This window comes from Equus quagga, chromosome 8, assembly GCF_021613505.1.
Source record: "Equus quagga isolate Etosha38 chromosome 8, UCLA_HA_Equagga_1.0, whole genome shotgun sequence".
Lineage (NCBI taxonomy): Eukaryota > Metazoa > Chordata > Mammalia > Perissodactyla > Equidae > Equus > Equus quagga.
The window spans coordinates 87,806,424-87,867,769 of record NC_060274.1 but is presented as its reverse complement, the minus strand read 5'-3'; the positions used below and the strand labels follow the sequence as shown (position 1 = coordinate 87,867,769).

Sequence of the window (61,346 nt, the reverse complement as noted above, 5' to 3'; positions counted from 1 at the left end):
TATATATATATATATATACCATGTCTTCTTTACCCAATCATCAGTTGATGGGCACTTAGCTTGCTTCCAAGTCTTGGCTATTGTAAATAATGCTGCGATGAACATAGGGGTGCATGGGACTTTTAGAATTGCTGACTTCAAGTTCTTTGGATAGATACCCAGTAATGGGATGGCTGGGTCATAAGGTATTTCTATTTTTCATTTTCTGAGAAGTCTCCATACTGCTTTCCATAGTGGCTGCACCAGTTTGCATTCCTACCAGCAGTGCATGAGGGTTCCTTTTTCTCCACAATCTCTGCAACATTTGTTACTTTTTGTTTTGGTTATTTTTGCCATTCTAACAGGTGTAGGTGATATCTTAGTGTAGTTTTGATTTGCATTTCCCTGATGATCAGTGATGATGAACATCTTTTCATGTGCCTATTGGCCATCTGTATATCTTCTTTGGAGAAATGTCTGTTCATGTCTCCTGCCCATTTTTTGATCAGGTTGTTTGAGTTTTTTGTTGTTGAGTGGCGTGAGTTCTTTATATATTATGGAGATTAACCCTTTGTCGGATATATGACTTGCAAATATCTTTTCCCAATTAGTGGGTTGTTTTTTTGTTTCAATCCTGTTTTTCCTTGCCTTCAAGAAACTCTTTAGTCTGATGAAGTCCCATTGGTTTATTCTTTCTATTGTTTCCCTTGTCTGAGAAGACATGATGTCCAAAAAGGTCCTTTTAATACTGATGTCAAAGAATGTACTGCCTATATTTTCTTCTAGAAACCTTATGGTTTCAGGTCTCATCTTTAGGTCTTTGATCCATTTTGAGTTTATTTTTGTGAATGGTGAAAAAGAATGGTCAAATTTCATTCTTTTACATGTGGCTTTCCAGTTTTCCCAGCACCATTTGTTGAAGAGACTTTCTTTTCTCCATTGTATGCCCTCAGCTCCTTTGTCAAACATTAACTGTCCATAGATGTGTGGTTTTATTTCTGGGCTTTCGATTCTGTTCCATTGATCTATGCATCTGTTTTTGTACCAGTACCATGCTGTTTTGATTACTGTCACTTTGTAGTATGTTTTGAAGTCAGGGATTGTGATGCCTCCAGCTGTGTTCTTTTTTCTCAGGATTGCTTTAGCAATTCGGGGTCTTTTGTTGCCCCATATGAATTTTAGGATTCTTTGTTCTATTTCTGTAAAGAATGTCATTGGGATTCTGATTGGGATTGCATTGAATGTGTAGATTGCTTTAGGTAGTATGGACATTTTAACTGTGTTTATTCTTCCAATCCACGTGCATGGAATGTCTTTCCATCTCGTTATGTCGTCATGCATTTCTTTCAGAAAAGCCTTGTAATTTTCGTTGTATAGGTCTTTCACTTCCTTAGTTAAATTTACCCCTAGGTATTTTATTCTTTTTGTTGAGATTGTGAATGGTATTGTGTTTTTGAGTTCTTTTTCTGTTAGTTCGTTATTAGAGTATAGAAATGCTACTGATTTATGTAAGTTGATTTTATACCCTGCAACTTTGCTGTAGTTGTTGATTATTTCTAATAGTTTTCCAATGGTTTCTTTGGGGTTTTCTATGTATAAGATCATGTCATCTGCAAACAGCGGGAGTTTCACTTCTTCACTCCCTATTTGGATTCCTTTTATTCCTTTCTCTTGCCTAATTGCTCTAGCCAAAACCTCCAGTACTATGTTGAATAAGAGTGGTGATAGTGGGCATCCTTGTCTCATTCCTGTTCTCAGGGGAATGGTGCTCAATTTTTGCCCATTGAGTATGATGTTGGCTGTGGGTTTGTCATATACGGCCTTTATTATGTTGAGGCAATTTCCTTCTATCCCCATTTTGTTCAGAGTTTTTATCATAAATAGCTGTTGGATCTTGTCAAATGCTTTCTCTGCATCTATTGAGATGATCATGTGGTTTTTATTCCTCAATTTGTTGATGTGGCGTATCACATTGATTGATTTGCAGATGTTGAACCATCCCTGTGTCCCTGGTATGAATCCCACTTGATCATGATATATGATCCTTTTGCTGTATTGCTGAATTCGGGTTGTCAAAATTTTGTTGAGGATTTTTGCATCTATGTTCATCAGTGATATTGGCCTGTAGTTCTCCTTTTTTGTGCTGTCCTTGTCAGGCTTTGGTATCAGAGCCATGTTGGCCTTGTAGAAAATAGCTAGAAAAGAACGTTGGGGCCAGCCCCGTGGCCTAGTGGTTAATTTTCATGTGCTCTGCTTCAGCAGCCCAGGTTCTGTTCCCAGGTGCAGACCTACACAACTCGTCAGTGGCCATGCTGAGGTGGTGACCCACATACAAAATAGAGGAAGATTGGCACAGATGTTAGCTCAGGGCAAATCTTCCTCAAGCAAAAAGAGGAGGATTGCAACAGATATTAGTTCCGGGTGAATCTTCCTGAGCAAAATAATAGCTGTAATGTGACAATGCCCTTGAACAGCTTTGTTAGTGAAAAAATCCTGTCAAGTTGCTAGAATGAAGAGAAAAGTGTCTTCAATAAGCAAAACTAACCTTCCAATGTTGTCTATAAATGTTCTATATAAAACACTAATTTCTCAAGGACTTCAAACATAAAACTGAAGATCTACTACTCTTGAAAAAATATTAGCAAACTTTAATTCCTTATTGTTTCTCCTGTTCTATCAGTTCTCTTTAGTCATTCCTCCTCTTTTCTGTTAGCTCCTTAAAGCCCTCCAGCCACAATTTAGCTCCCTGCTACTCAAAATGTAGTGCCTGGACTAGCAGCATCACCAGAGAGCTTGTTAGAAATGTGGAATCTTGGCCCCACCCCAGACAACATCCCCAGGTGGCTCACTTAAAGTTTGAGAAGCACTGGTTGAACTGACACTTGATTGCCTAAGTGGATGTTTTCTTACTGCAGGACTTCTCTCTTCTTTTTCCTAGGACTCTGCCAAGTTACCTTCTAGGGCTTGAAAAAGACCATTACTTTTTTTTTGAGGAACATTAGTCCTGAGCTAACATCTGCTGCCAATCCTCCTCTTTTTGCTGAGGAAGGCTGGCCCTGAGCTAACATCCATTTCCATCTTCCTCTACTTTATATGTGGGACGCCTGCCACAGCATGGCTTGCCAAGCGGTGCCATGTCCGCACCCGGGATCCAAACTGGCGAACCCTGGGCTGCCGAAGCAGAACATGCACACTTAACCACTGTGCCACCGGGCTGGCCCCAGACCATCACTTTTTAATCCAAGAGCTTTAACAGCTAAAAGCTGTCCAAAATTATTTTGTCCTCTCCTTTTGCAAGATAAGAAAGGAAGGCCCAGAGATGTTCCATGACTCCTCTAAGTCACACAGCTAATGGCAGAACCTTGCTTCTGTATAGCCTCTCGCTGGTCTCTAGATTCTTTTAGGATGCCACCATCCCACAACTTAATATCCAAAAAACTGAGAGAGTAAGTGCCATTGGTGTGTTTTAGTTTTGCTTTGTGTTGTTTTAATTAACAGGATTGTTAGTGGGAGGAGATTTTATACCTAGGTCCAACAAATGGCCTTCCTCACAAGACTACTACCTAACTACTTCAAACCAACACTGGTTGACATGCCAATTATCATACTAGAGCAAAGCATAAGGTCATGCATAGCGAAAGTTTATAATTCCATTAGGTCTAACTCTTGCATATTGTTTCCCATGGTTCATGCTATCCCAAGTGACATCATGTATCATTATGGACAGGAATTTGCTGAAAAATAAAGATTTACATACTTAAAGAGTTTAAAGGAGAAGCCCAAACCAGGAAAACCAACCATCTGACTGATGGTCAGTTTGTATTTCTCAGTTCTTCCAGAAACCACAAAATCTCATTTGTAGGAAGATTACATATCATTCATTTCTTTCCTAAAAATTTGGAAGATTTTAACATGATAACTTCGATTTCCATTTTGGCTTCAAGATGGAGCTGATAATCTCTGAAGAAGCTCACTTAAGGTTTTTGAATATCCATGTTTGTCTTCTACAGGATTAATAAAGATCATTCGGTTCAAACAAAGCAAACAATTTACAAAACATTTTCTCTTTGTACACAGCAGTTGTGTTAATAATCAGCTTATATATAATTCATTTTTTCTTAATCTTTGTCTTAAAATCAGCTAGATTAATCTAAACTGCTGTGGCTTACAAAGCAAAGAGGGAAGTGAAAGCAATTTCCTATTGCAAAAAGGAATTACGAGGTATTAGGACATGCATCCTACTTTAATCACAGGCTGAAATGTGTTTCACCATTTGCTGGGGACCTGTTGAAGTTTAGGTCACAGGAGGACGATGCTCAAGCACCACACATTCCTAGTGGAATTCTTTAAAATTCTTGTCACCTTTTTCTCGAATATATTCACACATATTATGCTTGTCTTCAAACAAAAAACAAAAAAGCTAACATCCTTCCTAAGAAACTGATCATTCTATATCCCCCAAAATCATTACATGATATCAGAGGATCAATTTTGCCCATAAAATAAAACACAGAAAGGGCTTTCATGCACACGATGGTTAATTCCAGACCTGTTTTCTTACCAGGTGCCTGGTCAGATGGGTCCTTCCCCACCTTTCTAAGGACCCTCTTTCCACAAATTTCCCTTTAAGAACTCTTGCCAGGATCCCAGGGCTGGAACAAGGAGAGCAAGAACAGAGGGTGCAGAGAAAAGCAACCCTTAGCTTCACTCCTCCCTCTTGTTCTCCTGCTTTAACTTGTTCCATATCCTGGGCAAAGAGAGAGCCTCACCAGGCAGCACTATCAGCTCCACAGAGTTGAAGTGGTACCCCCAAGGAAATTCCCTGCATCTCCTTTCTGTCACTCCCAAAGACAAGCAGGAGAAACTGCATCAATCCCTTGGAAGACACCAGGCAAATGAGAACAAGTCCTGCTGCTCACAAAGAGAAAATGATGGAAGAGGTGGTGATTAGAATGTAGCAGAAAAAGGACAGCAGTGGTGGAAGGGACACCTCCTCACTCCAGCCTAACTTCAAGCCACCTTTGCCCTGCTGTGAGTTCTGGCTATTTTTTGTTATTTTTTATTGTGGTATAAAACACATAACATAAAATTTACCAACTCAACCATTTTTAAATCTTCAGTAGAGTAGTGTTAACTATATGCACATGGTTGTGTGACAGATCTCTAGAACTTTTTCATCTTGCAAAACTGAAACTCAAAACTCAATTGAACAACTCCTCCCGTCTTCCCTCAGTCCCAGCAACCATCATTCTACTTTCTGGTTCTAAGAGTTTGACTACCTCATGTTAAGTGGAATAATGTAGTATTTGTCTTTTTGTGACTGGTTTATTTCATTTATCTTGGCATAATATCCTCAAGGTTCATTCCTATTGTCAAATATTGAAGAATTTCCTTCTTTTTAAAGACTGCATAGTATTCCATTTGATGTATATGATGTCGGCTCAGCGAGCCGAGTAGTCAAAAGAAAGATTTCTTGGACTCTCAAGGTCTGGTAGTAGTGCTCTGTCATTCAAAGAATAGCACGGGGACAGGACCCAGAGGCAGTGAAGAGCTGCAGTGTTTTGAGGGTAGGGCTAAATTTATAAGGCATAGGTGTGTGACTTATTTTTTACTAGACAAAAAAAAGTCATGTAAAAAAAGTCATTACAATGGTATCAGTGCAGGTGGGGTCTGGTTATCATGCGGTCATATAACTTTAGATATGAATCAGGTCCGGACGTCCTGTACTTCCTGGAGGGTTATATAGATCAGCACATAGGCCAGAACCCCTGGGCTTCTCTCCCTGGGGCAACCTTGACCCATATCAGCATATACCACATTTGCTTTATCCATTCATCTGTTAATGGACATTTAAGTTGTTTCCATGTCTTGGCTATTAGGAATAGTGCTGCAACGAACACAGGAGTGCTAATATTTGAGTACATGCTTTCAATTCTTTCGAAATATATATACCCATGACATATATGCAGACGTTGGATTGCTGGATCATATGGTAATTCTATTTTTAATTTTTTGAGGAACCTCCACAATGTTTTCCATAGTGGCTGCACCGATTTACTTTTCCGCCAACAGTGCACAAGTTTCCAATTCCTCCATAATCCTCACCTCACCGGTAGTTTTCTGATTTTTTGACAATGGTCATCCTAATATGTGTAAAGTGATATCTCATGGCGGTTTTGATTTGCATTTTCCTGATGATTAGTGATGTCAAGCATCTTTCCATAAGCTTGTTGCCCATTTGTCTTACTGGAGTCTTTTGCCCCTCTTTCAATTGGGTTGTTTCTGTCATTGAGTTAAAGGAGTTCTTACACATTCTGGATATTAACCCCTTATCAGAAACATGGTTTGCAAATATTTTCTCATTCTGTAGGCAGCCTCTTTGTTATTTCCTTCACCGCCCTGCAGTCTGTCATAACTCTTTATAGTCAATGCTACTGCGCAAGTTGGAACGCTGCGCCCCGAGGCCTTCTGGGGGTTGTAGTCCAAAGTGGCTGAGGACGGTGGAAGGCGGAGGACTTTTTCTGAGGGCGCGCGGTTGGAATCAGATTTCTACTGGGCGAAGACGGAATGAACCACCGCCTGGTCCTCATTAGCAGAGAGAAATAATAAAGTTCCCGTTTTTGCCCTGGGACAGTTCCTCAGACTTTGGCTCTGGGAAAGACCCACTTCCCACCTCTGCCCCGGACGCAGGCCACGCCCCTCCCGCTCCTTCCCGTCCCCAACCCTCGGCGTTCGTGGGTGGGGCCTTCCGCGGGGGCGGGGCTCGCGCAGAGGGGGCGGGGCGTCCGGGCTTCGCCGCCGAGCCGCGCTTCCGAGGCCCACAGCCGCTCAGTGACCTGTTTTTTTTCCGGCCGGGAGAAGCTGGAGGCCCTGTCCATGGACCGGGCGGCGGTGGCGAGGGTGGGCGCGGTAGCGAGCGCCAGTGTGTGCGCCCTGGTGGCGGGGGTGGTGCTGGCCCAGTACATATTCACCTTGAAGAGGAAGACGGGGCGGAAGACCAAGATCATCGAGATGGTGAGTGCCGGGGGTCGGCGCGCCTTACGGGAGAGAGGCCGCGGGCGGGTCTGTCCGGCCTCCGCTTCTCGCGCCTGCCGCTGCCGGGATGCGAGGGGTGCACAGGGAGCGCGTTCGCGGGCCCGGTGATCTGGTCTAGACCCTTGACGGCGGCGCTCGGATTCCCGTGGCCTTTGTTCTGTCTCCATTTGAAACAGAAAGGCACCAAATGGGGCATTCGGAAACCAGCTACCTCCTGCTGAAAAACCCGTTCTCCGGAGATAACTGAGCGTCCTGGGCAGGTTGCTCCCTCCTGCCTGCATCCCGCGTCAAACCCTTGCAACTAATCCATTCCGACTGAGCTGTTGTTTTCGCACCGTAGCTAGGACGAGTTAGATTATGAAAAGGTGTAACTTCGCAGTGGTTAAAAGAGTTAACCGAGTTGGAGTTCAGAATGGTTTATTTTGTATTTGAAGCTTATTCTTTCTCGTCTCAAACTGCCAAGAAATATCGTTTCCCCAAACCTATTGCATAACATTATTTTAGAAATTTATTTCCAATTTTATTATAAGAGAGTTTCCATAATTCCATTTGAGGTGCATCAGAAGCAGTATGTGCTCCGAAGTTGGGGATGTTTTTAGTTTTTTTAAAGTTAGAGCCCACTCATCAAGATAAGTTACCCACTGAGTTGCATTCTAATGTACTTACTGGAGTGCAGAATCCGGTGAATACTCCCGATAATGTGCGACACACGTGAACATCTGCGGTCAGGTATTAATATTGACAATAAGTTGACAATCTACCACTATACCTAATAATATCGTTTTAGGTTCATATACTTAGAATACTTAAGCCTCTGTCATGTTCTAATTGAGCAAAGAAACTATTTGTCCTGTTGGTTGCTGTTGGCCTCAGGTTGGATACAGAAATAACTAACAGTAAAAACTAACTAAAAGTAAAAAACGAGTGTTAACTCTCACGTGTCATATTGCCAGTAATATTCCTAGGTTTTGTTTATTGCTATAATTAAATTATTCTTAGGTTATTACTACTTATTTTCTCCACTTCTGTAACACCGGCAGCAAACGTTTGTTTCTTTTTTGAGGAAGATTAGCCCTGAGCTAACATCGGTGCCCATCTTCCTCTACTTTATATGTGCGATGCCTGCCGCAGCGTGGCTTAATAAGTGGTACGTAGTTCCGCACCCGGGATCTGAACTGGCGGATCCCGGGCCGCCGAAGCAGAACATACCAACTTAACCTCTGTGCCACCAGGCCGGCCCCAACAAATGTTTTCATGTCAGAAATTTCATTTTGTTTATGTTGCTGTTGACAAGCTAATAATCCATAACCAATCTATAAATCAAAATTGGAGTGAGTTTATTATGAGCCAGATGTGAGGACCCTATAGCCTGGGAGAGTCTTTCCACAAAGGAACAGAGCACTCTAAAGAAGTCAGTGTGTACAGAGTGGTTATATACCGTCAGAGAGCATGTTTAACATAAGATTGAAATGTCCCTTTTACAGTAGTCACGAGATTACCCTGTTGGCACAGCAGGTAGTAGGTCTGCTGTCTTGGTGGACACAGCAAGTAGCAGGTATGTTGTCTCTAGCTGGGTGGTCACAGGTGAGCACAGCAATCAATTCCTAGCCTAGAGAGAGATGCTTGTCCTTAAGGAAGTGCCAGTGTGGGGGAAATTGCACCTTTGTCTTAAGGGCATTTGTTCTTGTCTTTGGGACATAGCAAATGCTTAAAGCAGGTATACAGTGCATGCTCAACTGCCACATCAGGCCTTTTGGGAAAAATAGGCTCAGGCCAAATTACGTTTACACCAAATGGCTTCCTCATATATTCCAGTATATCCTATTGCTTGCCATTTGTTTATCACTGTCCTGTTTAGAGAACTTTAGCTTCCTTTTGCCCCAAAACAAAAATTTATAATGCATATGTGAAAAAAACTAATTGCCATACCCTCCTGTATGTACTTAAACTGTGGATTGGTCTGTTATATCACTTCTCCTCTAAACCAAGTAGAGCTTGGTGAAAATTGGTGCTTTCACAAAATCCCATGATGATAACATCATAAGAACAGTTTGCCATCTTTTGTGAGAAATACTGAAGGCCCACCAGGCAGACCAACTTTACTTATTTATAGTATAGAAATCAGTCAGTCTTTACATATACATATGTATGCCCATGTTATATTAATTCACTTTGCAATATATGTGCAGCAGGCTGCTAGTAGCTTTTAAAAGGAAAAAGTCAAAAGAGCTTTGTGGTTTTAACTTCTAAGTTTAATAGATGACTCTTCAAATGGGATAAATATTTGATTGGGAGTCTAAAGACGTGGGTTCAAATCCTGGTTTTATCTTTCTCTAATAGCTATGGTTTAGGGGGCGTGCTCTGCCCACCCCTTGCCTTAGAGAATCAGTACAAACCCATGGATGTCCAGTTGACATAGCTCAACCTGGTCTCAGGTAATGGAACCAGCGATAACTACCTAACCAAGGAGGGCCTATCCATAGCTGGCTAGGCAACTAAATGACTTCTGGTACTGGGCTCAAGATGATGCACTGCTTTAAGAGTTTTTAATTGAGAGACACAGAGGAGTTGCTAGCGGGCTGTGCATGCTACAACTGAAAAGTCCTGCAGGACAGCAAGATAAATATATTAGGAAGCCCAGCAGAAGACCTGCTTGTGAAATTCAGAGCTCGGAGATAAGAGCAGCCATTTCATGAAGTTCATGTTTCTTTCCTTCTACGCCTAATTACTCATCCTTTTTTGTCTTCTCTGAGACCTTGTAACAACCAGCGCTACCTATGAATGGAGCTAGTTTGGGTAAATTTCTCTTCTGTGCACACCACATCTCTTTAAGATTACTAATTAATTCATCATAGTCAATACACTTTATTTTTAAATAAATTTTTTATTTTAGAACAATTTTTTTACCCTATTACTGACATCTGACATTAGTATGGTACATTTGTGGAAAGTAATGAACAAATATTCATACATTTTGAAATATCCATACTTTGTTCATATTTCCTTTGTTTTTACCTAATATCCTTCTCTGTCCCAGGATTCCATTCAGAATACCACGTTACATTTAGTCATCATGTCTCCTTATCTCATGTTGGCTGTGACAGTTTCTCAGATTTTCATTGTTTTTATATCTGTGCTACAATAAGAAATACATCTTTGCTGGCACATAGCTCCTAAAGCCCTTGGACTCTGGGAAGTGTTGAGTGTCTTTTATATGCTAATGAGGTGGATTTATGTTTTCGAGTCCCAAAATGGCTTCAGGATGGGAGCTGGTTGCCATAAAAATCAAGGCATAATTAGTGGACTGGAACTTTTAGCCCCACGACCCTCACTTCTGTGGAGGGGAGAAGGGCTGGAGTTTGAGTTAATCACCTTTGTCAATGATTTAATCAGTCTTGCCTACATAACAGAACCTCCGTAAAACCCCTAAAGGAGGGTGTCCAGGTTGATGAATACCTCAAGGCGCTGATAGGGAGGTGTGCCTGGAGAGGGCCTCGACGGCTGCACCCCTTCTCCCATACCTTGCCCTATGCTTCCCTTCCGTTTGTGTTCTTTATAATAAACCTGTAATAGTGAGGAAAGCACTCTCCTTTGTTCTATGAGTTGTTCTAACAAATTATGGAACCTGAGGAGGGGGTTGTGGGAACCCTCGAATTTAGAGCTGATCAGTCAGAAGTATGGGTGGCAACCTCGGACTTGAGACTGGCATCTGAAGTGGAAGCAGACGTGTGGACTGAGCGCTTAACTCACGGATCAGTCACTAACTCTAGATAGTGTCAGAATTGAATTGAATTGTCTGGAGAGTTGAGGAATTGGTTGGTCTGAGGAAAAAATCTACATATTTGGTGTTGTGCGTAGAAATAGTTAAATGTAAAACATTTAGTAATATCTAGCCCATTTGGGGGTTGTTAGTGCCGTCGAGTCAATTCCAGCTCCTAGCAACCTCGTGTACAGCAGAGCTAAACCCGGCCCAGTCTTTTCATACACACCTTCCGTTGCTATATCACACAATACTCCACTGTTATTCATGGGGTTTTCATGGGCAATTTTCTCAGAAGTGGAATGGCCAGATCCTTCTTCCCAGCCTATCTTAGTCTGGAAGCTCCACTGAAAACTGTCCACCATAGGTGACCCTGCAGGTATTTGAAATACTGGTGGCACAGCTTTCAGCATCAGAGCAATACGCAGCTGCCACATTATGACAACCAGCAGACAGGTGGTATGGCTCCCTGACCTGGAAACGAACGTAGGCCATGGCAGTGAAAGCACTGAATCTTAACCACTAGATCATCAGGGCTGGCTATCTGGCTCATAGTAACTTCTTAATAAATAGTAGTTGTAATTATTGTACCCAAACAGAGACTACCAGCCCCTCTCACATCCTACAATCATTTTTCCTTATGGATACTCATAAGGCATAATTTTTAGCCACTCATCTTATTTTCTCTTGTCTTTCTTTCTCTTAAGCTTTCATTGTAAAAACTACTCTTTTCTTTTTTTTTCTCCTGAGGAAGATTCACCCTGGGCTAACATCTGTTGCCAATCTTCCTCTTTTTGCTTGAGGAAGGTTCGCCCTGAGCTAATGTCTGTGCCAGTTTTCCTCTATTTTGTATGTGAGTCACCACCACAGCGTGGCTGCCAACAAGTGGTATAGGTCTGTGCCCAGGAACCGAACCCAGGCCGCTGAAGCAGCACGTGCCAGACTTAACCACTAGGCCATGTGGCTGGCCCCTTTTTGGGGGTGTGGGGAGGAAGATTGGCCCTGAACTAACACCTGTTGCCAATCTTCCTCTTTTTTCTTGGGGAGTAGTGGCCGTGAGCTAACATCTGTGCCAGTCTTCCTCTATTTTGTATGTGGGTTGCCACGACAGCATGGCTTAATGAATGGTGTAGGTTAGCACCCAGGATCCGAACCTAAGAACCCAGGCCACCAAAGTGGAGTGCACTGAATTTAACTATGCCACTGGGCTGGCCAAAACTACTCTTTCTAATTATCCCCAATAAGGATGACTTGCAGTTTTTGTAAACTGGACTGAAAAGGTAAAAGTTGCCAAACATGTACATAGAAGTTTATACACAAGCAGTAGAATTTTGCACAGTAGAATTGGTATTTGGTGATGAATTGTATTTGGGAATGAATCACAGTATACAGTTGTAAGCCTGAATTCCTCCCTTCCTCTGTCCTGTCTTGGATTCCTGCAAGTTTCCAGTCCTTCCTCATACCTATTGACCGTGACTTCTCTCACTTGCTACTCAGTTTTAACTCATCCTTCCAATCAAGCATGCCTAGTCGGATATGACCTGTTCTCTCTGGCCTTTTTGACCAGGAATGGCTACTCTCTCAGTAAAAACACAAATTCTTGAACAAAGTTTGAGCACTGATTGGAAGTTTCCTGCCAGGCAGAGAAGCCCATTCCAACACAGAGTTTAGAAGGATGAGGCTCCAAGGGAGGGAAATGTTGTCATGTGTACTTTTCATGTAACTTTTTAATATTGAATGATACCTGACAACTTTAATGTTTTTACTTGGTTGATTTTTTTTTTAATTTACAAAGAACTCTTTATTTTTTTTTAGATTTTATTTATTTCTTTTTCCTTCTTCTCCCCAAAGAACCCCCAGTATGTAGTTGTATATTCTAGTTGTGAGTGCTTCTGGTTGTGCTATGTGGAATGCTGCCTCAGCATGGCCTCGTGAGTGGTGCTGGGTCTGCGCCCAGGATCCGAACCGGCAAAGCACTGGGCTGCCGAAGCGGAGGGTGCACACTTAACCACTGAGCCATGGGCCCGGCCCCCTACTTGGTTGATTTTTATTCCTAGACATTGCTTCTATATTTTATTCTCTCCAGATAGCATTTGTCCACTTTCCAATTAATTTAGCCTAAGTATAAAAATATTAACAGAAATAAAATTTTAGGGAAATAGTAGGAACTGTAATTTTTCCTCATAAAAGAAAAACCCAGGGGGCCAGCCTGGTGGCTCAGTGGTTAAGTGTGCACGTTCAGCTTTGGCGTCCTGGGGTTCACTGGTTCGGATCCCGGGTTCAGACATGGCACCGCTTGGCACGCCATGATGTGGTAAGCATCCCACATATAAAGTAGAGGAATGTGGGCATGTATGTTAGCTCAGGGCCAGTCTTCCTCAGCAAAAAGAGGAGTATTGGCAGTAGTTCGCTCAGGGCTAATCTTCTTCAAAAAAAAATGTGTGTGGTTAGCCATTGGGATTGGGACAGCACCAATGAAACTCCTATTTTTGGCATATAAGATGCAATGACTTTCAAGAGGAAATTATTTTAGAGTAAAAACACCTATTTTAAATGTTTGTATACATATGTTTATGCATATATATGCTATTTATAAGAATTTGTCTTATTCTTTCTGGATTATGGTGGAAGAAATCTTGGAGGAGTTTTTACCAGATTTTGTGAGTAAATGATATCTTTCCTGTCCAATAGCTACCCTACACAGAACTCAACTTTTCTATAGCTTCAAGAATCTCAGTTTTCCCCACTGTTCCTCTAGTCACTATCCTTGTTAGATAGGTTATTTAAAAGTGTAGATTTTATTTGTTTTTATTAAATTTTGCATTTGGCTATCCAAATCTACTTTGATCTCTCAGTAAAATAATTTATACTTTGGTGTTCCATTGTATTCATTCCAGAGACTAATCTGGGAAATTTAGTGTCATATGGGAAGCAAATGCAGTGCCCTTAATATATTGGTAACAAATTGACCAACTTTTCTAATTATATAAAATTCCATATGCTTAATTTGTGCTTTTGAAGTTGTTTTAGAAAGCTGAGAATATTTTTTTTTAATCTACAGCTTTAAAAGAAAGCTCTAAAACTGACTTTTGAGTTTAAGGCCCATCTATATATGTCATTCTTCTGTTTGATGTTAAAATAAGTTGGATCCAGACCTTTCCTTGTAAGAGTTTAAAAGCTAAAATAAATTACGTTCATGGAAAAGAATGACTTCATTTGATAGACTATTCACTAAATGGAAAGAGCTAGCTGGTAAGGACAAACATTTCCAGCCTCACATCTTTATTCAGGGAAATAGAATTATAGTCTTCAAACTAGAGAGAGATTAAAGGTTTATTATTAAAAAATAGAGTTAAATTAAACAATCTCAAAGATCTCTTCGAAAGATGTGATGGGTTGTAGAATAGACATAAAAGGAATATAAATAGAACACAACTTTATTTTTCTTCCTTGTGGCCCCTTTAAAGTTTATTCGGTGGTGGTAATCTTTCTCACCCCTGATGACAGGCCCATGGGTTTTTTGCTCACTCTCAGGTAAAAGATAGTCTTTTAAATCACAAGCAGCCAATCTCATTTCTGTTAATAGAAGTGTCTAGTCTTATCTATTATTCACAATTTCAGTTTTAATTCTGAGGTGGACTTCTAGATGGACATTACTAGTGCTCCCCAATATTTTTAGTTCTTCTCCCCTTCTTGCAGTTGGGCAAGCTTTCGGTATTCTGGCCAGTTGACTGTGGATGGAGATGACATGGTCGCTTCTGGGCCAGCGTAGTTATGAACAGATGCACAGCTGTCCATATTCTTTCCTCCTGCTGGAGCAAACCCTGAAGCATCATGTTGAGATGGAGATGACACAGTATCAAAGCAGCCTGGAAAGTTGAACCACTACACGGAGGACAGCTGCCCTGGAGAGTCATCTGGACCCATATTGGACTTTGTGTGGATGAAGAATAAACTTTCATGTGAAGGAACTGCAATTTTTGTGTTGTTACTTACTGCACCATAACCTAACGTGATTAATATAGACTTCTTCACCACCACCAGGCTATGATTTACTGCAGGTGGCTTCTCCCTTCCCTGGTTAATGGTAGGTAGTGATCTGGGATGGGAGAGGAGGAGGTCATAGTTAATCTCTCTCTTTCTCTGCTGCTCTTCCTTCCCCTACTAGCCATTGCTTCAGACTTTTGAGTCAGTGGAGTAGGAGGAAGGGGGCAGCATTGATTTCAGTAAAGAATGAGATATTTGACTGGATAGGTTTGTGCTCTCTGGGCCTGCAAGATATTTAAAGTTGACTTTCTCTTATTCTTTCACTGTATCCCCTTAATGTGGGCAAAGAATTTCCTTTGGTACCCTGCTGCCCCTCAGCCTTATTTTTTTTTTAAGTGACCCACTCCATACAGGCTCTTGCTTTCGAAGTCCCTCCCTCTCAGGTGGCTCTTTGTGGCTGGATATAAATAGATTCCTGGCTGGTTTCCTCCTGTGTGGTCCCCGTCCAGTCAGTAGGAAGCATTCACTCATCCCTACCTCAAACTAGGAGTACAGGCCATTACAACAAAGTCCCCGCCCACCTTTTAAAAGTTCAGCTTTATTGAGGTATAATTGACAAAATTGTAAGATATTTAAAGTATACATCCCAGTCATTTGATATGCATATCCACTGATAAAGATTCCCCCCATTGAGTTAATTAATACATCTGTCACCTCACATATATATCTTTCATTATTATGAGAACATTTAAATTCCACTTTTAGTAAATTTCAGTTATGCAGTACAGTGTTACCAACTGTAAAAAATATGGAATGCTTCACAAATTTGTGTGTCATCTTTGCACGGAGACCATTCTAATCTCATTCCACTTTTAGTGTATGTGCTACCTAGTGGAGCACAGGAAAGTCACTTCTGCCCCACTGCGTATCGTTCTGTACCGTGGATCAGATACCCATCCTCCACTTTAAACACATTTCAAGTTCTTGAAGTGACCCCATGAAAGACTCCTCTTGCCAGCTTGGTGAGAAGGTAGCACTCCACCATACCCACCCCTTGAAGGCAGAGGGAATCTAACACAGCAACAATTCTTCACACATGCTCTCTTCCTTCCCTCTTTTCACCCTTTTTTATTCATTAAGTGGGTGTGGGCCCAAGAATCATGGAACAATTGTCTACATTTCCTTATTAACTAACATCCTTGGGGAGTTTCTTCCCCTCACCTTAGTATGATACCTCTCATATTGGTTCTTGAATTGAACCCAAACAGGAAGGTTCCTAATTTAATATCCTATTACGTAAGTTTAACATTCTATGAAAAATTTTTAGATGTCACACTTTGTTAGGGGCTGAATTGTGTCCCCCAAAATTCATATGTTGAAGTCCCAACCCCTGGTACCTCAGAATGTAACCATATTTGGAGATAAGGTCTTTAAAGAGACGACTAAGTTAAAATGAGGCTTTAGGGAGGGACCCTAACCCAGTATTGCTGGTGTCCTTATAAGAAGAGGAAGAAAAACCAGGGGCACACATACACAGGATGAATTTATGAATGAGGCAGCAAGAGGGTGGCCATCTGCAAGCCAAGGAAGAGGCCTCCGAGGAAACCAAACCTGCCAACCTTGGTCGTGGACTTCCAGCCGCCAGAGCTGTGACAAAATAAATTTCTGTTGTTTACGCTGCCCAGTGTAGTATTTTGTTATGGCAGCCCTGGCAAACCACCACTCCTTTTGTTTGTTTAAAGAGAGTCACAAATATTTTTTGTTTTGTTTTCTTTTTTTGTTTGATGAGCATATGTCATTTTTTTCTCAAAAGTTATTCTTGCCCAGAGTCAATTTTTAGCACTCTAATAAAAAAGAAATCACACAGTCTTTTGTTTAGAAAGTTAGATGTATTTTATCTGTAATGAGAAAAAACTGAGTCCCACCTCAAAATGAAAGCTATACAATGTTATTTTCTGCAAACTCTCTGTGTCACTGAACCTCAAGTTAAAATGAGTGTGAAGTCGTTTGAGAAGCTTATTTTAAAATACACATGTCAGATTCTCATTTGTAGCACGTGTCAGCACTGCTGTGTTACAGTGTATTTTAGTGCCTAACGTGATTGACAACTTGCTCATGATTCTTATGAGATGTAAAAAATGATAAACCTAATCTAGCCAATGCATTCATCAAAAAGAAATCCTAAGTATACATATTTGAAAGGAAGAGACTAAATTCTCCACTTACAATGTAATTGTCTACCTTGAAAATCCTAATGAACCAACTGAAAATCTGTTAGAATTAATGCATTCATTAAGGTGATCAAAAAGATTAAAGTACAAAAATCTGTAACATTCTGATATACCAGCAAAAATAAATTGAAAGTCTGATAGAAAATGACTTGTTCACAGTAGCAACCAGGAAAAAATTTTAAAATGCTATGGAATTTTAAGCCCTTGCCTTTGAAGGAGACAAGGTATATATAAACATGAGGAGTTAAATAGCAGACAAAGACAGTAATTGGGAATGTATGTAAGACGGATAAGCCTGGGACCGGCCCCGTGGCCGAGTGGTTAAGTTCGCGCCCTCCTCTTCGTCGGCCCAGGGTTTCACTGGTTCAGATCCTGGGCTTGGACATGGCACCGCTCATTAGGCCATGTTAAGGCGGCGTCCCACGTGCCACAACTAGGAGGACCCACAACTAGGGTATACAACTATGTACTGGGGGGATTTGGGGAGAAAAAAGCAGGAAAACAAAAAGATTGGCAACAGTTGTTAGCTCAGGTGCCAATCTTTAAAAAAAAAAGATGATAAGCCCTGTGAAAACTTATTCAAATATTTATTTGCATATCCGTTGTATGCAACCACTGTTCTAGCCATTTGGGTACAGCAGTTAAGAAAACACAAAAATCCCTGTCCTGTGGGTGCTGGGGTTCAGAATGGTCAGAGAAAGAAGAGTTAATATTTAGGGAAGTTGGAAGAAGTAGGACTTGAGTTGGGCCATAAGGGTCAATGAAATGCAGAGAAATAAAGGACATGAGAGAGCTTTGAGGTGCCTGGTAAAGTGAGCGTAGCATAGCCGGAGGTAGATAACGAAGGGGACAATGAGTTGACAAATCCAGTTGGAAACAAAAATGCGTGTTACGAATTAAGGGATGATAGGAGACAAGGTTTGAAAGCAAGTGGAGTTAAATTTCAGAAAGCTTTTGATACCCTGCTTTAAACTTTTCTTGTAGATAATGAGGGTTGCTCATTGAAAGCAGCATTTTATAAATTCTGCTTGACTGGATGTAGAGACAGACAGGTGGGATCAAAGATGATTCCAAAATGTCTCTTCCTCTCTGAGTAGCAAGATACAATTGACAGAAAGAGATGAGGACGGAGAGCTGGGATTGGATAGAACAGGAGTTTGTTTCCAGACGTGTTGGTTTTAAGGTGACAGCATGACACTTAGGTGGGAATGTCCATCAGGCATTTAGAGACAGAGGACTATACTAGGGAGAGGTGGAAAGTATTTTGGAAGTCACTTATATAGAAGTTAAAACTGAAACAGAGTCCAGCATGTGTTCTGAGAAGGAGAGGAGGGCTAAGGACCAAGGACTGAATTTTGCAGAAAATTCTCAGATAAGGAGCTGGAGAAAAAAACTAATTAAAGCAAGAAGCATGGTTTTAGGAGTTGCAGAATATTGAGTAGCTTTACAAAAGCCAAAAGGGAAGAGAATAGCCTAAGAAAAAGAGCAATCAAATATGGAAGGAGGGGCATGCGATTTACCAAGTCCAAGTTTTAATAGGGTGAACGAGGAGTAGAGTGATCCTGGCTGACCACACATTTGAGAACTTTTTTTGTAAAAGGATAGAGGAGGGGTTAATCAGAGAAAACCAGAATCAAGCAAAGGGGTTTTCGTTTTTCCCTAAAAGAAAAGGTTAAAAATGTTAGAAAAGGGTCTGATGTTCATGATTTGTATCAAATACAATTTGGATGATGGTTACTCTAAGTTTTAATTGTATCTTAAGTTACCATCCATTAAAAACCTTTACACTGATTTTTAAGAGCATACCACGCAAAATCTCATAATACTTTTAGGATAATGCTTCTAGCATCATTTAAGATTTTTTTTTCTTAACGCATTCTGCTATGAGTGAATTGAATACAGTAGTTTCCTCTTATCCGTGGTTTCGCCTTTTATGGTTTCACTTACCTGTGGTCAACTGCAGCCTGATAATATTAAATGGAAAATTCCAGAAATAAACATTTCCTAAGTTTTAAGTTTGGCACTGTTCTGAGTAGTGGGATGAAATCTCACGCCCTCTCACCCAGTCCCACCCGGGGTGTGAATCATCCCTTCGTCAAGCACATCCATGCTGTCTACACTACCTACCCGTTAGTCACGTGGTAGCCCTCTTGGTTATCAGATCGATTGTCAAGGTATCACAGTGCTTGTGTTCAGGTAACCTTATTTTACTTAATAATAGCCCCAAAGTGCCGTATTTTGCTGTTTAAAAATCTTGCTTTAGGGCTGGCCTGGTGGCGCAGTGGTTAAGCTTACACGTTCCACTTCTCGGCAGTCTGGCATTCGCCGGTTCAGATCCTGGGCGCAGACGTGGTACCGCTTGGCACGCCATGCTGTGGTAGGCATCCCACATATAAAGTAGAGGAAGGTGGGCGTGGATGTTAGCTCAGGGCCAGTCTTCCTCAGCAAAAAAGAGGAGGATTGGCAGCAGTTAGCTCAGAGCTAATCTTCCTCAAAAAAAAAAAAAAATCTTGCTTCATTGTGATCATGGCTTCTGACCCGCAAATTGGTTTGGGATAGAGGGACGTTCACTGATGTAATGTACATACATTTTACAAATGGTCAACCTGACATCTCAAATTCCACTGTATTAGCATAACTTTTGAACCACTGATAGTAAACATTCTGTACAGAGAAATGCTTAGTTCTTCATATGAAGAAGTAAGAGAGTCAAAGGAGTATAAACTCATGACTGAAGATATATTGGGTTATTAACTTTGTTTCAAATTAGTTTTAGGAAGTATTTGAATTATTGGCTTATTTGGTTTTTTTTAAATTATTTTATTTCAAGATGTTTTATTTTATTCTGTGTCAATTTCTAGAGCAAGGCCAATCCTTGACACAAATGACACAAATTATTTATTTGTAAAACTTACACATTTTAGTCAGATTCATTTTTTTATCTAGCAATTTATTTATACTTTTCTACCCAGTGAACAGTGATGAGACTTAATCTAGAGTATTTCATTCTCTTATTTTATATTTCAGAATTTATTTGATCAAACTATAGTATTTAGGTGTAAAATAACCTTGGATCGTTTGACTTATGTAACAGGTATTTTGTGACTTTATTCTGCAGGTAAGATTTCTTTCGTTGTTTTGGTTTTTTTGCGGGGGTAGGAGGAATATAGGTAACTTTATGCTTTTCTGCAGACCTTCCATTTTCTTTATTCATTAGGATTTTTGAGTAGCAATAAATATTAGATTAAAACTGGTAAATTTTCATATACTCTAAAAGCTGATGGTCACTTATTTTATATATTCAGGTGAGAAATGCATTTTTAAATTAAAAATTCATTATTCAATCAACAAACATTTGTTGAGTACTTACCGTGTGATAAGCACTTTTTGAGATACACATGTGAATAAAAAAAAAAGACCCAAACCTCAGAGAGTTTACAGTATAGGATAGGAGACCCATAGACAAGTACATAAGTAAAATAACCGTAACAATAATAATGGTTAATGTTTATTGCGTATTTCATATATTGCCCAAACTCAGGCCTAATGCTTTTTTTTTTTTGGAGGAAGATGAGCTAACATCTGCTGCCAGTCCTCCTCTTTTTGCTGAGGAAGACTGGCCCTGAGCTAACATCCATGCCCATCTTCCTCTACTTTATATGTGGGACTCCTGCCACAGCATGGCTTGCCAAGGGGTGCCATGTCGGCACCCAGGGCCCGAACTGGTGAATGCCGGGCTGCCGAAGCGGAACATGTGCACTTAACCGCTGTGCCACCAGGCTGGCCCCAGGTCTATTATTTTATATGTCAGTCTCACTCTTCACAGCAATTCTGCGAGCTAGGTTCAATTATTAGTACAACCCGCTCTACCACTCCTAGCCCCACCTCCGTTTTACAAGATGTAGAAATGTGCTCTAAGAGTTTAAGCAACAGTAGCTTGCTCATTGTCTCACAGCTAGTGAGAGGGAAAGCCCAGATTCAAACCAGGTCTGTTTAACTTCAGTCAGTGCTCTTATCCTCAAAGCTCGATAGAAATATGCAGAAAGTGCTTCAAGCACAAAAAATGGAGTGCTTAATCCTACTTAGAATATATAAATTGTGCTACAGAATTGTAATAGTTAAGTGGAGCCTTCAAACGTAAGTTTAACAGGAAGACAGAGAGCAGGGGCATTTTGGGCAGAAGGAATATCATGAACAAAGGCATGGGGCAAGTAGTATTGTGGCTACAGCATGAAAGGTGTATATTTGGAGGGAAGAGTTAGGGAATGTGGATAAAGAGGCCAAGTTATAAAGAAATCTTGTAAAGCCATTCTAAAGAATTTGCCCTTTAGGCAGTGAGGGGCCATCACATGTTCTTAAACAGGATAGTTGCATGCTCAAAACTGTGTTTTATAAAGATAACTTAAGACAAGGTGGAGTGGGAGAATAACGCCTGGAAATAATGAAGTAATTTAGGAAGATGTTGACGGTATTCCTTGTGAAAGATGATTAGGGCCTAGACTAGGAAATGAGGGGTCGGAAGATAAACATTTCAAAGGTAAAATCAACACGACTTCATGGCAGCACTAACTCTGGAGTCATACAGACCTAGTTTTGAACTAGGCTTTCTCGTTTATCAAGCTGTGTGATCTTGGGCAAGTTATTTAACCTCTCTGAGGCTCTGTTTCTTCATTTATTAATTGGGAGGTAATAATAGTACCTACTTCATAATTGTTGTAGTTGTAGAGATTAAGTGAAATAACACAGTGAATATAATTGCTTTCGTTTGAGAGCTTATGATTATTTATGATCATTAAATAAAGAAATTAATCACAGGCAGCAGCAACTTCAAGGTTACAAGGTAAACTTGGCTACATTATTAGCCAAGATAGAAAAAGGGGAAAGAGGGGCAGATTTGACGAGCAGCCAGGAGGCAGGGAAAATGTGGAAAAATAAGTTCACTTTGTTGTGTTAAGTTTGAGGTGATCAGGGAAGGGCCAAGTAGAAATGTCCATAAATTAGTTAATATAAGTAAAGTGCTTAGAAAAGCATTTGGTTATTGTTGGTCCATATATTGGCCCATAGTAACCAACATATATACATCACCTATTATTATTATGGCAACAGCTGCTGAAAATGTAGGGCTGGAGCTCAGAAGATAAATTGGGGCTAGAAACAGTATTTTCTCAAATGTCTAGTCTCTCAGCAGTATATTGGGAGAAAACTTGAGACTGCCGACATTTAAGGGCTGTTCAGTAAGGAAAGCAGAAAGCTGTCAGAGCTAGAATAACAGGAAGTGTTTCCAAAAGAAGGGACAGAATCAGCAGTGTCCGTCCGCACAGGTTACAAGTTTGACTCAAAGTCTGTTGTAGCAGTGGGTTGAGCGGCTGCTAGAAAAACAGTGAAGTGAAGAAAACCAGAAAGTGATTGTTGAGTACAAGAAATACTTGTGGGCATGGGTTTTGCTTTGTTTTGTTTTTGAATGGTTGGCACATGAGCATGTTGGTAGGCCAGAAGGGCAGTGAACAGCGAGTGATTAAAGAAGTGAGAGAGGAGGAGAGGAAAAATCAATCCAGCTGAATTCCAGAGGAGACGGAAGGTAAAGGATAGAGAACACGGGTGGACAGATGCCTTTAGAAAAGAATAGGGAACATCTCTCTCTCTAAGAGAGTGTACTATTCATAGTGATTTCTAGGTGCTTATTTCCTCATATTCTTTTTTACATTATGGCATATTATTTTCAGCCTTACATTAACCACCTCCACGTACTTCATTCTGCACTTCTATCCCAGTCGACCTAATTTCTCTTACATTACCAGAATATCTTCTAGTTTTATTTTTTACCAGCAAATTATTTATTTTCTCTAGTAGAAAAGTAATCCCCAAAAACGGTGAGGTGGTTTAATCTTATTCAGTTCTTTCCATATCTTTTATTCTCCCAAAGTAATTGGAGGAAGGTGGTCAGAAGGTACAAACTTCCAGTTATAAGATGAATAAGTCCTAGGGATGTAGTGTACAACATGATGGCTGTAGTTAACACTGCTGTATGATACATAGGAACATTGTTAAGAGAGTAAAGCCTGCGTTCTCATCACAAGGAAAAGGTTTTTTTCTTTCTTTGCTTTTTCTTGTATCTATATAAGATAATGGACGCTAACTGAACTTATGATGATGATCGTTTCACGGTATATGTAAGTCAAACCATTGTGCTGTACCCTTTAAACTTATACAGTGATGTATGTCAATTATAGCTCAATAAAACTGGGGAAAAAATTCTCCCAAAGTAAAAGTATCTAACAAATGAAATAAAACACAAGCATAAAACCAAAACATATGTATAATCTTAACACTATCCCCTAAAGAGCAACAAGGAGGATGGGAATTATTTACACAGTGGGGTAGAGGAGATGGAACTGTCACTAAAAGCTTCCCAACCAGTTAAAATCGTCATTTCTAATTTAAACACATCTCAGCTATTTCTGGCTTCCTTGTGATATCAACAGTTGCTCCTTAAATAGCTGGTGCTGTTTTTGAAACCTGAGGATAGTGTATTTCCTTCCTGGAGATAAACTTCTAACAAAACTTCTTCCTTTCTTCTATCTTAAGATACTATCAGATGTTCTCTGGGTCTTTGTACTGAGTGAGCACAAAGCCCGGCCGTTGAGTCTGTATTTAAAGGGAGGGGGGATACCAAGATTTAAACAACTGCCTTAGTGGATCAACACTATCACGTAGGCTTTCAGTATGTCTCTATATCTCAACTTTGATCTAATTTATATCAGTACTCAGATTTATGACCTTTTAGGACCTGTTTTGAATTCTTGATTTGTTTTGTGAAGCATGTTCTCTGAACTCCTGTGGCATTTCCTCACGATTTCTCATAATTTAGCAGTTACACTGTCTTAGGGTGTCTACTGTTGTGTGTGTTCACAGATCTGGATTGGTACATATTTCTTTGTCTTCCTTTTTGATTGATTGCACTTGACTAAGGGAAACAGAGATCAGAGATCCAAAATCAGTAGCTTTAATAAACAATACAGATTTTATTTTTCTAATGTAATGAGAAGTCCAGAAAGTAGGCAGTTGCTGGGGTTTGTTTGTTTGTTTTTTGAGGAAGATTAGCCCTGAGCTAACATCCGCTGCCAATCCTCCTCTTTTTGCTGAGGAAGACTGGCCCTGAGCTAACATCCATGCCCATCTTCCTCTACTTTATATGTGGGACGCCTACCACAGCATGGCTTGACAATCGGTGCCATGTCCACACCCGGGATCCCAACTGGTGAACCCCGGGCCGCCGAAGCAGAACGTGTGAACTTAACCGCTGTGCCACCGGGCCGGCCCCAGTTGCTGGTTGTTATTAAGAGGTACAAGGACATCAAGACAGAGGTCTTGGAAATTTCCTTGGCTTTTCTCACGGTCACGAGATGGCCGTTGCAGTCCTGGCCAACAGGTCCATCTCCCAGGCAACAGAAAGAGGAAGCTGGGAGAAGGATGTTTATTTCACTAAAGCAGAACTTTCCCCTTAACATGTCATTGGAGAGAACAGTGTCATATGGCCGCCCTAACTGTAAATGAAGCTGAGGAATTTCTTTTTGTTTGAGCAAATTGCCACCCTCCAACAAAATTGAGATTCTGTTAGTAAGAAAGAAGGGAAGGATGTGTTTCACTTAGGTAATTAGCAGTCTGCCGTGCTACACCATAGTGCCTATTTTGTTTCCATATCATTTGCCATTCAGTAAATATTGATTTAATATTTGATCAAATGAAAACACATATATATAATCTAATATTACTGGTGGTCAGTTGGCTGGTAGAAAAATAGAGCATTTCAGCTATTCCAAGTACTGGGTCAGACAGCAGCAAAGAATACAAACTCAGAATAGCTTTGATCCTCTGTCTACCCCAAGCCTAACGATTTATTCATTTACACATGAAATGTCTAGACCTTAAATAGTTCTTGAGACATGGCCACTGCCTTCGTACATGCTAATGAGATTTAGAAGCTAGTTTCTCAGTTATGTGTCACAACTAGCTTAAAAGCTAGAGTCCTAACAGTACTTCCTGAATGAATGACTATAAATGTTGTCAGAAAGATAACAAAAGGCTAGGTGGAGTTCAAAGGAATAGGAGATTATATTGGGTAATATGTGATGGATGTGGTCGCATTTGAGGGGTAACAATCTTGATTGGTCCAATTTGAATAAAATATATTGTAAAATAAGGGAAACATTAAACTCTTTTTTTTGAAGATTTTAATTTAATTTTTTATTTATTTATTTATTTATTTTTACCTCTTCTCTCCAAAGCCCCTCAGTAGCTTGATGAGCTGCGCTAGGTCCGCCACCCAGGATCCGAACCTGCGAAACCCTGGGCCCCCGAAGCAGAGCACACGAACTTAACCCATTGGCCACGGGGCCAGCCCCGATGAAATTCTTAACATTGGCAAAGAATATATAAGATCATTTCGAATCCTCAAATTTGCGAGTATGGAAATGTTTGTACCAGGCATATGACTTTGTCCTTTCAAATCACATTTGTCATGTTTCCTGTGTGTTATCCTTTTGTAACAAGTTTAACCACATTTTCAGCTTCAGTGAAGTTTGATCTTTTATCTAGCGAACCATTTTTATGTTAGCTAGAATACTTCCCGAAACAGTTTTAGTTTTACAAACTATTTTTTTTTCTTAATCTTTTTGTTGTAAATTCATTTATGTAACAGATGGAGCCACCCTTAAACCAGATACTAATATTTTTAATTTACCCAAGGATTCTCTTTTCTGGCTAAAAGCCATCATATCCTTAGATACTTTTACTTTCTTCATTTAGCAAGCCCTTCAGATGATTCTGACGCATGCTAAAGTTTGAAAACCATTGAAGTAGACAGTTTTAATTCTTGCACCCAAAAAAATTACACATTTTACAAGTCTCAAAACTTCTAGGTTAATTGCTCACACATAGTCAAAATTGGGGCTGCCAAACAATTACTGTGTGAAGAGAGAAAGCAAAGTGATGAGGATATGTAAAAATGGTCACTTTCATTTACTCTGTTGGAGGCAGTACACATTGGTTAAATAAATTATAGTGCATGGTTAAATTACAGTGCATTTGTATAATATTGTGCAGCTTTAAAAACGAAAATAGGGCCAGCCTGGTGGTGTAGCAGTTAAGTTCGCATGTTCCACTTTGGTGGCTCTGGGTTCGCAGGTTCAGATCCTGGGCATGGACCTAGCACCGCTCCTCAAGCCACACTGTGGTGGCGTCCCACATGAAGTAGAGGAAGATTGGCAGAGATGTTAGCTCAGTGACAATCTTCCTCAAGCGAAAATAGGAGGATTGGCAACAGATGTTAGCTCAGGGCCAGTCTTCCTCACACACACACACACAAGAGATAAAAACAAAAACAAACAGACAAAAGTAGATCTGAATGAGTTAATATTTTTAAAAAGTTCAAAAAATGGTAACTAGGAAAAAAAGCAAGTTGTAGAACAGTTGTGGTTCCAAAAGAGATACACATGGATATGCTTGTGTGTCATTGGAAAGTCTTGAAAAACGACACTACAAGCTATTTATAGTTGTTACTGGTGACGGTGGGACTTGGGAGGATGGCACTGGGGAGGGAGATTTCAGCATTTCCATACTTTAACGTTTCACACTGTTTGAAATAACGTGAGCGTGTATTTCATATATTTTTAAAAACTGGTTAATTAAAAGCAACAACATTTTTAACAGTGTTTTGGGGCCACATTGTAGAAACATCTTTATTATCAGCAGTAAGGCGTTTGTAATTAATTTGCTAAAGAGCCTTTGAGTGTGTAATTTATTTCTTTTATTATTTTTTTTCAGCACCAGTAGTCTAGTTTTTATCTGAGAGTGTGGTTTTTTTTTTAATAAAAAGATCTGGAATGCATTTTAGTGTGAGTCATCTGGTAGCTGAAGTACACTAAGTTAGCATAACTAGAATGAGGAGATGAGGAGTGGAGGGGAGAAAAAAGTAATTTTCCCTCTGCCTTTCTAAGTTCTCCACTGGGGACCCTGTAACAAAAAACAGACTAACAAGAGAAAAACAAACACAAGTTTATTAACAAGTATACATGGGAGATACCCGGGGGAAAATGAGTAACTTTCCTAGGTGGCTTAGAATTATACCATCTACAGCTAAAGACAAAAAGAGAGAAGGGTATGGGGAGGCCTGTTATGGGGTGGGCAGGAGGAAAAGTAGGATAAACATGAGTAAGGGTTGGTAGGCAGATTTATTTGTTTATTTTTTGGTGAGGAAGATTGACCCTGAGCTAACAGCTGTGCCAGTCTTCCTCTGTCTTGCATGTGGGAGGCCTTCACAGCATGGCTGATGAGTGGAGCAGGTCCCTGCGGGGATCTGAGCCCACGAAGCCAGGCTGCCTAAGCAGAGCACACAGAACTTTAACCACTTGACCACTGGCCGGCCCGCCTGATAGGCAGCTTTAAATGCATGCCCTTTGATAGGAGTTTCTTCGGCCCGCCTGATGGGCAGCTTTAAATGCATGCCCTTTGATAGGAGTTTCTTGTGCTTTAGTCGTCCTTCTCTTCCTGCTACAGAGAAGGAGACACACTTATGGATGGTAATTTCCTTTATAAATGTAAATTTCCCTTACAAAAGGCTAACTTCTGCTCTGTTTTTGGTGCATCTCCTGTGTCTCCTCTTTGTCTGAAATAATCAAAGAATTAAAGAATCCGTATGCCAAAGAAGCATATGTTGAGGTGGCATATTCTGCCACCTTCGAGGAGCAGCAATTAAAATAAGCCTGGGTTAAAGAAAATGATGTCCTAGACTGCCATGGGAGCAGTAGACAGAAGAGGACAGAAAATTGACAGATTGCAGAGGTGAAATCTATAGGATTTGAAGGGGAGCAGAATTTGTAACCTCAAAATGTGCCTCTTTTGGCATAAGGATTATTTTGGGCTGATTTTTCTTTCTTTCTTTCTTTTTTTTTTTTTTTTTGAGGAAGATTAGCCCTGAGCTAACATCTGCCATCAATCCTCCTCTTTTTGCTGAGAAAGACTGGCCCAGAGCTAACATCTGTGCCCATCTTCCTCTACTTTTTTTTTTTTTTTTTACAGATTTTATTTTTCCTTTTTCTCCCAAAGACCCCCAGTACATAGCTGTGTATTTTCAGTTGTGGGTCCTTCTAGTTGTGGCATCTGGGATGTCGCCTCAGCATGGCTTGATGAGCAGTGCCATGTCCACGCCCAGGATTCGAACTGGCGAAACCCTGGGCTGCCAAAGCAAAGCACGCAAACTCAACCACTCGGCTGCGGGGCCGGCCCCTCTACTTTCTTTTATATGTAGGACACCTGCCACAGGATGGCTTGCCAGGCGGTGCCATGGCCGCACCCGGGATCTGAACTGACGAACACCAGGTCAGCAAAGCAGAACGTGCGAACTTAACCACTGCGCCACCGGGCTGGCCTCCTGTGCTGATTTTTCTTAAGAAACATTTTTTAAAATTAAAAAATAATTTTATAGCAGTTTGAATGTTCCCTATAGTTTATGGTAAATCATTTCCATATATTCCTCTTTTGTTTGTTTTTTAAATAATTCAGGTATCACATTACTTAGAGTTATTGACCTTAAGAAGCATATAAAGAATCTTAAATCCTAATTTAATCCTTATTCTCTTTTAAATGAGAAGTTGCCATTTTATACCTTCAGTATAACAACTTATTTGAAATCTAATGTCATAAACCTTACCTGATAGGTTTTGCCCTCTAAAAACAGCAATGGGGGAAATGTACACAATTCCATTTTTCTGTCAGCAGGTGGCAGACTTCTCTCTCTCTCTGTTATGGCCCAGTGGGTCATTTCTAAATTACCTTTCTTGTTTACTCTCCCAGTGTTACTTAAACTTGAAGGGAAGCAGAATATGCCACCCTAAAATGGGCATATGGATTATTGGGAGCTAAAGGCAATCAAGACCCCGCAGACTCAGGAAAAGCTTTTTACCTCCACCGGAACCGCCTGAAAGAATTTAGAAGGAGTTCCTGTACCAGGAAAAGAGCTATTACCAGAGATAACTTTTTCATCTGAGAGACTTGCCAGCATGTCAGGGTAAAAGTTTGTTTACCAAGCATTTGCTCCACATCTTCCTGTGAATTGCCTTCCTCTCCTCTGAAGCCCAGGATGCCTACCTCTTTTCTCCTTAGCTTGGGATGTTAGTCTCAATTGCCTGGCTGTCTTTGGGTCTCATGTCTTTGTGGGGTCCCCACAGGTACAAAATTAAATTTGTTTTTGTTTTTCTTTTTTCCTATTAACCTGTCTTTTTAGTACAGGGGCGTCTCAGCCAAGAACCTAGGAGGGTAGAGGGAAAATTATTTTTCCTCCCCTACAAGCTATTAATCTATAAAATTTAAACCAAGTATAACAGTGTTCTGTCATCATATGTAGATGTAAATGCTGTTTGTCTGTTTCTTCCATGTATGTTTATCTTCCTCATTTTTAAGTTGCTAATAGGTTACAAAATTATTTAGCAGGTGATCGGAGAGTTGCTTAATTTGTTTGGCAAGTTCCTGCTTGTCAGTAGGTGGAAGTAGATAGTCACATGACTAACGTGATGTGGGTTCCTGCAAGATCCTTCCTGTCCCTATTTTATCTCCTCTGAAGCCTTGTCATGGCACAGCCCTTTCATTTACCTTACCTTAAACATCCCACTCAGGCTCGGCGTTCAGAATACCATCATCAAAAGAAATCATCATATTCATATACAGTCTTCCCCATGAACAGTTTGTCAGTTTATCTAGATTTCTCTGTCACACCCGTTAGCAGTCTAAGGGAATGAGACACTGTATAGATTTTGATGGAGGGAGACAGGAAAAATTTGAGAACCTCAGTGTTATAGCATAGCGAAATGTTACAAAATGGAAACCCACTGAAGTTACCTTAAGAACTACACTGGGCCTGGAACTAGAAAACACTTAGAAGTGGATTCCCATTTGGGTTAATTTGGCACTGTCCTGTTAGCCTGTAACCAGGGAAAAGGAACTAACATTTTGAGATGTGTACTTAACGGCCACGTACATCCTGCATGTTTACCTTATTTAATCCTTAAGACACAGTCCAGCTGGTAACTGTGGTCGTAATTTTTTATTAATTTGCTTAGGAACTAGCTAGTAAGTAGCAAAGCCAGCATTCAATCTGATTCTAGCTCTCTCTGAAGCTTTTGAGTAAAGCGTGCTTCCAGTTGGGAATAAGAATTACTGCTTTAGTATGGTATTATTGTGTTGCTGGTCTTTAAAAATTTTATCTTTCCAAGCTAATTAAATACTTTATGCTATTTTGTCTTTTGTGCACAACCGTGTACTATATATATATATTTATATATATATGATTTTATCATGTGTTCCTAGTTTTGGTAGGATAAGAAAATCTAGCTAGTGTTTCATAATTATTATTCTATTGTTCTCCATGTATTCTAAGTGTTGTGGCTTATCTAATAAAGATATGCAGTATTTTCTTCTTTTAACAAATTATGTAATCTGTGATTTGAACACTAGACAATCTTGTCAGTGAATGAGGTCATGTAATACATAACGTTTGAGAGTTTAGCAGTTAGTAAGTCCTTGGTTCAAATCTCAGCACTGCCGCAAGTTACTTCACTTGTTTAAGCCTCAATTTCCAGTTTTCTAGCATGTAGATTTACCTAAAAACTCTTCTGCCCCCTTGTTTCCTTCAGGGTATTACATTAAGAATGTGTTCTGTCTTTGTACTTTTTATTTCACTTTGTGTTTTAAATAATTAGTTTGAGAGAATTCCAACAGTATATTATTCTAAATACTGTCTGCCTGGTTAGTTATTAAGATTAAAAAAGAGGTGATATACATAACAGTGCCAAACTATGTTCACAGCATAGTAGTTATTCAATAAATGTTCATTCTCTTATCTTCTCCCTTCTGTTAAGAAACACAGCTGTTCTTTTCCCAGCTTTCTTTTAGGCATGATGTTCTTTTATAGTAGGTTCATATTAAGTAATGCATTTAAAAATGATCTCAAAACCGTATTCTATTTGAGTTCTCAGATTTGGAGACAAAAGCAGAATGTCTAGTTATAGCATACATCTTTCTTCAAGTTAAGAAGATTGGGAATAGGGAGATGTCCAGCAGTATGCCAGATTTTGAGGAACAGTTTTTAACCTGAGCATACTCTAGAAAACAGAGCCTGAGCCGCCTGCCTGCCAGCGTAACTGTGGCTGGTTAGACTGACCCGGGAGCACACTGCGAGGCTTGGCAGATATAATTACATCGTTTTCACTCACTCAAATTTAATTTCACTAAAATTTGACGAGAAACATGGGTTATTGTAAAGGATAAAGCTTCTAGGTGTGTTTGACTGACTTTTGAAGCCCCTCTAATATGCTTACAACATGCACAGATCATGTGATTCACCACAGATTTTTAAAAATTACCTCATGGGGTCCATACATGTGGATTTCCAGTCAAGTGACTCAGCTTTAGGGAAGTTTTAATAATTAAGGACTCATGAGTACCTGAATCAAGAGCCAGCTTTTTGTAAGGAATTTCTCTATTTTTCATTAGTTACCTATTTAAAGCTTCATTTTCTCCTTGATTCTCTTTTTATTTCTGATATTATACATGTGATATAAAAATTAGTAAATCCAGATAAGCTAAAAGAAGTAATCTGCAATTTTTACCACCTAAAAAAACCCCATCTCTTAGTAAGTATACTCCTTTCTTTTTCTATGCATATAACTAGTAACTATCATTTTTCCCAAAATGATATCATACTGTAACATTGGTTTTAACAAGATCATTCACGTATTAACTTATTCCTTAATAATAAATGTATGCTTATTTTGATGACTATATTATATTACTTTGTTATATCATATGCAGATATAATCTTTTAGCAAGTTCTTTGTTGTTGAACTTTAGATTGTTTCTCCTTTTTCATTATGATAAATAATGGATCGGTGAACATTCTTGTAGCATGTGCGTGTCCATGATTGTTTGCTTAAATGGAATTGCTGGGTCAAAGGACATGGCCAGATCTAAGGCTTTTGAATGTGCTGCCAGGTTACCCTCTGGAAAGCTGATGCCAGTTTACGTTTCCACCAGCAGTGTATTTGAGTACCTAGCTCCTTGTTTTCCTCGGAGTAGGTATCATTTTTTTCTTATCTTTGCCAAATGATAGTTTTAAAAAATATATATTTCTATTACTTTTGAAGTTGAACTTTTAAAAATAATTAGCCGTTTATTTTCTTCTTTTCTGAATCGTCTGAGTTCTTTTTTTTGATTTGGAAGGGCTTTTATAAAATAATTTTAAACATGAGAGTATGTTAGAAATATATTTTTCCAATTTTTTTTGTTTCGCTTCCATTTTTGAGCAATTTAAATATGACCTTCTTTTCCAAACCTTTAAATGGCTTCTTTAAACCAATGTACTAATTCTTCAGAATGTTTTACTGAGCGTAATTTGCTCGACTCCTCATTTACACATTATGACTTCATTTTATAGCCAGAGTAGGAGGAAAAGATAGCATGTTGTTTCAATAATTTGTGTAACTTACTCATTAGTTTACCCTCCCAGCCATAAGATGAGGGAGACGACTACAGAAAAAACAGCAAAGTTTGATTTTGCCCTAATAGGTAATTTTCATTTTACCTTCATAAACATGAGTTAACCTATGACATGTTCATTTCTTCCGAAGGTGTAGTAGAATACATACACTTTCACTTTCTTATATTTTGTAATATGTGACTTTTAAAAAATAATCTGTTTTCGGGGCCGGCCCAGTGGCTCAGTGGTTAAGTGTGCACGTTCTGCTTTGGTGGCCCAGGGTTTGGTTTGCCAGTTCAGATCCTGGGTGTGGACATGGCACTGCTTGGCAAGCCATGCTGTGGCAGGCGTCCCACATAAAATAGAGGAAGATGGGCACAGATGTTAGCTCAGGGCCAGTCTTCCTCAGCAAAAAAAGAGGATGATTGGCAGCATATGTTAGCTCAGGGCTAATCTTCCTCAAAAAAAAAAAAATAATAATAATCTGTTTTCTTCTCTGAATAAGATATATTCATGGAATAGAAAATATCAAATATATAGAAATATAGAAAATACCAAAGAGAATGGAGAAAAAATACAATCGCCTGTGATCCTGTCATTCCTCTGTGGTGACTGTTAATTGATTTTTGGAATATATTTGATTCAGTCATGTTAGATGATTATTGTTCTATTGAATTTAGTTTAATACTAGTTTATTATTTAGGGGGTTTGTATCTATATTCATAAGTGAAAATAGGTGTGTTTCCTCTTTTTGTGCCATTATTGGCAGGCTTTTATTTCCGGGTTTTTATACTAGTTGGTTTCGTAAATGGAACTGGATACCTTAACTTCTTTTTATGTGGTGTTAAACAGTTTAGCACGGGAGCTATCTGTTCTTTAAAAGTTTTAAAGATCTCACCAGTATAAAACCTCACCATAAGGCTTTTTAAAGGCCATTCTCTGATAAGCTTATTTTTATAAGCTCTGTGCTGATGAGCATACATTCCATTGTTGAATGTAATATATGTTATCAAAACTTTTCTAAGGTTAAATTAAGTGCTTTCATTTGCTATGTTGAGTTTATTAATATTCAAAGTAGTTTTTTTAAAAAGGGCTATGTTTTGTGGCTTCTTCTACTTCTATACTTTTATTTATTTGTTGGTTTTTTTTTTTTTTTGAGGAAGATTAGCCCTGAGCTAACATCTGCTGCCAATCCTCTTTTCTTTTTTGCTGAGGAAAGCTGGCCCTGAGCTAACATCCGTGCCCATCTTCCTCCACTTTGTATGTGGGATGCCGGCACAGGATGGCTTGCCAGGCGGTGCATAGGTCCACACCTGGGATCTGAACCAGCGAACCCCGGGCTGCTGAAGTGGAACGTGCGAACCTAACGCTGCACCACTGGGCTGGCCCCTCTACTTGTATACTTCTAAAACTCAAGTTAATCTCCCAGTGATGCTCCATGTAATTTCAAATAATTCTTTGCTTCAAGTTATTAGTTTATGAACTTGAGTCTCTTTCAAAATAATTTTCTTCATTGTTTTCTTACCTTATTATTCTTTAAATGAGTTTTCTGCCTCAGCAAAAAGAGGGGGTACTAAGTTCCATCTTTATACTCTCCATTTAGACGTATTGGATGTAATACACCAATAATAAAAGCTTAAATAGCATACCTTTTAATCATTTTTAATGTAACCATACAAAAATAACAATCTTAAACAATACTGTTTCTTTTCAACAGACAGAATACCAACTGTGTGATGTGGAAGGAGTCCAAAGTTAAAACAAAGTTTTTATTCTTGTTCCATTGCAGACACAGAGTTCCAGATATAATAAAATAGAACAATAGTTTCAGTGCTAAGGGTCTTAAAATGTTAGAACTTAGTGCATTTGAGAGGAGAGCTAGCAAAGACTCCCTTCATTTGTGATACTGTCTTAACATCCAATTTTCTTGAACTTGACCTTCCTATTGTAACATAAATGTCATTTCCTCTAAAGGAGTATAAAATACAGAATTTATTTAAAAGTAAGAAAATAAAAAGGAGATAGACTATGTTCAAGAACTTCATTTGAGTTTCTGAAAATTAAGCTACTCGATCCTAGAGTCTTGCATAGTGTTTTTAAGAAATACATTGGGATTAGAACCATAGCTTTTCCTCAGTTTGCATATGGTGTGTAAATTCCTAAATGCAGCAATCAACTTCACTAATAGTCACCTAATAGGATAAGTTTTTGGAATGATTTTAAATGAGAAGAAACTTATGAGAAAATCTTACTTCTCATTCATTTTTCCAAAATATAATAATTCATTGTTTCTTCTGGTTTCGCTCCTTAAACATTTAAACCGTATTCATATAAACATTCATAGCACCTGGTTTCAGTTCTATTTTGAACAGTCGCAGTGTTGAAGTCAGTTGACTGTTGTCTTCAGAGAAGTTTTAAGTGAAGTCAAATACCTAAGTGGATGTTTTGCATGTTTAAAAAATCATATTTCTAGTTACGTCATGCAGCAATTAGCAGGAACAAGTTTTGCAAGAGTCCTTATGGAGAGTATTGCATCTCACCTCCTACTGAAATGTCTTCCTTATGTGGCTTTATTGTTCTGTTTGGAATAACTTCCTAGGGTGTCAGTCAAGTTCTGATTGAAGATGAAAAATACGTTCCAGGGACGAAGGATAATTGGGTTATGGTAAGCTGCCAATTAGTAGTTAAGTCTTAGATTGGATTGTGGAGAAATAACTATACCTACTACAAGTTTTATGTGGGATTATGAAGTGATTTCTTTCACATACGACTATTAATATGTGTAATATGTTTATTCCCTTTACTTCCCTGCCCCAAGATTAAAGTCAAAGTGAGTCCATCAATTAATAAATTATTAATGTTTAACATGATAGACTTGATTTTCTGTGGGCTTGTTTTTTCATTATTCAAAAATTTGAGAAACTTTTTGATGGCAGAATATGAAGTGAGCATTTTTAGCTTTTCAAGTTGATTAAATAATTGACAGTATCTAAAAAGTTGTAACTAGTTACTCGGAAGCACAAATGGACAGTTCCTTCTGCATTGATAAAGACAGACAGTTTCAATGTTACAAGGAGAGAAGAATCTTCCAAAGATTTGAGTCCTGTGTGAGAAGTTCTCTGCTCTTTGGCGTGTCAGTTTTAGGTCTAGTGTCTGCACTAGGCGTGATAGGAGTGATTTCTGTTTCTATGATGAGTAAGGAAACTCCAAGGCAACAGGGCCAGTCATTGCGTCCAAAGATGAAAGTCCATTGTGCTGCTAATGATCCTGCCTCTCCCACTTCTTGCTTCTGTATCTTTTATATCCCCTCTCAAAAAAGAAAAAGTATCCTAGAGCTATTTGAAACAGAATTCGTTTTCTTTTACTCAGTGCTTTGTTTGTGTCCTGGTTCCTTTTCTGTGGCACAGTTTCAAAACATTATCTTTATTCATAGACATCTCTAGCCCTCTCCTGTAAGTGTAATGTGTATATTATTGCCTAGAAACAGTGTTTCTAAGAAAACTAAGAAAAAAAGAGCGTTCCAGTTCTTGTACCTAAGTCATATAAGAAATAAATGACTTCTCCAGACCTTAGATTCCTTGTCTATAATAAAGGAGGAAGTATTATTTTTCTCCTAAGGGTTTACTGATTAAATTGATTTAGATAAGGGGCCATTGCATGCTTCTGAAACTCTGACACACAGAATAAGAAAATGCTCGAAAATGTTAGTCCTTTCTGGAGGGACACCCCATCAGATGCAACTTCCCACCACCATTGCATATATACACTTACTGGATGGAATTAAAAGGCAGCAAGAGTCTCCTATAGGCAGGAGACACTGCTCATAGTTCCTCTCTGTACTCTCCTTGGACTAGGACACCAGCAGAGCCAAAGCCATGTTCTACCCTTAGAGACCAAAACACCCCTCTTGATAAGATGGTAGCCATCGTTCTTTTCATGCTATAAAGTATTTTGTTTTGGTTTAGCGTAAACTGGCTGAATTCCTTTCTTCTGGCTCTACTTTAGAAATATTGTTTCAAATAATCCATCCATAACTTGACTGGCTGTGGTGGTTTCATTTTATTTTTTTCTAATTATGGACATGATTGGTGCTACTCCATTAACGTTTTTAATAAGCCATTTTTTATTTCCTGAGGAACTCATTTATTTAGTAAAGCTCAGAAAATAAAAATGACCCTTTAATCCCATCACTGATACTGTCTTATGTATTCTGTTTTAGACTTTCCTATACTTATATAAAGATTTTCCCCTAAAATCGGACTCTTGCTGTAGATACTCTCATAATTTTTTTCACTCAGTAGTAGATCATGTACACCTCAATATATCTGTATATGTTGGTCTCACAGAGCAGTGCTGCCCAGTGAATTACAGGCATGGATTCTGAAGTCAGGGAGACCTGAGTTTGAATTCATTTCTGCTCCTTCCCAGTTATAAGCTTTAATTTATTCACCTGTAAAATGAGGATAATAATAGCATATACTTTCCAGGGTTATAAGTATTGCATGAGTTGAGGTGTGTCAAGTGCTTAGAAGTATCTAGCACGTAGTAAACATACAGTAAATTTTAGCTATTTATAATGATCATTTCTGAGAACTGTATAATTTTATATTTTATGCATATACCACAATTTATTTACCTCTCCTGTATTAATAAACACTTAGATATTGGGTATTTAAGTTGTTTCCAGTTTCCCAGTATTCTAAAACAACTCTGCAGTGTATACCCGTGAAACTAAGTCTTTGTGTACTGCCTTATTTCCTTAGGATAAATTCCTTAGGACATAAAATTGGTGTGTCCGAGGAAATGTACGTTTCTAAAGGCTTTAATAGTATTTCTAAATAGCCCTCCAAAAAGGCTATGGAACTATAACTACAGCATTCTTTGTTGCTGTTGTCGAAGATGATTTATCTTGAGTCATCTTTCAAAGTGATGTCTTTAAAATTCTTCTCATTGCTAATATGTTAATATATTACAGGACGTTAAGTCATCACGTTCATACGTAATACAGAAGTGTTTTCAAAGTGGATCACCTCGTTACCCTTGAGCTTCCGTTACTAGGGTATAAAAGATTTTCCTCTTAGAGGAATGTTTTCTTGTGAGTCTTCTCATCTTACTAAAATAAGATAGCAGTGCCAAATTTTTAACATTTGGGAGATACCAAGTTTGGACAATTTGTTAGTGGCCTTTTTTAAAAGCAATTTTTAAATTTTTTGTGTTGTTTTTAATAGAGAATGCTGCTTCACAAAGTTTGCTCACTGAAACGTTGTGCGGGTTTGATTTCTCTTGAGCGTGGAAGAGAGAAGGCTGATAGAAAAATTTATTTACATAAGTGTAGCTTAGCCATGTTCCTAGTGATAAAGCTTCCCCGAGCCCAGAGCGTAACTTATCTCTCGGGCCCTGACACATGGTATTAGCATATTGCAATCCTACTACTCAGGTTAAAAGCAAGATTGGTTCTCGTTAAAAGTTAAAAGTATTTTTCTTCACAACAGTTGACTGCTGTTGTTTCCAGTAGGAAAGGAACTTTGTTCCATTTTTTAACCATAAAAATTAGTTTTCATTGTTTGTGTTCAGATTTTCTAGCAAATCTATGCATAGTCTTGTTAAAATTTACAGTGTAGGAAAATAGGAAGAAAAACAAAAACCACTTTAAGTTCCCCTGCCCTGCAATAAAGACTATTAACATTCTATTAACTACTTACACGCATCATGTCTTTTTCACGTCTTAAATGAGCTAACCTCTTTTAAACTGTGGTAAAATATGCATAACATAAAATTCACCATTTTAACTCTGCTTAAGGTGTACAGTTCGGTGGCCTTAAGTACATTGACATTGTTGTGCAACCGTCATCACCATCTACCCCCAGAACTCTTTTCATCTTCCAAATTGAAACTCTGTACCCGTTGAGCAATAGCTCCCCATTCTCCCCTCCCCTAACCCATGGCAACTACAACATAATCCTTTTTACTTTGTATTGAAGTGGAATATACAGGAAAGTGCACCTACCACAAGATTACTGACAACCAAAAGATGTGATGAGGAAGGGAGTATTTTTAAGTGTTAAAATTGAGGAGCAAGTTGCCAGTGCTCTAATAGCACAGATTTATCTTCTCTCAACTGTCACATTATTTCAGTTGATCATGTTCTGTCAGACTGACTGGTGACTAGCTCAGAGCTAGCAAGCCTGTCACCCGGAGCATAATAAAGCCCTGTGTAGTAATGCGTCACAAGACTGTTTTGCATAAAGCTCAGCGAAGGCTTCTGCAGCCACCCTCAGCTGCACCTTGTGCTATATAAGTACTTCTCAGACAGGAAGAATTTTCTTTCGCTGGTGTAGCCCGTCCGGTTACCTTCGGGGTAAGTGTGTACAGTTCATGTAATAAATGAGTTTCTGTTGTTTAATTTTATCTGGTTCTTATTTGGTTCAGTATCTTGTTGAAATTTTAGGCATTTAAAAATACAGATTAAGGAAGTAAAAATAGAGTGATCTAGTATACTGCAAAACTTTATAGTTTGCAAAGATAGGAATATGTAAAACTTTGCAGTGCCTTGGGTCTCAGAAATTACAATTTATAGGATCTAATTTTAAGAGTTTCTTGTTTTACTTGTAGATGTTAAGAAAAAGCAGAGTACCCTCAGAAATCTCTTTTTAAGGGGAAAAAACACTGTAAGATTCAATTTTGTTGTTCATTCAGTTGCTCTGTGACTGGATTTTGCTGATAGCTACATGCTTTGTGTCCCTAGGATTAGGAACTGTTATATATGGCTAGTAATAAAGATGATTAATTTTTATTTTGTGCATGTGAGCTTTATCCAGCATATCATGGAATGGGATTATATTGGTATGTTTTATGAATTGATAAAAGCTGGATTACTGTCTCTAAGGCTTATAACAAATTGTGTATTGAAAATTAAGATTCAAACATATACGTGACTATAAAAGCCTAGAATGTTGCAGCTAACTTAGATTTAAATAATTTAATTTACCTTATTTTTTATAGTTTTTTTTTTTTTTTAATCAGGAAAATTAGAGAATGCAGGAAACCGTTTCTTAAAGCAGTTTACTTGGGTTTTATTGGCAGCCTATATCCAAGCCCTGCATCTCTGGATATTGCTTACCACCTATGGTCTTGTTCTAGGACAAATTCAAGGGCAGAAAAATTCAGAGAACCTTAAGGGTAATCAGTATAAATTACTTAATTTCCATGGGCCTTGGTTGATTCATCTTGAAAAACACTATTAGATATTAGGACACTGGGAGTAGGGATAGATGAATAAATTCTAAGCTCTGAAATTGTGTATTTTCATAAGAATCCATTAAATTCTGACTAAGAAGCCAAGTTTTACTGTTTAATAAAATTGCTGTGAATTGCCAGTTTTTAAATAGGCTTTGAAATCTATTTTTTATTTTCTTCTACCTTCTTTCCCCCTCATATCATTAGCTATTCAGTTTCATTTTTGCTTTATGTCTGTATCGAGAAAGTTTCACTTTCTAGTTTTTTTTTTTCCCACTCCTGCCTTGAAAATCTAATTAGGGAACGCTATTTAAATGCCCTAAGAAACTGATTTGCAATACTATAGAAATAATGAATTTATAGGTTGATTTTTACATGTGCTAATCACTCTAAGAAAGTATCATGATTAAAAACCTAAACTTAGGGCAAGTAATATAGGTTGCTGGAAGAGTGCAGTACAAATGGATTCATTATGGATGTTTAGCACTGTTGCTGATCCCCTGTCTGTGTTATGGGATACATGCCTTTTCTTATGTAAGCAGTATACAGTTTGCCCTTCAAAATTTCATTACCTTATTGTGTAATTTAAATGTTTCTACAAGTATCAAAATTAAAGCAGAATCACAAATTTTTAAGTTAATAATGTAGGCAAGTAGATTTTTTTCATGTAGACACAGAAATTTTCAGTCATTGATTTGTAAATATCTTTTCAAGATAAAGTTAATCATCTCAGAATGAAATACCACGATAGCTAAAACTCACTTATCAAGTTTCTGCTATTCAAGTGAAATTCTTACCTCTTGCTTCAGTCTTTAGCCTTGTCCTACATATTCCTTGTCATGAACACTGTTACAGTAGCGACCTTATTAACCTCACAGTGAGAGCACACAAAGTAATTCTTTTCCAGTTTCCACTTTTTCCAGTCCACATTTAAAGATTCCAAAGACTCGAAACTTCAGAAAACTTCCTTTGAAGAGAGTTTATAGTTCAATGGTAGTTATTTTCTATTTTTGAACGTGTCTTCTACACTTGATGTGTTTTTCCAACAACTCTTCTCCTGAAGCATCTGCAGCAGATGACTGTTGGCACAGTAAGCCAGAACTTTATATACCGAGTATAGGTTTACAAGCCTATTGGTTTAAAAATACCCTGCCCTAATTTTCAGTGTCTTCCTTAGAATAGTGCCAGAATGCTGACATTTATGCCTTCGTCTTTACACTTTTATAGTGAGAGACGCCGGGGTGACTTTTGTATTAGGACTGCAGTGTCACTTTACATGAGTTTATCTTTGAACAAGGATAAATTCTGGTCAGGTTGCCAGTGAAGATTGGGAAGAATGAGAGATCTCCGGTTGAAATTTGCAGAGTATCCATAAACTGTTAGGTTTACTTATCAAAACTAATGTCCTCAATTTGGCTGTTATCAAATTTCTGATCACTCTTTGTTTTTTGTTTAAATAAAATATGAAGAGACCATGAGAAAGATGATTACTCTTTTCTCTACTTACACTGGTGTTTTTTTTTCCTTTCTTTTCTTTTTTTACTAAAGATGAATGCTCCAAAAAGAGTCATATTTGGGAGTGAGGGGTGGAGACTAAACGAGCTGCCTGACTGTGTGTAACAAAAAGATCTTAGATTCCCGGATATTAAAATGTATTCGTCACTGCTTAAATTCTGTTTTCCTTTGGGTTTTTCAGATGTTTCAAAGTATGTGGTATTTTTGTGAACACTACTGTACTTTTCCACATTCTCCTTCCTCTTTTTTAAGCTAATAAAATGGTTCTATTTAAATAGGCCTTCCGAGAAATCTACACCCCCTTTCAGATGTTAAACATCAAAGAAAAGCTTTAAGCATTTAATATTGTATGCTTTGGTTTCTATAAGTGAAGAAGCAGGCTTGCAGGTAGCTTCTGTGACATCTTCTTTAAGGTACATGACTGAAAGAAGGAAGTGAGACCAAGGAAAGGTTACTTAAATTGACCCTAATCATCTAAAGACGACTAACCCCCAAACTACCATTGTAATTACATTTTGAGGGTGGTGATCAAATGTTTTATAAGTTATATAGAGTGTAGATAGATAGAAGCTTCTGCAGATACTACATTATTTTTCAGATGTGAAAAATTGGAGGTATCTTACTATTTGGAAATACTGTTTACTTAACTCTATGATGCCATCAATTATAAGACCGTGAACTTACTAAACAGCCTTTGGGAGGTGGAGGGGATACTTTTTTATAAGACATTCCCAATTTTATACACTTAAAATGGAAAGGAAGAAGTGGATTTTCGAATTTGGGAAAATTTGATAGGTCTACTACAGCACAAGTTAATTATGAAGAACAGAGATCTGATGTCCAACTTTTCTTACTAGAGTTTGAGAAAAAGTCAGATTTTTTTCCCTGTAAACTAAGTTGTCCTTTTTAATAGTGCTTTTATTATAGTGAAATTTTACTTAACCTAGAATAAAGTAAAAGTCAAGTCAGGAGGAGCAAAAATAAATAAGTAATTTTTGCTAAGATTCATACTGCAAAAACAAAAAAAATTTAGAATAATGATGAGATATTTTAAAAACTGCTTCTTTTGGCTTAACAAGTAGATACGTATAAATTTCACCCAAATTCTTGAAATGATCAATCAGTTAACAAATGCTATCGCATCCCTGTTTCGTGGCAGACACTATGCTAGATTCAGACACAACTCCAGTCTTATCACATCATTTCACAACATTAAAGATTTTAAAATGAGAAAATTGAAGAATAAATTTGACTTTTGTGTATTGTGTTTCTCCTTACGTTCTATTTATGTTTCTTCATGGATTTAGTAATAGTAATGCCTAATTTTCCCACAAACTATCTTTACATGTAGAGAAAATGGTGATAAGATATTCGTGCAATAAAGCATTTTCTTGCAAATATATACTTCACTTTAACTCTTTATTCAAATCTTATTAACACCATATAAGTTCTTATGGGAGAGCTGCAAATTCTCCATAGAAAATTCTTTTCTTTTCTTTTTGAAGATTTTATTTTTCCTTTTTTTCCCCAAAGCCCCCGGGTACATAGTTGTATATTTTTAGTTGTGGATCCTTCTAGATGTGGCATGTGGGATTCTCCCTCAGCATGGCCTGACGAGGGGTGCCATGTCTGCGCCCAGGATTCGAACTGGTGAAACCCTGGGCCTTCAAAGCGGAGCGCACAAACTTAACCACTTGGCCACAGGGCCGGCTCCCTCCATAGAAAATTCTTAACCCAAAACTTTGTGAGATAGAGTAAAATCTTTGCCGAGCTTCTTAGGAAAGAAAAAAGATGCCTTCAATAACTTTGTATTTAAATCAAACCAAAAGTACCACCTTAGCAGATCATTAACATACAGGAAGAGCCTGAAATGTATGTGTGTCACGTGTACTTTTTTCTCTCTCTTTTACTGTGACATCACCTAGGAAAATCAAGAAGATTGGATAATCAAGAAATACCTAATCAGGATTCTGCTGTACATGTGAAAATGGTGGGTATCTGAATATTTCCAGTTCCATTTATTAATGGCGAATCTTCACCACGTTTACCTCTGTCTCTAACCAGATAATTAATTATGGGACTGTAATTTTATGCTGATCTTTCTTCATGGTGTATGATACACAATAGAACCTCAAATATTTGTTGAATTGAATTTCAACTTATCTTTGAAAAATTTTTTTGCTTGAAATATAATGTGCATTGTATTGTTTCTCAGCATATAAAATGGTACCCCATTCCTTTCTGTGCTAAGTTTTCCTTGCACAGCTACAACACACTTAAATCATACAGCAGATGTTTTCTCTAATCTTATCTTTCAGGCCTCTGAATTAAAATGACAAGCATTTAAATAAAAAAAATTTCTTGTACAACAGTAGAGTTTATTGCATTATACACATTAGAAGAAGCAGGAAAAATGCAGGCCTTGGAGTCAGAACTGGCTTCAGATCTTAACTCAGTCCTTAATAGCTGTGATGCCCTTGAATGAGGGCAAAAATCTCACCTTTAAGAAATGGGTATGAAACCACCAACCTAATGTTCTTTTTATTTTTTTTGCAGCTTATTGAGGTATAATTGACAAATAAAATTGTAAGATATTTAAAGTGTACGATGTGATGATTTGATATATACATACATTGTGAGAGGATTCCTCCCATCTAATTAACACATCCATCACCTCACATATTTACCTTTCTTTCTTTGAGAACATTTAAGTTCTACTTTTTAAGTAAATTTAAGTTATACAATAGTGTTATAAACTATAGTCACCATGTTATACATTAGATCCTCAGACCTTATTCATCTTATAACTGAAATGTTCTTATTCATGTTTAATGGAAAAGAATGTAAAGTGCCTAATAGCACATAGGAAGCACTCAGTAAACGTTAATCTCCCGTATTATGCTAGTGAGTGTTTGAACTGTGTAAGTAGCATTTATTTATATGTGTTGGAAAAAATTATATCCATTCTCCATAGTCACAATGAAAATCCTAAAGATCACAATTTCTCCTTCTCTTTTAAAGAAGACAACTGCTCCATGATCTCTTTCTTATTTTCTGTTCTGTTCTTTTTGTCATTGTGCCGCTTCTCCTCCTCCTTCTATTTTTTCATTCTGTTTGTCATTCTCTTTCTCTCTAGCTTTCATTTTCTGGTTTGAGCCTATAAAATAGAACCTGACTTAGCATGCAGATAGCCTTGTGTCACAATTAATCTCTTGTGCAGCTGTAACTTTCCTCATCCAGTGTATAGTGGGAGCTGAAAGCTGACTCAAAAGTGCTGAGTAAGCTGTCATGAGTGTGGCTAGTGCTATTAGGATGAAGCATATGAAATTGCTGTTTCTTTATGTGTCAAACATAGTCCAATATTGGCAGTTTCAGATGATTCAACCTAATACCTAGACATGATCTTTACATCCATTGCATGATTAGCCTTTGATTTATTGGTAGTGAACATGTATCTCTGATATGTAGAATTAAATCAGTCTAAAATTATTTTCTTGTTTAAGTTGATTTTTTTTTTACCAAAATGAATATAAGTGAGATAGAAATGTTTTCCATATAATTTGTTGTTAACCTGGGTCCCAGAACCCTCTAACATGTGTCTCCTTTAAAAGCAAATAACAATGTAGTCAACCCACAAAAAGACTGTTGGAAGACAACAAGCCAAAAGATGATACGTACTTAATGTATTTTTTACTATCATTGCATTAATTTACACCATTTATACCTTGGGTTTGCTTTTCTAAAAATGTTGATACATCTTTTAAGTTGACAGCTTCTTAGGATGTTACTCTTTTTTATTTTTGATTGAGATAACCTTGGTTATAATAGGATGTTATTCTTAACGTCTCACGACCTGGCTCCACATCTCTCCTTCCAGACTTCACACACACTCTTCTCCATGTACACTCAAGTTCCAGACAAACAGAGCTCTTTGTTCGTTTCCCACGTTAGACCCTGCACTTTGACTCCTCCCCAGTCTTGGCATATCCAAGTCCTGCTTTTCTTTGAAAACCTACCTCAGTTGGCTCCTCCTTCTTTGGCCCCAGCAGAAGTAATCTCAGTTTCTTCTTTTCCTCTTGAATTTTATCCGGACATCTTGGCAATGTATTAGTTGTTTGGGTTCCTGTATTACAATCCACATTAGAGACTATGCGTCGGGTATAAGATGTGTATCTTACTAAAACTTCTGTATCCCTTACAGAGCTGCTTAACATAGTGCCTTACACTTAACGACCATATGGTGAATGAATGAAAGAATTTGGCCTACATTACCTTAATGTGGAGACAGGCCAGATATGTGATAGGCAGGAGGAAATGGCTATCACTAAAATTTAGTAATGCCTAATCTTCCAAATAAATTATAGAATCATCTATGTATGTGAGTAAATGTACCAGTCTGAATAGGTGGTTTTAAATCTATACTTTTTATGTAGTTAAATAAAAATTGTATTGCCCACTCCTTTGTATCAATGAATGTAATGTAATGAAATCTTTTGCTTGTACCAAATATGAACATTGGAAAACAAAAAATATTTCCCCTGAGAGCTTCAGACAGACATTATTAAGTAATTTAAACTAATTTTTATGTGGGCCATTTTCAGAAGAATCCAGGTAAACACCATTAGGATACTTTTCTGACTATACCATGCATATACTCACTTATATCTTGTCTCAATGTATCCACAAGATATCAAATAATCTAATCTGCTCTAGAGTTGTGAATGAAACTGTATAACTTTGAAATCAACTTCTTTAGAAATCACTGCCTTTTGAATATGGAAGTAGAGTTCATTTCATCTATATAAATACAGCATATTAATCAGCCAGAATAAAATATATTTTAGTTTTTTCTTAGTTATCTTTAGTGTTGCTTCAGATTCGGCTCCGATCAACCAAAATACCCTGGTTCTCGTTAGGAAAACTTTGCTCCTTCCCCACCGTTTTACAGTATGGTCTTATAGGATGAATTTGTTTTCCTTTGTTCACAAATGATGGAAATTTTTAGTCCTTTGTTTATTTTCCATAAAATTGTGTCATAATCAAAATGAAAAGTTTTTGGACAATTCAGAATAACTTACCCTTCAAATTTGAAGTATTGTTATTTTATGTGCCGCCAGACAGGTGTATTTTTGTCCAAGAGGAGATTGGAAGAAGGGACTTGAGGAGGTAACAAAAGTCTGTGATGTATGATGAAATGCACACTCCTGCAGTGTGCTTCTTAATGATCCGATATTTGACACATTTCATACCGTATTTTAAAATTACATTTCTTAGGCTGCATTTTAAAATAGTTGAGTAAAAAGCCCAATATCTCATGTTCCTGAGAAGTATTTATCATATACTATAGTGACAGTGTATGTGTATTGTGGAAGGGGTGTAGTGTATTACCATGTAACTCAAGGCAGATATAATTATCATGTTTATATTCTTACAGCTATGTCCTCCATCCTGTCGTGTTCTCTGGAGGAATTCGCTGCTCTTTCATCTGTTTCCATCACTGTTCTTTCACTCTGGTGCTATTTGGTTATTCACTACTCTTTTATCCGAAAATGAACGGTTGTGCAGAAGCAGGGGTACCGCTGCTTCCAGCCACTGTGATGGCTCAGTGATGTAAAGGAAACCACTCTAATATTGTTAGCCTAGCACAAACCAGCCTGCTTTGAAGTGTCCTTGGTGCTCTTCTCCTTTCCATTGCCTGAAACAGGTTATTCTATCCTATTTAAATATGGCTTTTTAAAATCACATGTATTGTAGAAGGTGATTAATTTGAGGCAGAACATCTTCCTCACTATGGACACACTGATATAAAATGTTTGATTTCCTTGGTGAAAATTTAGCCAGTGACATATATCCTCTGTTACTCTCGATAATGGGTTAGTTACTGAATCCATCAAATGCTGATTCCTATGCATCTTCCAGTTAAGGCAGAGGTAAAAGCAGGGTTCAGTTGTTAGGAGATGAACTTACTAGCTAAGGTGTTTGTAAGGGAGCTACCGAAGTGATGCTCCAAGGCAGCAGTGGTTCCTAAAACTCATCAGGAAAACAGTGTGAGTACTGCTCGTCCTCATATCTCTGCATCTGGTGTCTGACCAGAGTAGACACATGGTAGGAATTTTGTTAAGAAATGAGTGGATTAATGAGTGAAAAACAGGAATGTAGGAACAAGTGCCTATTTGCTTTTCTCATCTATTGAAAAATCACTATAAAATAAATATTTAGATAACCTTCTTTATTCTGTTGAAACCTTTTAAAGTCCAGTTAAGTTAAAAGGGTCACTGTGTGCAGGTTAGTTGCATACTATCCTCTTTAAATTTGGCTTTCTATAATTAAGTGTATTGTACATCCAAGTCTTCATTCATGGAGAAAATTGTAATGTTAGCATTTCTCTTTCCAGTATGCTTCTATAATCATCTTCCAGTCTTAGGAAAACATTTTAGCCTTTTTCCAATTGTCTAATTTTGTCCATTATGTAGAGACAACATGGAACCTGATAGACTTACATGGTCAGTTTCTCTTTCAGCAAAGATGTAAGGTCTAGGGAATTTTTCATAACCGTGTCCATAACACACATGAAATTTGTTAATCTTGGTGATAACATACCCAGAATAATGCCATATAAAATAAATAAAGATTATAGGGTACAACCCAGTATAGAACCTTGGTTTGAGGTTCTGTTATCATCTTTTTATACTGTGAGCTGACGATTAAGTGATCCATAACTTCCTTCCCCAGGCTTCTTGTGCCTGTGCTGGAAGAGCACTGTGCTTATGCTTTTACTCTGATCAGTTTCATCCTGTCTGTGACAAGATAGAAAAAAGAAACTATATTTAACATTAAATTGTTGAGCACCACTAAAGCCTGCCTAAACTAGCCTAGGAACAGCCTAAGCCCAGGTGGTCTAATACTTTTTAGTAGTTGTCTTAACTTGAAATAAATCCATTGTAAAATTTGTGCCAAGAACAATGAAGTTATTTGGGATGTAGTACAATAAAGGAGCGAAGATCTTTAAGAAACTTGTGAAATTAAATATATTAAATATATTTAAATTATCCATAAAAAGGTAAACTTGTGGAGAATAATCATGTCATATTTGTTTCCTTTCTGCTAAGAAATTTTTTAAAATGTAAATATGAATACAAGCTAAATCTTAAGCAGAAAGATTCTTACAAGAAAACTCTTGGGGCCGGCCCTGTGGCCTAGTGGTTCACTTCAGCGCACTCTGCTTCAGTGGCCGGTGTTCAGTTCCCAGGTGTGGACCTACACCACTCAGTGGCAGCCATGCTGTGGCAACAGCTCACATACCAAGTAGAGGAAGATTGGCACAGATGTTAGCTCAGCAACAGTCTTCCTCAGCAAAAAAAAAAAAAAAAAAGAAGAAGAAGAAAGAAAGAAAACTCTTCATCACAAAGTTCAAATGTTCTCCCTTCAATTCAAGGATTTTATTTCGATTAATGAATTCTGTTAAAAATGTTTTTTATAACTATATATGTAGTAATATTAATTTCAAAAAGCCAGATGCAAAAGTATGTAATGAAATTAACTATGTGCATATTCATGCATACTTGTAATCATAGAAATGGAAATAATGGAAAATAAAATGTTTGCTTGTTTATCTTTGAGTATTAGAATGCCAGGAAATTTTTATTTTTCTTTTTCATACTTGTTTCTGTGCTAAGCATGCGTGACTTTTATAATTAGAAAAGTTACATTTTCTGGTAATATATTACAAATGCAGTTTTGTCTTAATCTTCTAGATGGAAACTACTGATGTGCTTTAAAATGTGTGTATCAATGGTATTTTAATACAGTGATTTGCTTTTTCAAAAAAATGCCTCAACATTTTTACGTCTTTAAATATTATAAGCTTCTGTGTGCTATCAAAGGAACCTGGGAAAAGAGAAATTAAAATAGTTAATTAATTGCCTTTTGTTTTTAGATGCCAGAATTCCAGAAAAGTTCAGTTCGCATCAAGAACCCTACAAGAGTAGAAGAAATTATCTGTGGTCTTATCAAAGGAGGAGCTGCCAAGCTTCAGGTGAGTAATTATCAAGAAGCCTGTATTATTAAGCCCTTATTTTTAGTGTTCAAGCAGATTCAGGCGTCTCATGTATGCCAAAATCTGAGTAAAGAAAGTTTAGATAGACAAGTTTTACCTATCCTTTTGGAATGTAAAATCTAAAAGATAATATCTAGAGTTGGCCTAAAATACACAGAATACCCCACTGGAAACAAACAAATAGTAATATCCTTGAAATAAATTTAGCTTTTCTTTAATATTAAGTTCTAAGCTAGCCAGTGCTGTGCATAATTATTAAGCCATTTTAAGAATAATATTACTATTAATAATATTAGTAGTAATATTATTCTTGAAAAAGTGTACAGTTTCAAGTTGCTCTTTCATATTTTAATTAAATAAATTACAGTAGGTCAAATTAAGATGTAACTTTATTAGGGGATAACTGATTTTTTTTTAATTCTCTCCTTTTTTTAAAGAAATTTTTAAATGTACATCAAATCAACAATCTGGACATTCAGTAAAAAAAATTACTCCTTTTTTAAAACATTTCTGAAAAAGCGCTTAACCCAATCTCCTAAATTTCCAGAGCTGGTAAACTATTGCCATGTATCGTTTGTTCGTTGGTATAGTTCCCTAAGTAGACAAGTTAAATCGAGAAGCTAGCACTATCAGTAACTGAGAGCTTCATATAGTTTAATTGCTTCTGCTGCAGTTTTGTACACTGACCAAATCGATTGAAATTGTGCAATGTTTTCTCTCTCTCGAGAACAGTAACCATATCACCTGTGATTTCAAACTCCTGTACTGATGACTCAGATTTTATTTGGTGCCAGTGCTAGGGCACTTGAGGTATCACCTTGTAGATAAGGTAACTCTCAGGGCTTTATGCAGGAGCTGCATCAGAGAGCTCAGTGGAGGGAATATGTACAGTGGGAGACGGGGACCCAGCACAGTCCCAGGCCTCGAGGAAGCGCAGGACGTCTGGCCTTGGTGGCTGTGTTTTTGTAATGCCTTTTCTCTTTTCTTACAGATAATAACAGACTTTGATATGACACTGAGTAGATTTTCCTATGAAGGGAAAAGATGCCCAACGTGTCATAGTAAGTGTGGCATTCATAATCAAATTCATCAACATAATCATTATTTTAAGATCCTTTTCTACCTATATTATCTATGAGATTGACTGCAGGTTTTTCCCTTTTTGGACATTGAAAATGATGGGACCTGCTTTTTTCTTATTATATTTTGAGGACTTTTCCCCCCCCATGTTACATAAGTGGCTATTTTCATATATGGCTTTGGTTGCAGGAGGAATGAAGACTTCTGAAATTTTTCGCTCTAAATGTACTCTGTTCATTCTTCAAGAATATTTAAATGGATTTTAAACTTTCAATTAACCTAAAGAAACAGCATTTATCAAATATTCTGTATTTTCTAGGAATGTTATTAAATTTTTGTGTCATTTATATATAAGCAAAAGAAAAGTTATTAAATAAATCTCAAAATGTGTTGCTAGGATAATACACCTTTTTGTTTTCTAAATTAGCAATGAATTTTTAAAATAATACTCTTCAGCTTGACAAAGAAGCCATGATATAAGCCTTCTCATTTACTGCTGGTATATGTGTGATTTGAGAAATTGTTTTGATAATTTACATAAAAACCACAAAAATCATACCCTTTGGCCCAAGAATTCCTCTTTGGAGAGAATTTCTAATCAGGTAATCCCAAATGTAGGGAAAAAAAACTTTATTCACAAAAATAGTGGTAACTAAGTTCAACATAAAATTATTTACAATAGCAGAAGCTTGGAAACAACCAAAAAAGTTTTACACAATGGAAATGGTATAACTAGTGTCATGCCCACATAACAGAATATAGAACCATTATGAATGATATTCATGGAGAGCTTTTAACTGTATGGAAAAAACACAGACTACAATTTGAAGTGAACAAGAAAGCAGAGTTCAAAATTACAGATCTGGTTTAATCTCTTATCTAACTGATATGCGTAAAACTTCAAGACTGAAAGGAAATACAGTAAAATATTTTTAGTAATTTATTATTAAATGGTAAAATTATGAGTAATTTTGTTTTCTTTACAATAATCTGGATTTTCCAGGTTTTCACATTGTTTATTAACTTTTTATTAAGAAAAAAGTATATTTAAAGGATGTATTCCTTGCTTCTATTTCATTAAAATGGAAGGTGAAAAAGGGACCAGTTAGTATACAATTCACAGTGAAGACTTTGAATTATCTAGCTCAGTGGTGTAAACAAACAACCGCTAAACTTTGGATATTAAAACCATTAGGTTCTCTAGCAATGCCTTGTGAATTACAGCACTAAGACCAAAAGTTGTAATGACCGTGATAGTTGACTTGGCATTTAAACTTAAAAAAAAAATACTAAGTTAAAGTAGTGGTAGCATCAATCAGAGTATTACTTTTAATGCCTGTTTGCCTTCTCTCTTTAGATATCATTGACAACTGTAAGCTGGTTACTGATGAATGTCGAAAAAAGGTAAACACAAACAGTAATCCAGAGTTACTCAAAAACTTCATTACCCCTTTTTGCCTGAGAATTTCTTCAGGTTCATTCACACCAACAAGAATGGATCCCTGGAGCCAGCCCCGTGGCCGAGTGGTTAGGTTGGCGTGCTCTGCTTTGGCGGCCCAGGGTTTCGCTGGTTCGGATCCTGGGCGCGGACATGGCACCGCTTGTCAGGCCATGCTGAGGCGGCGTCCCACATGCCACAACTAGAAGGACCCACAACTAAAATATACAACTCTGTACTGGGGGGATTTGAGAAGAAAAAGAAGAAAGCAAAAAAAAGAAGATTGGCAACAGTTGTTAACTCAGGTGCCAATCTTTGAAAAAAAAAAAACAAGAATGGATCCAAAGTGCTTATAGCCATACCTGGCACATAGTAAACACTCAATAAACGTTAGGTTTATTGTCTGGATGATATGCTCTCAACATATTAAAAAATTATTAACTTTTTAACAACAATAATAAAATTTACATAAAAAACTTTTAATTGATTACCAAAGTATTCTGGTGTCTTTCCTTACATTAGCTGGAGAATTAAAACAAAAGTACTTTGGTTTTACGTAATTGATCAGGAAATTGCCTCAATCTTCTACTTGAGTAGGTGTCTGTGTCTGTTTCAACAAAATAAGTCTCCAAATGTAAATCAAATTAATACTTTCATACGAGAATGAAAGTTTTTTTGTAGTGATAATTTGATTATTAGTGGGTTTCACTGAATTGCTGACATGTAAGTACTTAAAAAAAGAAAGGTAGGTTTTTTGCAGGTATATTTCGTTACATGTAAATTATGATCAACAAAGAGCTCTTTAGCCGATATATGCATTAGCTAAGTGCTCATGATCTAATCTTTACTATATAAAGCAGTTTATGGAAAACACTTGTTTGTATTCTTTTGCCTTCTATAAAACGATGCAGCTTAATGACAACTCTGTAATCTTCATGAATATTTGTTTCTAGTTACTGCAACTAAAGGAAAAATATTATGCTATTGAAGTTGATCCTGTGCTTACAGTAGAAGAGAAGTACCCTTATATGGTAGAATGGTAAGTGTATTGGGTGGTGGGAGGGTTAAAAATATAATAACATTACAGTTAGAACTAATGGTTTATTTTCTTCTGTACTGTGTATAAATAGATTCATAAATTATCCAATGAGTTAGATCAGTGATTAAATATAACAAAATCAACTCTAATTCTCTATTTACTCTAATAGTCTAGAATTTGTTTTGTTCTGTTTTGGGGTTTTTTTTGTTGTTGTTGTTGTTGTTGTTTTTGAGGAAGATTAGCCCTGAGCTAACATCTGCTGCCAATCCTCCTCTTTTCGCTGAGGAAGACTGGCCCTGAGCTAACGTCCATGCCCATCTTCCTCTACTTTATATGTGGGACGCCTACCACAGCATGGCATGCAAAGAAGTGCCTTGTCTGCACCCGGGATCCAAACCGGCGAACCCAGGCCGCTGAAGTGCGCTCTTAACCGCTGTACCACTGGGTCGGCCCCTGTTCTGTTTTTTTAAGATGAAGATCAGTAGGAATAAATTTAAAATTCTGCACTTAAACCTTAAGTTAAAAAGTTTTTGGGGGCTGGCCCTGTGGCCAAGTGGTTAAGTTCACAAGCTCTGCTGTGGCAGCCCGGAGTTTGCCGGTTCAGATCCTGGGCACAGACCCACACATTGCTCATCAAGCCATGCTGTGGTGGCATTCCACATGGAAGACCTGGAATGACTTGCAACTGGGATAAACAACTATGTACTGGGGCTTTGGGGAGGAAAAAAAAAAGAGGAAGATTGGCAACAGATGTTAGCTCAGGGCCAATCTTCCTCAAAAAAAATAAATTAAATAAATAAATAAAATGAATGAACCAGAGCTGCATGTATTCTATTAAAAAAAAAATTTCCCACTCCTCAAACAGGTGATGTGTTTCTTTAAAAAATAAAAAAACTTTTTTAAGTATATAGACAAGATGTGGCTAAATGTGTAATGAAAAAGAATTGGGATTTAAATTGACTCTGAACTCAGTTGGAGCCATTGGATGTCATAGTTACTGAGACACTGAACTCTGATGTTGTTGCATTAATCGAAATGCAGCATTCCAAGCAGACCACACTGAAAGCATCGTGTTGAGTCCTGGGAAAATCCTGTTAAGAGAAATGTTGACGAACTTAGAGTGTGTCTGAGGAATCCACCGAGATAATCACAGGAATTGGAGCCATCCCATTTGAGGAAGATTTCAAGGACTAGAGAATGCTTTGATTTGAGAAGCAATAACTTGTGGTTTCAGAATCTTAAGAGACCAGGAATGATGTTATTTGTCTTCATTATTCCATTACCTAACCTGAATACCTTGCACACTAAATCAGCGTTTAAGGTGTGAACTGTTGAAGAGGTTAGACTTGCTCTACATGCCTGTAGGAGCAGAACTGGAAGCAGACTTGGAAAGCTTAACACGACTGATTTCCGCATGATGAAAGAAAGGACTGGGTAGCAATTAGAATTTTCTAGCACTGGTGTAAGCCTCCCTGGGAGAATGAGCTCACTAATATGATGGGAGCTGACCCAGAGAAGAGGGCCACTTAGGAATATTAGAGGAGGATTTTGAGGTATCGGATGGAGAGGTTCTAAAGGCCTGTTACACTGAGATGCTGTGATCATAGGTGTTTTTATGTACAGTCAGGCGTTGCTTATTGATGAGGATACGTTCTGTGAAATGCATTTAGGCGCTTTCGTCATTGTGCAAACATCGTAGTGTGTCCGTACACAAACCTAGATAGTATAGCCCACATTACACCTAGGCTATATGGTACTAATTTTATGGGACCAGCATCATACACGTGCTCCATCGTTGACTAAAATGTCATTCTGCAGTGTATGACTGTAATTATAAAGCACCCATATATAAAACTTTCCATAACAAGGATTTTCTCTCTTGCTCACTAGGCAACATCTTAAGTACTTAGGCATTTCATGAAAATTCAGACTACAAACATATGGAAAAAATAGCTTTGCTTTAATTCTTACTGCAATCAGAGAAATGATTATGCCTCCCTAGGTTGGATTCAGTTCTTATCTGTAGACTGAGGAAAGGTTTACACCTTTCATTATCTTATTAACACATTTAAACTACGCCAGGGGCCAGCCTGGTGGTGGTGTGGTTAAGGTTGCACACTCCACTTCGGCGGCCCTGGGGTTCACGGGTTCAGATCCTGGGCACAGGCCCACACACCACACATCAAGCCATGCTGTGACAGCATCCCACATATAAACTAGAGGGAGACTGGCACAGATGTTAGCTCAGGGACAATCTTCCTCAAGCAAAAAGAGGAAGAATGGCAACAGACGTTAGCTCAGGGAGAATCTTCCTCACAAAAAAATTTTAAAAAATAAACTAAGCCAGAGTTTGGCGAGAACTGGGAAATGCAGTAAGAACAGGTGTATCACTTTTTGAGACACATGGCGTATACATTTGTTAGTGATGAATTTAAATCTCTAAAATTTAAATCCAAAATATGATGAATGAAATACTGCATTTTCTCACACTGAAGAATGCTTTTTAATAAAGATAATTGTTTTAGTTTACTTTAACTGATATTCTCTTTTTCTTTGGTCATAAACTCCAGGTATACTAAATCACATGGTTTGCTTGTTGAACAAGCTTTACCGAAAGCTAAGCTTAAAGAAATTGTGGCCGAATCTGATGTTATGCTCAAGTAAGTTTCTTGGGTGTTTCTTGTTGTTAATTATCTATAGACTTGAACTACTGTTATATATGTATTCAAGTGTGTATTAAAATAATCTATAACAATATCCCATATACAAACATATCCAGAATATGCCATCTATCATGAAATAGTGATGAGATGGGGATTTAGAGTAACGTTAGATCTTGGCGAAGGGAGTAAGAGACTTGTGAGACTTATGTATTAATTTGCATTTCCTTTCTCCAGATTAAAGATTTCAAGACTAATTTTCAAATTTATGAAACCAAGACCATTTTGAAATTTTTTAGCAAAATCCTTTTGAAAGACATGAAATATGAAAGGAATGTTTACAAATCAAGTTGAAAAGGATTTTTAGCTCAGTACCCTATTTCTGAAGTTACATGAATCTACTTTCTGAATTCTCAAACTCCCTTGAAAACTGTCTCTAGGAAAGGTGAATATGTTTTATTTTAGCAAATAATAAAAATATTTGTAATACATGAATTATAAGATATAAACATTTTTAAGCTTATTTTCAATACTGTTTACCACTTCTTAAAATTTTCAACTCACTAGGCAAATATGATGACGCTATTTTTTTCTTTTTTCTCTTGTTTTTGATGATGCTAAATTTTAAGATGATCTACTTCTAAGGAGGAAAGCATTAACTCATGAGAAAGAGTGTGAGGATAGCTAGTACATATTTCCTTCCTTTGTAGGTAGCTTAACTTATAGCCCAGGAAGCGTAAAAAGGGAAGAAAAGATTTTAAGACCAAAACCTTACCTGGCTGCCAGATCTTAGGCAGGAGAGATGCCAGATGCAAAGAGAGCACAGCTCAGTTCCCACCACCCTGCTTTTCTAACGATAGGGAGTAGAAGAGAGGAGGACAAGCAGGGGGTCTTCCTGCTCACTCTAAGTGGGTTTTTCAAGGTCTGGTTTAAGTATTTGCTGTTACATGGTGTAAATTCTGAACTGTATGCTTCTATTCAAATTCAGTGCAAGTCTGAAATAATCAAATTAGTACTATTAGAATTTATGAAAAGGAGAGTAAACAGTTAACTGTTGTTGGAAACACTTGTACTAATAGCGTCATAGACATCAGTAACAGCCTTCTTGGGCAGTATTTTGAAATGAGAATGTAAATGAGCCATAGAATTAGGTAGAGATAGTTAGCTTTTGTAACTTCTAGGTGAAAGGAGATACATCTTGCTCTTTGACGATCAGTTCCTCCCTCCATCTTGCAGGGAAGGATATGAGAATTTCTTTGATAAGCTCCAACAGCACAGCATCCCTGTGTTCATATTTTCGGCTGGTATCGGTGATGTTCTAGAGGAGGTTATCCGTCAAGCTGGTGTTTATCATCCGAATGTCAAAGTAGTGTCCAACTTCATGGATTTTGATGATAAAGTAAGAATATCAAATCATTCTTCATAATTACTCTTAAAATCTGAAAATATTTTAATCATGTAAATGTATTGATTGTTTGTTATTTAATGTATATTCGTTAAATTAGGCCAAGTTGATAGGCCTACTGTGGGACTCAGCATCTCTCCCAGTGTTATATCCATATCCATGTTTGAAAAATAATATGTCCTTCCTAAACTTTTGTTTCCCAAGCTATAGACTAATATGAAAATTAGTAAAACTTTTAATTTAATGCAGCAACTCTGAAGACTTAACATCCATAGGTGGAAAAAAGAAGTGAATTGGAACTGACCTTATTTGAATGAGTTCTTCTAATCAAGACAATATATTATGATATACATAAAATGGGACCTTTTGGTTAGGAAACAAATGAAAAGTAAAAATTAGATTTTCAACTCAATGTGTTTAACATTTAAAGTAGTCTCTAGAAAGTCATTAACTTCTTCGAGCCCTTCTTACCTATCATGAATGTGAAAATAAAACAGAATTTGTAAAACCTATTGTTTCAAAGGATTTATGTTTTGAATAGGGGTTGCTCAAAGGATTTAAAGGAGAACTAATTCATGTATTTAACAAACATGATGGTGCCTTGAAGAATACAGAATATTTCAATCAACTCAAAGACAATAGCAACATAATTCTGCTGGGAGACTCACAAGGAGACTTAAGAATGGCAGATGGCGTAGCCAACGTTGAACACATTCTGAAAATCGGATATCTAAATGACAGAGTAAGTCTACACATCTGTCATTTAATCTGCTTTTAAGAAAAATTTAGGATGAAGCTTCATAGGCAGTTGTTACCAAAGATGCCTGAGAAAGTAGATATTCTAGACATTGTGATTGCTTTCTCCCTTCACGCTGGTGATTGCTAAAGGAGTTGGTCTGCACACAGGCATGCTGGAGGTATTGGGGGAGGGGGAGTGCATTCAAGGTAAGGCCTCTCGGGTCTCTCCTCACCAGAGCTGGTAGCACTCCCCAGACACAAGATTCAGAGATGTCTCCAGACATTGCCAGATGTCCCTTGGACACAGCTCCTCCCCAGTTGAGAACCATTGGATTAGAGAGAGATCATTTTGAGAGAAAAGCCACCATGTGGGAAAATTTCTATGTCATTTAATCTTAAAAGTTTGAAAATAGGGGCTGGCCCAGTGGCGCACTGGTTAAGTTTGCACGTTCCGCTGCGGCGGCCCAGGGTTCGCCGGTTCGGATCCAGGGTGGGGACATGGCACCACTTGGCAAGCCATGCTGTGGCAGGCGTCCCACATATAAAGTAGAGGAAGATGGGCATGGATGTTAGCTCAGGGCCCAGTCTTCCTCAGCAAAAAGAGGAGGATTGGCAGCAGATGTTAGCTCAGGGCTAATCTTAAAAAAAAAAAGTTTGAAAATATTTCTTCATTTCAAAGGTTTTATGAAAGTGAATTTAATTTGCTACATTTTGCCCAAAAGATCTAATGTAACAATGAGATTCATACAGAAATTATTTGCTTCTCATCTCTGCATGTGTTAATTAATTATTATTTTTTTGATTAGGTGGATGAACTTTTAGAAAAGTATATGGACTCTTACGATATTGTTCTAGTAAAAGATGAATCATTGGAGGTGGCCAACTCTATCTTACAGAAGATTCTGTAAACAAGCGTTCTTCCAGAGAAGACCTCTCTCCTGTGGGTGCAATTGACGCAAGAACTGCTCATCCGTTCGTCTTGCTGAAAGACCTTATTTATAATATATTATTGCTCTTGAACTTTTTCCTGTACGTTACTGAAGTATTTTCAGACATGTTGAACCCATCAACTGGAAGCTCTTTTTCTCCACCTCTCCCAGTACACTCCTCCCTCACTATATTTTTAATAGAATAAAAAAAAATTATTAAAGCCAAAATTTGAAAAATAACTCTACATTTCCAGAGTGAATTTTGTAGTTCAATGTTATCATGAAGTTTTTGAGGAGTCTTTTTACACTGCAAAAGTTTGTAGAAGTTTAAAAAGAAGTTTTATGAAATGGTGAAATAAAGTGCATGATTTTAAGTGTCGCCATTTTTGTAATTTGGGTGAATTATGCTGATGAATCACCACCTCCTGAAATTGTGGTGTTTGGTGAAAATCCGTATTTATCAGAAAATACTGGCACCTGGTGTTTGAAAAAACTCTTGGTATCCACATATCACTAATCATTACAAAATGTTCTGTATTAAAGCACTGATAATAAACATGAAATGAAAAGCCTTTGTAATTCTACTGTCAAGACTGTTATTATTCATTGATTCAACAAATATTAAGCACCTGCCATGTTTTTCTTGTGTGTGTATGTGATATTATGAATCCTAATATCTTTGTCATAGTGGCTATTTAGGTAGATTATTTTCAAATTTACACATCATAAGTTTAAAGATAAAAAGATATTTGCAGAGAAAATTTAATCTGCCCTTCAGAAAATACTGGGGCCTAGGAAAATTGTTTTCCCCATTGAAAATATCAGTAAAAGAGGGTACTTCATTCTAAGTCTAGGAGATTCAGAAACAGGGGCCAGCCCCACAGTGTAGTGGTTAAGTTTGGTGCATTCCACTTTGGCGACCCGGGTTCATGGGTTCAGATCCCAGGCACAGACCTACACCAGTCATCAGCCATGCTGTGGTGGTAACCCCCATGTAAAGTAGAGGAAGACGAGCACAGATGTTAGCTCAGGGCTAATCTTCCTCAGAAAAAAAAAAAAAAAAAAAAAAAGGTTTATAAACAGCCTCAGGTGGGAAACAAAGTATAGCTGGGTCTCATGGTGACTACAACTGAGTACTGTGAAGCTAGAAACTGACATTCTCCTCTGCAGTCTGCCTTTCCATTCCAAATCTCTGCTGCCCCATAATTAGCGTACACAGGGCTTAGACTTGCCATTGTGATAAATTTGACCCTCACTATATCCCTTGACCTCCAGAGTCTGTGAGCAACTAATTGAGTTTCTTAAAGCATCTGAGCTGTGAGACACAATGCATGATCCAGCTCGTTCTGGACATCCAGTGTGGTCAGCAGTCTGTCCAATCAGGTGTGGCACTAAGTCAAAGCCTCATGATGAAAACCTTTTTCCTGGGGCAGCCCCTCCTTATCCTCCACCACTGCTTCTCCTTTGTTTAATAAATAAGTGAAATAAAGTATGCATTGGCAAAAGCTAGACTGTTCCCTGCTTAGGTATTTTAAAAATCAAACCCAAAACCCAGCTTCTTGCTTTACGGCAGATACTGTGGCATGGGAGTAACAGAATTACCTGGAGGACTTTTCTCACATAGGATGAAGTTGGGAATCTCTGGTCTAGTGATAGCTCTTTACTCTTGTATTGCTGTTAGAGCTTGCCATGTTGGTTATTTTCCAAAGGAGTTTATAATAATGCTTCCACCGATAAACATACTGCATGGCACAGATGTAAAGGATACTGACGTTAGGACCTGCATTCTACTCATGGCTCAGCCCTTTACCAAGACTGTAGGTCAGTCAGCTTCCCATAAAATTAAGGCCTTAAGAGCATGCAGTCTACAGCCCCTGCACAAGCCACGACCATGATAACTTGATTATCAAGCCAAGGCCCCTCCACTATATGCCTGGGACCCTATCACATCTCACTGCCCCTGATGGGCTGATATGTAAAATAGTTGTATTCAGGGTCAGCTTTCAGAGCAGTTTAATGCAGCCGTTAAGAAATGGGCTATGGAGGGGGCCGGCCCTGTGGTGCAGCGGTTAACTTTGCACGTTCTGCTTCTCAGTGGCCCGGGGTTCGCCAGTTCGGATGCTGGGTGCAGACATGGCACCGCTTGGCACGCCATGCTGTGGTGGGCATCCCACATATAAAGTAGAGGAAGATGGACATGGATGTTAGCTCAGGGCCAGTTGTCCTCAGCAAAAAGAGGAGGATTGGCAGCAGTTAGCTCAGGGCTATGGAGTCAGACTGCCTGGATCTGAATCCTCTTTCTACCACTTAGTAGGTGTGTGACCGAGACAAGTTATTTCAGCCGTGTCCCGTTTGCTCCTCTGTGAGGTGAAGGTAATGACAATCCTCTGGCTGTGTGAGGATGAAATGTGCTCATTTACATCTAGGTAGACATTCAAAATTTATGTTTGCATTTAGAATAGCTTAGCACAAGAATTCGATGTTGTTAGCTACTATCCATCCACAAAAGTATGAGGAGTTAGAATCCCCCATCAGTCTGGGGAAATTGATGAAATGGGAGGATATTTCGCAGCCCCAGTGAACGTTGGGAGTGTATAGTAACTACACATTCTCTAGAGCCTAGCATTAGCCGGTAGTGTTTCTCAATTTCAGACTTTACTTTGTGAAGCAAAGCGGTGTTGAGTGCTAAGATTAACAATTTTGATGGAACTGGAAAAAAGACAAACCTGTCA

The 61,346-nt window shown here is 38.0% G+C and overlaps 1 protein-coding gene and 1 pseudogene across 4 annotated transcripts; one reads left to right on the top strand and one right to left on the bottom strand.

The window, feature by feature from the left end:
• Positions 1-6,770: 6,770 nt before the first annotated feature.
• NT5C3A (5'-nucleotidase, cytosolic IIIA) lies at positions 6,771-59,205 on the top strand. Of its 4 annotated transcripts, none has more exons than XM_046670212.1 (10): positions 6,771-6,993; positions 43,195-43,259; positions 49,206-49,304; positions 50,317-50,386; positions 51,763-51,809; positions 52,797-52,882; positions 55,453-55,542; positions 56,779-56,941; positions 57,489-57,689; positions 58,492-59,205. In XM_046670212.1, the coding sequence occupies exons 2-10, from the start codon at positions 43,257-43,259 to the stop codon at positions 58,591-58,593; spliced, it is 861 nt and encodes a 286-aa protein (XP_046526168.1). In that variant the 5' UTR covers positions 6,771-6,993; positions 43,195-43,256; the 3' UTR covers positions 58,594-59,205. The 4 variants fall into 4 exon arrangements, with proteins under 4 accessions (XP_046526168.1, XP_046526165.1, XP_046526166.1 ...); XM_046670210.1 differs by lacking the exon at positions 6,771-6,993 and adding an exon at positions 14,807-14,861; XM_046670211.1 differs by lacking the exon at positions 6,771-6,993 and adding an exon at positions 38,813-38,876.
• On the bottom strand, positions 15,564-15,661 carry LOC124244304 (uncharacterized; annotated as a pseudogene).
• Positions 59,206-61,346: the final 2,141 nt, after the last annotated feature.

Excerpts from the sequence above, each read along its gene's own strand:
- NT5C3A (XM_046670209.1), top strand. The coding sequence starts at position 6,856 with ATGGACCGGGCGGCGGTGGCGAGGGTGGGCGCGGTAGCGAGCGCCAGT. Across the intron at positions 50,387-51,762 it reads AAGATGCCCAACGTGTCATA|ATATCATTGACAACTGTAAG; the intron begins GTAAGTGTGGCA and ends TTCTCTCTTTAG. Across the intron at positions 56,942-57,488 it reads TCATGGATTTTGATGATAAA|GGGTTGCTCAAAGGATTTAA; the intron begins GTAAGAATATCA and ends TGTTTTGAATAG.